The sequence below is a fragment of the Protopterus annectens genome, chromosome 1.part1 (genome assembly GCF_019279795.1).
Source record: "Protopterus annectens isolate FY-2018-M chromosome 1.part1, PAN1.0, whole genome shotgun sequence".
Taxonomy (NCBI): domain Eukaryota; kingdom Metazoa; phylum Chordata; order Ceratodontiformes; family Protopteridae; genus Protopterus; species Protopterus annectens.
The window spans coordinates 1,676,117,101-1,676,189,189 of NC_056726.1; positions in this window are offsets into that span (position 1 = coordinate 1,676,117,101).

Consider the following 72,089-nt stretch of genomic DNA (forward strand, 5'->3'; position numbering starts at 1 on the left):
CTTGGACTGAGATTTTATTCCAGAGTGAGGGGAGCCTCTGAGTTATGAATCTGTCCCTCCAGCATGTCCTATTTATTTCAGTGCTGAGGTTCAAGTCTCTCGAGCGCGTGGCTCGATGGGATTTGGATTTTCTGATGTGCAGCATGTCCATTAATTCCAGGTTGGACATGGCTTTATACGTCAGGCACAGATCGCCTCTGTGCAGGTGGTATGCCACTGAATAGAGCTGGAGTTTCTTTAACCTGGCAGCATATGGCATCTGTTTGAGCCCTTTGATGCTCTTGGTGAGGTACTTTTGGGTTTTTTTCAGTTGCTTCAGGTGTAAGGTACATCCCAAAAGGGGCATTATACTCAATTATGGGCCTGATGAGGGATGAGTAAAGAGGCACAATGACCTCCCCTGATCTAGATGTGAATCCCTTCATGATTAGGTGGGCTATATAAAATGTTTTTCTAACCACTTTGGCCACGTGGTTTTCAAATGAGAGATTGCTATCAACTTGGGTCCCCAGGTCCCTAATTGCTTCTTCCATACATAATGGATTACCACCTATGTGGTAATTTGTGGGCACTTTGTTTTTGCCAAAGGGGATGACTATACACTTTTTGGCATTTAGCTTGAGGCTATGGCTCTGGCACCAGTTGTCTGTTTCTATGTGGCCCTTTTGTAGGATGCTTGTGTCGGCTGGAGAGTCGATTATGGCGCCTAGTTTGCAGTCATCTACAAACTTGGTCAGCCGCAGTCCTTCTTCTTAGGTTACCAGACTTTAATAAAACAATAAAATGACCTCCAGTTAAATGTTTTCAAATGTATTAAATATTTTAGGAAATGTATTAAGAATTTCATGAGTGTATTTTTAAATGTTTTTCTTAACTTTTGTGTAGCATTTTCACAAAGTTAGCTTTTTGGAAGTTGGAAGGAAGAGGAAGTAACATTTTAAAGTGAATGTATCATGTGATGAGTTTAAACCATGTGACAACTGAAGCCTTAAAAATGAATTTTGTAGAAGTTAACCTCAGTCTGAAGAAGTCTCTGTAGAGTTGTAATGAAAGCGCTAACTGGAGGTGATTTTATTGTTTTATTAAAGTGTGGTAACCTAAGAAGACACTGCTAATTTATTTATTTGTTTTTACAAGTTTATTGGTGAAAAGCTGCTTTTGGTGGATACCATTCTTGTTTGTGCCATAACAGTAACACACCTTTGCTTGCTAGAAAAGAGCAGTTTATGCTTGTGTCATAAACGTAACTCAGCTGTATTCCCTCCAACAGAACAGTTGTATACTTGTATGTGCCATAACAGTAACCCATCTTTGCTCCACCCCCCAAAAGAGCAGTCTATGCTTGTTTGTGTCATCCTACCTGCCCTTCAGTTGTTGACAAATGAATATCATAATATTGCCAGTTAATATCCTCACACATTTTAAGGCCAGTGATATAGCATGTTTTACAGACTGCATGTCTCAGAGTACTGGTCAGATAACTGATGAATGACCAATATACACAGAAAGGTAAGACAGAGCTGGATATTTGCAAGCAGTAACTATAACAGGTTGTGTGATCACTAAATATACTATATCCAAATATAATAATAAATGTGAAAATGGTTTATCAGTGTGCATTCTGTTGCAGTTGGTTCTGTGAAGAATTACTTCAGTTCTTTGTTGCAAATCTCTTTGTGTGTGTGACTTAGAGGGATAAGGCACTCATCCTATTTTCTGAAGGTGCATTGGAGTGAGAGCTGAAATCAAGACCTATGTAGACATATATCATGTGTACTAACATTTTCTACTGTGCAACTCATAAACTGTTTCCTCATTTCAACTATGTTTCCTTTTTTTCTTTTCTTTTCTTTTATACTAAATAATACTAAAAACCTTTTCAGAGAAAACACAATTTGCCAATAATTGAAAAGGAGGTTGGATGTTAATGAAACAGAACTTGAAAAATGCGCATCGTTTACTTGTAGCGCTTTGTAAGTCTAACCTGACACATCCACCTGATGTAAGCATTCACAGTTACCATCCCATAAACAGAAACACTAAAGGAGTGCCTACACTAAATCTACATCTCTATATGGATCCAATATTTTCAGATTCAGCAATTGTAATGTGTTCAGACCACATTTTTATCTTCACCATGCTGGCAGCCATGAATCAGCAATATAGCTAGGGAAAATGAAGGGGAGACGAATGCTGAACAAAGAAGGAAGTGTACCATACCTCTCAACTGAAAAGTTTTTTAGCAGAATGTCCAGATTTTTGCCTCATATTTTTGGTCTGTTTCTCATAAAATTATGATTTTCTGGTAAATCATTTGGCAAATCATTGAGGAATGAAGTCAGAGAATAATGACAGAGATTTGAGATTTAGATTTCATACCCTTCAGAAAATTTATGCTAATGGAAAATGTGTTATTCTAGCAACTTTTTATGTTTGTAAGAACAGTATTTAAAAATTGTACCTATTTCTGGTCCTTGGCCCTTCCCATTATTTATGGCTTTATGCAGATTTCTTGTTCTAAGAGGTTGAGAGATATGGAGGGTATTACATTGGGATACATCTGCACAGAGGAGTACTGATTTTTAGATGGATATTCCTGCATTTCATCAGCTATATATTGCATATGCTGACATGTAACTATGAATAGTCTGTTTAATATTTTTTATATTTATTTTGATTAGCACACACTTATACCTCTAGCTGTCTGCATTACTTACATGTGTACTGTTCATTTGTGAGTGGGGGAGCAAAGCTGCATTTCTGTTATAGCGCAAAGAAAGGATTTATGTTGCTACTGTTATTCTCCTTTTGTTGCATCGAGCCTGTACATAAAAATAAAAATGTGGGCATTACAAACATGAAAATACTGTTACATTTTTTTCTAAGCAGATTTATAAGCCATACTCTCAAACACTGCAAGATATTCATGCGTTTGTGGCAGAGAAGTACAAAGTTCTGACTGCAACCTAAGCTTACTTGATTAGCAGTTGGGTGTTGGAAAAGTTGGGCAGAGGAGTTTTGGAGAGACTGGCTATTACCAGCTCACTCATACTTGAGGGTAGAAAGCAATATGATTTACTGTACTACTGTCTCCAATAGCAGTGTTACATATTGCTACTATCAACTGTTTGGATACATGGTTTATACAGCATATAAACCGTGGAAGATGTTATGTAGTGTATGAGGTATGCATAGGGAACTTCCTATGGGTACAGCTTTCAATGAAGCCACAATCTAAAGTGGAGATGGTTTTGGCTGGGTATGGGAGTAGGGATCACATAATTTCACACATTAGGTGTTGTGAGTTTCAGACTTCATACCCTTCAGAAAATTCATGGTAATAAAAAAAATGTGAGTGCCCGCCACAAGTGTTAGAAGTGAAACTTCTATAACAAGTACAAAGGAAAGCAAATGGTATTATAAATGAAGAAGTGGATAAGAGCAATAATTAAAATTTGTTCCTATTTTTGAGCTTTTGTTCCCCCTTTATCATAGGCTTTATCCAGATTTCTTCAGTTGAAAGATGCAGATATGCAAACCTCTTTACTGCTGCCAGTGGTCAATCTGACTTGCACATACACACACACACACACACACACACACACACACACACACACACACACACACACACACACACACACACACACACCTTTACTTCAGAAAATGCATGCTAATGCAAAATATTTAAAAATGCTCATCTTTTGACCCTTTGTCCCCGGTTTATTTTTAAGTTTATCCAAATACAGCTCAGATGGCTTTGTGGTAAATTGCAGTGGATATGGTGTGCAGGGTCCTAGGTTCAAGGCTTGCAAGGGCTGATTATTTACTGTTTGTAAGCTTTCGAGCCGCTAAAGCCTTTCTGTGTTGGAAGGAAGCCCTCTAGCTTATCAGTGGGAGTGGTAAGCACTAGGTAGCTTATCAACCACAAGAGTGGTTTCTGGCCCAGAAATTGTAGTTTATTGGCTGTTTGGGCAGTTTTTCCATTTCTTTCAACTTTCTAGCTTAAAAGCCTGTGTTTGTGCTTGTTTCCCATCTTTCCTGTAACTAGTCTAGTCCAGATACAGATTTGCTGTATCCAGGACTGCTTGAATGCTTCTGTGCCCTCACAAGCCTTTCTGTGTTGGAGGGAAGCCTTCTAGCTTATCAGTGGGAGTGGTAAGCACTAGGTGACCTGTTTACCACAAGAGTGGTTTCTGGCCCAGAAATTGTAGTTTACTGGCCGTTTGGCAGTTTTCTCATCTCTCTCAGCATACTGGTTTAAAAGCCTGCATTTGCACTTGTTTCTCATCTTTTCTGTAACTAGTCTAGTCCAAATACAGATTTGCTGTATCCAAGACTTCTTGAATGCTTCTGTGCCCCCCAAGCCTTTCTGTGTTGGAGGGAAGCCTTCTAGTTTATCAGAGGGAGTAGCCTATCTACCACAAGAGTGGTTTCTGGCCCAGAAATTGTAGTTTATAGGCCATTTGGGCAGTTTTTCCATCTCTTTCAACTTTCTGGTTTAAAAGCCAGCATTTGCATTTGTTTCCCACCTTTCCTGTAACTAGTCTAGTCCAGATACAGATTTGCTGTATCCAGGACTGTTTGTAAGATTCTGAGCCCCCAATCCTTTCTGTGTTGGATGCAAGCAGTCTAGCTTATCAGTGGGAGCAATAAGCACTAGGTAGCCTATCTACCACAGGATCCAGGTACAGATTCTTAGCTTTAGCACCTGAATTTGCTTATTCGTGCTCAGCACTTGTTCAGAACTTGTTGTTAGCACTAAATAAGCTGCAAATTACTACAGCACTTAACCTTCCTCTTTACCTAGAGGAAAACAGTTTTTGTACTTACTTTCCTCATTGGCTTAGAGAAAACAGCTCTTATACTCACTTTCCTCACTTGTCTAGAGGAAAGTAGTTTTTTATTCATGTATGTCCAAGGGTCATATCCCAGTGTTCTCTCCTGTCTATCTGATGAAGCTGGGCATCTTGGGGCAATGTAGCAATTGCCGCATGTACAGACAACCCTCTCCTCCTACCACCCAACACCACAACCTGTGAGATATGTACTTATCTAGCCAAAGTGGAGGTAAAACTCTCTTCAACCAAGACTGAACTTGACAGTCAAGAGGAGAAGTTAAACACTTGCACCACACCACACTGATCACATAGTCCCACTAAATCTACACCACAAAAGTCCACACATAGAAACACAAAAACATTCATGGAGGCTCTCAATAATAATCTGCTCAAGCAACAGAGACCTCCAAAGCAGAAATGAAAGCAACCTCCACCCCCCCCAACACAACCCAAATGATACATAGCCCACAGAATCAGTGTGCCTCTCAACCACAGCCCATAAGGCAAATCAACGTACCCAAAACACTAGTCATTGGTGACTCTATAGTCAGGCACACTGATGTCCCACTCATCAGGCTAAACAAGGAGAAGTTTGCTGTCAGCTGCCTGTCGGGTGTCAGGATCTGCCACATAACCGATGCACTCAGGTCAATCCACAACAAGTACAAATATGACTCTGTCATTGTCCATGTTGTTATGAATGACCTGAGACATACCTCCCTGGACTACATGAAAAAAGACATGGAAGAGCTCTCTGATCTTGTAGCCCAGGCAGGTATGACCCTAGCCCTGAGTAGCATCCTGCCATTGCCCAGAATGATACCGCAGTACAAGGACAAAATGATTGACCTCAACAATTGGCTAAGCTTCTGGTGTCATTCTAAGGGGATCCAGTATCTGTCTGCCTGGGACGACATGGTTGACAGACGACGATGCTTTGCCAGAGATGGCCTGCACTGTCACCCCTGGGATTCCGGATACTGGCTAAGGCTCTTGCTGCCCTTATAGTGCCTTTTTTAGGCAAGGTTCAAATGACAAATTCACCACTGTAACAGGAACAGGCAAGCAAAAACTGAGGGTAATGCTACTCAATGCTAGAAGTCTAAATCTCAAAATGCACTCCCTCGAGCCACTCCTTAAAATGGAGAATACCAACATCTGTGCAGTGACTGAGACCTGGTTCAAGGCTCCAGAGATCACCCTGCATTATCAGGCTATAACTCATACCACCCTTTTCGGCTACCTAACCTGGACTGGAACACCAAAGGTGGAGGTGCGTCCATATTCAATAAGGATATCCAGACCTCCAGGCTAGTTGCTCAGCACAATGCATCTGAGGTTATTCAAGTGCAACTAACTCTGGGCAAAACTGCAATCCAAATTGTAGCTTGCTACAGATCTCCCACCATGCCCCAGGATTCCCACTCTTCTTTTCTTGATATACAGGAAAATATTAGGGTTCAACCAAACACCCTAATAATGGGCAATTTCAACTACCCCACCATTAACTGTGAAAAATACTCATGTACCAACTCCTTCGCTCAAGTCTTTCTGGAGTTCATAAATTCCAATAACTTGGATCAATTTATCCACACCCCCACCAGGGGCAGCAATATCCTAGACCTAGTCATTACCAACATAAGTGACCGGTGTTCCACACCTGAAGTCAGCTCCTCATTGGTCAGATCCAACCATAAGCTAATCACCCTAGATATCCATATCTCACCCCCACCCCCCATTAAGGAAATCACAGTAAAAAATTTCTCCAAAGCCAACTTCATGCTTCTTAAGACAGAAGTGGCGAACTTCATGACACCCATGCAGATGGGCAACATAGTTACGACTGCTGAATACTATACAGATACACTCTATATGCATACTTGTTCATGTATTGTGCTATCCCAATCAGAGCCAAGATGCTATCCTCAAAAAAAAGAAGCCAATCTGGTGGTCCCCTGCCATAAACAAACTACAAGAGAAGGAAGAAACTGTTTCAAAAGAGAGTAAAATCCCATGAGTGGAGGAGTTCCTTGGTCAGCCTCAGTAATAAGCTGAGATCCCTTATAAGATCCTCCTAAGCTAGCTATGAAAACAAAATCACCACTGATTTCGAGGGACAGCCACAAAGCATTCTATAACTATGTCAAGAATCTCAATGGCAACACCCAGATCTGCTCAGAGCTACAGCAGAACGGCATGAAAATTACAGGACCAACTAATATTGCCAATGTCCTGTCAGATAGGTTGAGTGCTAACTTTACCCCCCTCTCACCTGATAAAGGGCCCATATCTCTGCAGGAAAAATGCAGAGTCCCTGTAATTACAACTACGCAGGCAAAAGCCACATTCTCTAAAGCCAAAATCACAGCATCCATGTGATCGGACAACATCCCAGGCTGCATTTTACATGAACTTCAGAATGGACTGGCTCCCCACCTGTGCACCATGTTCAATCATAGTCTCACATCAGGCTTTGTACCCACTGAATGGCACACAGCAACAGTTATCCCACTCCACAAAGGGAGAGCCATCACTGATCCCAGGAACTATCACCCTATTAGCCTGACGAACCTGGTCTGTAAGGCTATGGAAGGTATCATCATGGAACTCATAAACAAAGACATTGGTAACCTCCAAACTCTGGACCCCACCCAGTTCAGGTTTGTGAAAGGCAGATCATGCTTCTTGAACCTGATTGACTTCTTTGACAAAGTCACCAAAGCTGTAGACGAGGGTAACATGGTTCACACAGCCTATCTTGACCTCACCAAGGCTTTTGGCACCATCCCCCATTCTGGAATTATAGCTAAACTCACTAAACTACGTATAAATCCCTACGTCACAAGATGGGTTGCCAATTGGCTCACTCACAGAACCCACACTGTAAAAGTCGCAGACTCCAAATCTGACTTCAAACCAGTGACAAGTGGAGTACCACAGGGTTCATTCCTGGGACCTCTCGTGTTTGGTATCTACTTCTCTGAAGTACAGGCTAACACAGAAGACCTATGGCTAACGAAGTTCGCAGATGACTGCAAACTAGGAGCCATAGTTGAGTCCCCAAATGATGTGAACATCCTACAGAAGAGCCTCACTGAGACAGATGCCTGGTGTCAGAGCCATGGCCTCAAGCTCAATGCCAAAAAGTGCATTGTCATTCCTTTTGGTAAAAACTCAGTACCCATGAACTACCACATAGGTGGCAGTCTACTTAATGCTGAATGTATGATAAGAGACCTGGGGACCCAGGTAGACAGTAGTCTCTCCTTTGATAATCACATAACCCCAGTAGTCAGGCATTCCTTCTACATTGCACACCTCATCATAAAAGGGTTCTCATTTAGGAAAAAAGAGGTCATTGTTCCCCTCTACTCAACACTCATTAGACCCATTATAGAGTACAATGCCCGTTTTGGAATGTACCTCACAAGACATCTGCAGCAGCTGGAAAGGCCACAGAAGTACATCACAAAGCAGATTACTGGCCTCAAACAGATGCCCTGCACTGACCATCTCAAAAAACTCCAACTTTACTCCATAGCATATTGCCTACTCTGAAGTGATCTCTGCCTAACATATAAAGCTATGTCAAACCCAGAGCTGTTGGACATGCTACACCTAAAGAAATCCCAATCCCTCTGAGCTACATGCTCTAGGAACCTAAACCTTGTCACCATAATAAACAGGACATGCTGGAGTGATAAATTCATGTCATAGAGACTTCCCATACTCTGGAACAAGCTACCCATCTACGTCAAGCAAAGTTCCTCATTAGCACTCTTCAAGAAAAATCTTAATAAGTGGGTGGGAAATAGGAAATACATCATCCCGGGGATCACTGCTATGGCTCTGCTTGACAGGGGCACAGGAAAATAGCTTTCTTGGGTGGCGTAAGCCAGGGAACCTTGTTGGCTAGGCTTACTTAGGCCCTTGGGCCGATAGCCTAGTACCTACCTATGAACCTATAACTTAATCTAGCATAACTCTTAATTGTATAGATTTTTGCAGAATGTCCAGCTATTGCCTCATATTTTTGGACTGTTCCTCATAAAAATGTATTTTTTGATAAATCACTGCAATGTTCTAAGGATTAAAAAAATCACTGGGATGATCTAAAGATTAAAGTCACTAAATAATGACATGCATTTGAGTTTCAGACATCATAACCTTCAGATAATGCATGCGAACACAAATCCTGTTATTCTAGCAATTTTCTAAATTAATAAGAACGATATTTAAAATGTGTCTTTATTTCTGTGCAGTCTCCCTATTATGTCAGGTTCTGTCCAGATTTCTTGTACTAAGGGGCTGAGAAGTATGTTTAAGAGGTGAAGAGGTACACAAAGCTGTTAACTGCTGCTGCTGCTGCAAACCTGTTGTTCAATACATTTTTTAACTTTGTAAGAGCAATATTTAAAAGGTGTCCATATTTCTGGGCCATTGTCCCCCCATTATTGATGGCTTTGTCCAGATGTCTTGCTCTAAGAGATTGAGTGGTATGCCATGTAGACACCTTTCTATGGCTGTATTCAAAGATAGGTACTGATAGAACACCAGCACAAAGTCTGCACGGTTGCTTTATAAATTTCTGAATTGCTCTGACGGTGTCTCCTGGATTGATTAGCATGCTATTCAGCTACTTATGCAGTGATTAGCATGCCATAGTGATTAACTACTTTCTGCAGGGATGCGTGCTTCTACACGGTGCTTACTGATTTAAATTTTCCTACTGCCATGTGCACATCGTGTTGTGACTCAAATATGGTGAAAAACCACTGTGTAGGCTTTATTGAATCCTGGGAAACAGTTAATCTTTTTGTAGACTATCACTGCTACATAAACTCACAGGCAAAAGGCTTAAATAGGGTTAGGGAGGGACTTTGTTTCACTTGGTTGGGGAGCCTGTTCCAGAGAAAGGGATTTCGCAGAGATACATATCTGTGTCTCCAACATGTCCTATTTATGTTGCAAGCAAAAGTTAGGTCTTTAGATCTAGTAGTTCTGATGCTGTTTGTTTTATGGATGTATGAAAGATTAATCACAGTGGTGTCAAAGGATGCCTTGCATGCCAGGCATAGATCACCTCTCAGTAGTCTGTAGGAGACCTAGAACTGAGATAGAACTTTGAAGCAATCCACGTAGGGCATTCTGTTTATGCCCTGTATTATTTTTGTAAGAAACTTTTGAGGATGTTCCATTTGCTGTATGTATCTGGTCAGATACATTCTGAAGGGGGCATTATACTCAATGATGGGTCTGATGTGGGGCAAGTATAGTGGTAGAGTGACTTCCCTGGACCTAGATGCAATGCACTTACTTATATGTTGAACAACACAGAAGGATCTATTTACTACCTTGGATACATCTTGATCAATTTACTATCTATATGTGTTCCCAGATCCCTAACTAGGGGGTCAACTCTTAGGGGTGTTTTATTGATTACATAGTTTCTTGGGGTGGCTGACTTCCCAAAAGGTACTATAATGCATTTCTTTGCACTTGAGTTAATTAAAGAATGAATTAATTAAAACATGCCTTATTAGATGATATATATCATCCTCATACTTCACATCATATGTCATTTTTCAGTTTTTGTCTTTAAGATACTTATGTTGAGGACATTTGCATCATCTGGAAAATGTTCATATCAAACATGAAAGCCAAATGTATATCTATAATGAAATATGTAATGATAGACTGACATAACAGTTTTAATCATAAAATAATTGCTTTGTTCTACACAGTGTACAAACATGGATGGTACAGAAAGAAATTTCCCAAGATAGGAAAACATTTTTGCTTATTTCCAAAGTGGAATGCAATCCATTTACAAAGTTTCCACTAAGTAGCATTTACATTAGTATTTTAGGTTTAGTAATGCCTGTTGGTTGCCGCACTGCTAAAATTAAATTTGACGTGCTAACCTAGTTGGTTTTCAATATTTTATATCAACATTATCATTTTTGACATTTTAAGCCATGAAAGAAAACAGAATGTTTATATGGGAGTCTTGGAGGTTGGTATAATGGTATAATGGTTAAGGTGTTTGATTCTTAACATGGGTTAATTAGCTAGGCTTAAAATGATTCTCAAGGGCAGTTAGCCTAGTGCTAGTCTATGAACCTATATGTGACTTGACAGGTAATTATGCACAACAAATGCAGACTATCGCTTTGGGCTCTGAGACTCTAACGATCAGTGTTCAACATTCAGTAAGTCAAACTCAGAGCCTACCAGAGGCCTTGAAAGAGGATGCCATCAATTAAATAGGGATCAAACCTGTTTTTCCCTATTCAGTCATTCAGATCATTTTCTAAAGCATTCAAGTAATCCAATGTTCTTATTGCTGGTGTTAACACATTCTAGCATAAATCTGATCTGGTATGAAAACATCTCTTTTTTTTTGGCTGGCATTGTAAACAACTTGTTGTTCCTAGTTTCCAAAATGTATCTATAATTTATCACCTAAGTCCTCTACATACTGTTATACACTGCTTTGTGCATTAGTATAAGATCAAATATTAAAAGCCTGTAACTTATAAAGAACAGGGTCATTTTTTTCCAACCTCTATCTATAATTATAGCTTCATAATTTTATAATCTGCCTCATATAGAGACTTTGTATACTCTCAAGTCACTTTATTTTTGTAATACTGACTGAACAGACTGAGGCACAATACTGCATAATTGGCATGACCATTGATTTATAAAGGGGGATAAGAACTGCAACATAGTATATCTCTGATAACAACAGCATTGTCTTATTATCCTTAATAAATGCATCTCAAAAAGATTGTTTATCAAAAAGTACCCCCAAATCTCTTAGTTGATCCACTTCACCCAATACCAAGTTATTTGATGTATATGGATAAAAAATTATCTTCCCTTAAATGCCTTGTCACTGTCTGGGATTGACTTGTTACAATGGGAATAACAAAAGGGAAATAGCATGGGGCTTCTTTGACACTGGTTGTCCTATCTATGTAGCTTCATAAGAAATGAATAACTGATTAGAAGCTCTTAAGGTTTTCATTTAGTCAGGATAGTATCTGAGTTATCTCTGGACATCTGGAGTTTGAAGAATCCTTTCTCCTTCATATTTACATTCTGTCAAGAAGGCATGGAGATGGATATCTTGGCTCAAAATAAATTCAGATACCACTTTATAATTAAATGAAGGTTTAGAATTAAAAAAACCCTATGTCTGTGGAAAACAAGGTAAGGTAGAACCATAATAACAGCTTCCAACTCAGACACTCTTCTCTCAGAAGTCATACCAGTCTGTACACTATTTTCTGTGTTACAAACCTCAGACAGTCTGATGAGCTGGTTCAATGCAGAAGAGTTAATTTTTCCAAAACAAAATTAAAATCCCAAGGAGGACTCACCTGTTTTATACGTGGACAAGTATGCAAAACCCCTTTCAAAAACATATTGTTGTGGGAATACCTTGAAAGAGGGTGACCCATGGGCAGACATGCTGAAATAGCTAAAAATGAATCTTGACAAATGAGTAAGAAAGGCCAGAGGATAATAACTCAAGCAAATGTTGCAGACCCAGAGAAGCAATAGCATTAAAATGGTCTTGGTTCTTTGTATGGCACCAACTACAATTTGTTTTTTTTCCATTTACTAACATATGATTTCTTAGTTGCCTGTTTCTGTGCCACCTTAATATCTGTTGTACATATTCAGAAAATAGGTGCCTAAAATGTGTTAATACTCTATCATCTAGGCAGTAAGCTGACGTTGTTTCAAGTTGTTTCAAGTTGGCGTATATCAAAAAAACCTTGCCTTGTGTGAGTGGTCTGGTCTGTGATGAGGTTTGTGGCACTTGCTCTTGGCCATTTCTGAAAGAATGGAGTACTGTTGTTGCCTTGTCCAGCAGGGAGTGACCATAATGGTCTATGGAGACTCTTCTGAATGTTTAGACTGATTATGGATGTCAGTGGAAATGAAGGAAAGGTGTACAGTTAAATTCACATCCAAAGAAATGAGAAAGCATCTGTTTACCAGGCATAATTGGAAGAAGTCCTGGAGCAGAGGTTTGGAAATTGTTTGTTTTGAATGGGGTTGAATATATCTACTTTAGGTGTTCTCTAAAGCAAGATCAAATCCTGGAAGACCCCATGATTCATTTTCCATTTATGACAGTCTGTCCTGGCTCTGTTCAGGTCATTTGTCATGACATTTTACTCTGATAGAATGTAAGACACTTGTAGATTGAGATTTTGCTGAATTGCTATATCTTAGACTAGCATGGCTAATCTTCACAAATGATGATATTAATACCCCCCCCCCTTCTTATTTATGTACCACTTCACTGTGGCATTGTCTGCAATCACTTGTAGAGGTCCCAAGGGCCACAGTTGATTGATAGAGTTGATAAGTTATAGGCTCATGGGTAAAAACTAGGGTATTAGTCTGCAGACTATTTCAAGCCTAGCCAACAATCAGAGGTCAGAATCAACCCTGACTTTGTATCAGCTATTATACCAAACCCTCCCCTGCATTTATAACTACCATCATCTCTTTTATTTATTTATTAAACATTTGTTTACCAGGAAAGTCCAACTGGGACTGAGCCCATTTTCAGCGGAAGCCCAGGGAGAAATACTCCAGACACATCCTTGGAATGTAGGAGGAAATCAGAGCACCCTGAAGAAACCCAAACAAATGCAGGAAGAACATGCAAATTTTGCACAGAAGGCACCCCAGCCAAAAATCGAAACACAGAACATCTTGCTGTGATGTGACAATGCTAACTGCTACATCTCTGCAAAGCCCAATGTTTATGTGTTTTGACTTGTCCTTTTTTTCCAAAGACCCTGCACATTTCCCATCAAAGACTTAGCTCCCCAAACAAAGTCTGTTTTAGCAGTGTGTATTGGAGCTGGAAGGGAGAATGATAGACCTGGATTTACATAACTGATCTCTCCACCAAAGGAGGTCCCTTTTATAAAATCCCACTCTTAGAGAAGTGGATAATGCATAGTGAAATGCAGAGAACTGAAAATGTAATCCAGACAAAAAAAAAAAAAAAAAAAAACATTTGAAATATGAGGATATAAGAATATGGTGGTAAGCATATTTTAAATCTAGAGTTAAGCAAAAAAAAAAAAATGAAAGAGGGAGTAAGACTTTAGAGATTGTGAAGGGATAGCATTTTTAGCTTTGAGACTCACAAACTAGTTGAGAAAGTGCAGTTGTAAATGTTCCACTTATCCATACCAGTAGACATTCAAATTCATCACTGTTGCAGTAGACATTAGGCTATATCAGTTGTTTGTTGCTCAAAACATAACAGGCCAGCTTCTAAAAGCTCTGACTCCCTCCAGCACCTCCACTTTGACTGCTGGTCAGTCCTGAAGTAGGAAAATCAGCATTCAGAGTGGAAACTCTTAATGACTTTGCCTAAGCATTAAGAAGTAGCTTACTCATCATAAACTAAACAAATAAGAAATAACACAAAATTAATTCCCATCAAAAACTAAATACAATACTAGGGGGGTGGAGGGGATGCTATGGTTACTGCAGCAGTGAGGAATTTAAGCATTTACTGTTATGGATAAGTGCAGCTAACAAAACTGTATTATGTTTGTCATTCCCACTGCTGCAGAAGCCTTTAGACTATATGGGTTGGTTACCAAAGTCTGTCTAACCTGGGAGGAGGAAGGATACGGATCCAGGAGCCCATGTAGAATGGCCCTAGCAAAGCCTTTTCCTGGATCTAGAGAAAGAATACAGTTTCTACTGCCTCGTATAGATATATACAGATGACCATATATCTGCTTCTAGAATGCTTCTAGAGTCCACCACTTTCTAATATGCATTCAAGGAATGTAAGGTCTTCATAAGTACGACTTGATATTGTCTGAAACTGATTTACCATGGTGGGCATAACAAAAAACAATAGGCAACGACACGACAGCTATCTGGAAATAGTCTGTTTTGGCTTGGGGTGTACTTTCTTAGTCCCAACATAAGAAATAAATAAATGGTCAGCCTTTCTAAAGGATGTTGTTCTGTAAAAATAGTATCTGACCTGCCTAAACACATTCAAAGTATATTGAATCCTTTGTCCCTGGTATTGAGGTTCAGTATAGAACACTGATAAACCGCTGGCCAGATTCAAAGTAAACTCAGAAGCAGCCCTGGGCATGAATGAGGTTTGTGTCTTAATTTTTATTTATTTATTATTTGTTGACCAGGAAAGTCTGACTAGGCTCCACAGAGCCTGTTTTCAGTGGAGGCCTGGGGAGAAATGCTCCAGATGCATGTCTTTAGAATGTGGGAGGAAACCGGAGTACTCGGAGGAAACCTATGTGAACACAGGGAGAACATGCAAACTCCACACAGAAGACACCCCAGCTGAGAATCAAACCAGAGAACCTCTTGCTGTGAGGCGACAATGTTAACCGCTGCACCACTGTGCTGCCCAATGATACCTTATCCCTATGGAAAACCATATAAGCTTCTCCTATCATGACAGCTTGCAACTCAGATACTTTTCTTGTGGATGTTAGAGCAATAGGAAGTGTGTTCCATGTAAGAAACCTTAAGTCTGCTTGATGTGCAAGTTCAAATGGAAACATGGCTATCTTTTCCAGTGCAAAATGAAATCCCAGGAAGGAGAAATCTGTCTGTGTGGTTGTCTCAAATTTTACATTCCTTTCAGAAACCATTTTTCTAAAAACATAGAAGAAATTAGAGGATCCCTGGGCAGACATGCTGAAATAGCTGCAAGATGTACCTTGACAGAGGAGTATGAAAGGCTAGAGGCCAGAAACATGCACAAATATCTGAACACCACTGGTACAAAATCACTGATTGGATCCCAGTTATTGTCTAGGAATCAATTAGAAAATCTCTTCCACTTGGTAATGTAAGATTTCCTAGTCAAATGATTTCTTGCCTCCTTTATTAACTGCTGCACATCCTCTAAAATGAGGTGCCTAAAAAAGTATTAGAATGGAATCCTTAACTGAAGATGTTTTAGACTGGAGTGTAGCAAAATCCTCCTGTGTTGTGTGAGTAGGTCTGGTTTCTCCGAAAGCTTGTGGCAATTGCCTTTGGTCAGCTCCGTAAGAAGAGCAAATTAATGTTTCCTGGGTCAATAGGTGGTCACCACATTTATTTCTGGAGAGTCCTTCTAAATCTTTGGAATCACCCTGGATATGTGGAAAGGTTGGAAATGCATAAAGGAAGAATCCAGTCCATGGGAATGAAAATACATCTGTTTTTCAGGCTTGTTTGCAAGGAGCCCTGAAGCAGAATTAGTTCAGTTGCTTGTTTTGAAAAGAGGCAAATAGATATATTTGAGATGTTCCCCATGACTGGATCAGTTTCTGGAAGACTGCCAAATTCAATTTCCATTTCTGAGGGTCTGTCCTGTTGCCGCTATGGAATGTAAGATGCCTAAAGGGGTTAACAGTGCTGAAGCGTTAAATCCCAAGCAATCATAGCCAGTCTGCATATAGGGCACAGCCTTGTTCCCCCCTTGCTTGTCACTGTATCACATCACTGTGATGTTGTCTGCAATCACTCAGAAAATCTAAGGGATGATAGAAGATGAAGGGAATTCAAGGCATGAATCCTAGCCAACATCTCTTTTACATTTATGTGATTTGGTCAGTCTATAGAATCCCACAGGCCTTGCACCTTTACCTCCATGGAAGCTGTCTCTAAGCAAAATCGGAGGCATCTGTAGTTACAGATTGACTTAGAAGTTGAGGAGAGAAGTGAAGACCTGCTTTTACTTGCATTTGTAGTCTCTGCCAGTACAGTTCCTTTTTTACAAAGGCCAAGATTTGTATCTGAAAATCTAAAGGGTACAAATATTGGGTCCATGTCCCATTTAGATGTCATTGAAGCTTTCTAATGTGCAACCTGGTGAGGAAAGTAATGAGAATCATAGATGTCATGAAACCCAGAAACCTGAGAAGCTCTATGGCTGAAGTCTGAGAGCTGAGAGGCTCAGGAAGGTTTCCAGATAAAAATCTAGCTTCTGTTGGGTCAAAATGGCCTTTTTATACAGACCATCTTTAAGACATCCTGGAAAGACAATCCTATGTAATAGGGAAAGGTAGATTTCTGCATTTTTTTCCTGAAATTCCAGATTTGTCAGAAAGGATAAAATCCATGTTAAGAACTCATGACATCTGGCACAAGACGCTACAATAATATGTAAGTTGTCTAGATAAGGAAAATGTGAGTACCATTCACACTGCAATGAGAAAGACAGTTTGTAAACACCATTGCAGCAGTAGATAACCCAAAGGATAATACAGGCAAACAAAAGTTTATATACTTACCATAATGATGGGTTCGTCTTATCTTATTCTGATCATCTCAGCAGATAGGTATATTGTATCTGTATGGATCAGAGGCCAACAACTACACTTCAGTTTCAAAGATCAATCTCTTCCCCTGTTTCATAATGCACCACCATCATTAAAGCTCTCAAATCAAATTTACCTCTGAAGTATAAAGTGCTATTACTAAACAAACCACTGTGGCCACACAGAGCAATCTAAAAGGATTGCAACTAAGCAAGGCTCCAGGAAGATGCAATCCAGTAGGAACCATAAAACCGTGACAGTTTAGATGGGGAAGGTTAATGGGCAATTTGAGATGGATGGAAGAAGACAACACAGATCTATCTTTATGGCAATTGCATAACTTTTGTGTCCAATGTTGTCTCTTCCATCCACCTCAACAGATGGGACAGAGTCTCCAGCTAAGATAAAGCTTGGAGACACAATGGAAGGGTACTCCAGAGAATGGTGGCTCCAAAAGAAGTTCTGTACCAGGATTGCAGATAGAGCTTATAATGAGAGGCATATCTATGAACTGTAGAGAGTGCAGCCACTGCACAAATATCATCAGCAAAAACTCTGTTAAAGCAGGTCGCAGAAGCAGAATGTACTAAAAGGCAATGATAATCCCTTGGCTGTGTAAACAAATGTAATGCAATCAGATAACCAGCTGGACAAAGTAACCTTAGACACACACTGGTACCCAATTTTGTTTCAGAAAAGGAAACAAATTAATTGTTTGATCACATTTTCTAAAGTCCTTTATATGGTAGAAAAAGAAAAACTGCAGCTGATGGTAAACATCTACTCTAAGGCCATTGTGGGAATGGAAGTTGGAGCAGTTCTGAGGGAAACTCTTTCCTGATGTAAAATTAAATACAGAGTTTGTATGATAAGGAGTGTAATTGTGAAATCTTCCTCTCTGACTTAGCTACCAGAAACATTTTCCAAGACAAGAACTGCAAGTCAGCTCAGACTGCATGTCCAAACGACGCCTTGGTCAGATTCTGTAGTGAAATAATGTTATCCCAAGGTGGCACAGGCTATCTCAGTGGGGGTTGCAAAAGAAAGGTCCCTTTTATGCAATCTTCTGAGATCCTGCTGGAAACAATGGGAGAATGCTGGTCTCCCACATGAAAGTTAGAAATGACAGCTTACTCTACTTTAATTGTAGAATAATTAGTTCCTGAATGAAAGAAGCCCACCAGGAGATCCAATATAGATCATAAGTATGCTAAGAATGGAATCAAACCTTTAGAATTCATCTAAATATAAAACATTTTCCCCCTACTTCTGTAAGTCTTCCAAGTGAAGGGCTTGTGTGAAGAAGTGAGGGTGTTATTAACCCCAGAGAAAAGCCCGGGATTCCTGGCCATCAAAGAAATTTAATAAAATAAGTGGTCATGTTGAAGGATTTGATGTCCTGTTGATTGCAGAGGCCTATGAGAGATCAGATCTGGAAGGGGATCCAGAAATCAGCGTGGGTACACTAGCTGAGGCCACAGAAAGGGAAACCAAACCTGTCAAGGTCAAAGGGGGGCAATGTGAATCACTTCTGCCTTGCCCCAGGCGATCTTCTGAAGAATGAACCAAAGACACCAGATGCAAGGTAGTAAAGCATGGCAATTCACTTCAATTCAAGTCTATAGTGTTTCAACTGTATAACTGTAATAAAAGAGGGGGTGATAGCAAAAACAAGGTTAACTTTATGGAGACTAAGTGGATTTTAGAACTGGCAGGCTGACAGGGGGATCAGTTTAAATGAGACAGTCCCTTTAAGGCCTTTATTGAAGCATGTGATTTAATGAGGTAACTTTGCACCTTTTTAAATGTTCTTCTGTTTGTTACTTGTTAAATCTGATGAAGTAGCTGGTAGTAAAAGGCTGTGAAAGTGATTATTTTTGTTTATAATCTGTTTTATGAAGAATTATTTTTTTTTATATATATTTGGAAGCTTTGGAAATTTTTGTGCATCCAGCAACAGTATGTTTTGCTCTGCTGTGGCTGGTTATTTGTTTCTGCTTGGATCTTCTGAAGAAACTTGACAATGAGAATAGTCAGAGTGTAAGCATTCAGGATTCCCAGGCACCAAGTCTAGACTAGAGTGCCTCTTCAAGGACTGTCTCTCGTGAGGGATGAGGGTAAACAAGTTGCTATGCTAGGTATTGGATATAGTTGCCAAGAGGTTGCAGCAAGGTTGGCCCCAGTGACTGAATATCTTGGATACTGGTAATTGAATGAGTGACCACTCATGAGGCTGAAGAATCAACCTGCAATCTTGTCTGCTAATATACCTGTATGTAAGCCACATGGCACACTAAGTAACTCTGGACTTCACATTCACCATATATTGAACAGCTGTACTACTGCAACTGTAGATAAACTCAGCTACATCTGGTTAATTACTATTACGGATTGTAAGTACTGTAAATTAAGATGCCCTGTTATGTATCTCACCACTGTATAAAAATATTTCATTTATGCCTATGTTTTCTTTATGAATCTTTATGTCTATGTTTTCTTTATGTAATGTTACTATGTGGAGATTTTATACAGAGGCTTCCGCTGAAAATGGGTTCTGCCCAGTTGGACTTTCCCAGTAAACAAATGCAAAATAAATAATTAAATAAATCTGACTTGCCTCAAATATGTATTGTAATGAGAAAGTACTGGGAAAACATTGCCTTCTTTGTTGATTTGCCAGACCATAGACATATTGTCCATCTGTACAGCAATCACATCTGTTGGGGGCAATCCTGAAAGGGCTGCACTGTGACTCTGATTGGGTGGTCCATCAGTTGATACATCAAGGACCACTGGAAAGAAAGACTCCAGTGGAAAACTTTAACATAAAAGCTTGCATCTGGGACTAGAGTAATACCAGTTGTCATGTGCTGCAATAGGCAGAAAGTCAGTTGTACTGGTGCATTCTGATGGTAAAAATAAAAACTGCAAAGCTAGAAGATGTAGAGTTAACATTGGGCAATGGAAGCTTGGCTATTTGGGTAGTGGTGTCCAGGTGACAACCAATGAATTCTAGAGTTTGAACCAGTTTCAATTTGAATTATTCAAAATGTACTTAATTCCTAAGAAAGAGCATGAATATGATCAAAATGGGATTGTAGGTATCCCGGAAATCCACTGAGCACATCCAGATGAATATCCTCAGAAGAGGTAGTATAGACTGTACTGTGACCATCTGAAAAGATGTCTGCTTGACAAATAGGTTCATCTGGCTTAGGTTCAAAATTTGCCTTAAGTCCCTATTCTTCTTCAGATCTAAAATGAATCTTAAGTGGACACTGGATCTTCTCGGATCTGGTGGAAACTCCTATATTATTCACTTTTTCAGCAGCTTTAATATTTCCTGCACTGCTGCCTTTATTTTTCAGGGTGTATTTCAAGTTTGGAAGAGATGTGAAAGGGATGAAATAGCCTCAACTTATTGCTCTTAACATCTAAGAATTGTAGGTAATGGATTTTCAGTTTTGGGGATGGAGAGATAAGTGTCCACAGCCTACAGAAAAGGACAGTCTAGTAATCCTTCAGGAATGCTGGAGAGGTCTGTCAGTGAAATTACCTCAAAACCCCGTGTTCTTCAATCCACCTCTGCCTCTTGGTCATAATCCAGTAAAGTTTTCCACTCTGCCTCAGTGGTCCACTCAGCTGAAGCATCCTGGGAAAATCTTTGGGACTTTCAGAAACACAATCATTTTCCAAGCTTCTGGTTGCATGAAAAGGACTTCTGAGGTCAGAAAACCATGGAAAGAATTTTCATGGAAATGATCAATAGTGACAGAGGAAGCCTTCAGACACAAGACCTATCCCAATTTGATTTCGTTAAGAGCAGGTCATGCCTACTGAACCTGGTGGACTTTTTTGAGAACATCGCTGAAGCAATAGATGAGGGGAAAACTGTTCATACTGCCTACCTTGACCTAGCCAAGGCATTTGACATAATACCCCACTCTGGCATTGTTGACAAACTCAAGAGGGTAGGTATAAATGAATTGGAAACTCATCTCTACAAAGAGCCTAGTCACAAGTGGAGTCCCTCAAGGATCAGTCCTGGGACTGCTCCTTTTTGGCATTTACTTTTCTGAAGCTAAGGCCAAATGTCATTGGCCTCTGGCTGACTAAATTTGCAGATGACTGCAAATTAGGAGCAGTCACAGAATCCCCCACTGGCCAAATATTCACCAGGAAAAGCTGACACAGATATATAACTGAAGCCAGTGCCATAGATTAAAGCTAAATGACAAGAAATGCACAATAGTATCCTTTGGGAAGTAATCCACTTCTGGTAACTATCATGTCGAGAACATACCCCTAAGAGCTGACCCATAGTAATCTAGCCTTTGACCATCACATATCTACAATAGTGAGGAAATCATTCTATGTTGTGCAACTTATAAACAAAGGTATGGCATCTAGGTACAAGAAAGTCATTTTTCCACTGTATTCAGCATTCATCAGGCCTATCATTGAGTACAATGTCCCTTTGGTATGTATCTAGCCAGGCATATCTAAAAGCTAGAATGTCTAGAGAGGTTCCTCACTAAAAGAATTCAGGGCATAAGTAACATAACCTATGCAGACAGCCTCAGGGTCTTTTTCCTACAGACTGTTGAGGAGAGACCAATGCCTGGCATACAAGGTGTTGTCAGACCCTACCCTGATAGACCTCCTGCATATCCACAAAACAAACAGCACAGTAATTACTCATTTTAAAGACTTAAACATTGCCTGTAATATAACTAAAACCTGCTGGAGAGACAGGTATGTAACACAGAGACTACCCCTTCTCTGAAACAGGCTCCCCATCCATATGAAGAAGAATTCCTCTCTAAACCATTTCAAGTGTAACTTGAACAACTGGATGGAGAATAGGAAATTCAGCACTGGTTTGGCCTGTAAGTGGTTCAGCTCTCAAGCCTATGTTATAAATGTTTCATCTCCCAAGCCCATGCTTACAGTTATCAATGGTACCAGAACTTATTTTGATTGTGGATGTATGGTTAGACTATGTGATCATTAGCCTAGTAAATGTCTATATGAACCTATGAGGGGTGGAGAAATATATTTTAACAACAAAGAGGGTTTTTCCATCTTGCTCGTGCCTGATGGTATCTTTGATCTTCAGTCTAAATAAGGTGGAATCATCAAAAAGAGTATTCAAGAAAGACATTTTAAAGCTTTCCACAATTCTGATTGATGCATCCAGTCATGATGGTAAATTACCTGCAGCTCTCACTGTGTCATCAGCTGCATTTGACAATAGGTTGATGAACATATTGGCAGCAGACTGCATGAAGACCAGGTGTGTTTCCAATACCCTCTGGGACTCCACCATCATGACACATGGCTGTGATTCTAACAGCTCCTTTGCCAAATCCCTCTGCAATCTGGTCAAATGAGCCATGTAATTCAATACTCACAAAGCAAAGGTCACTGACACATAAACACAATTCCTAAATCTGTCCAGAGCCCTAGACTCCCTATCTGGCTTGGGTTAAAACGAAGCACTTTAGTTTTTTTTTTTTTTCTTTTAGCGGCCACCACCATCCCAGTAACATACACTGCAGGGTCCTTACTCCAATGTGTCCTATCCTTTGGAAAGACTAAAATTTTATCTGGCTTCGGAGGAATTTGTTCCACCATGTTCAGTTCTTTCAATGCTGACTGAGACTACAAACCAACGAGATCCTGTGATGGGGAACCACTCAAGATGTTAATGGTCCTGCACCAAAAGCATCAAGAAACAATAGTTCATCTAGGTAAGGGGAATTGGTAGACTGATCTCCCCTGTGTCAAAGCATTTCCAAGAGCTCTCCAAAGGAGTCATTTTCCCAGGGGAGATCTGAGAGACATTTTTTAATTCATCTAGGTTGGTATATTTTGTGGGGGATTCCTGAGGGTATCCAGTGCCTCCTTTTACATTTGTGCTTCATTTTTTCTATTGGGGGAGGAGGAGAGAAGCCAGAGTCACATGGAGTAAGCAAACCCTATACCTGGGTTGAGCTGAGACTGGTTGGTGCTCGCTACCCCACTGATAGATGATGAGGCAGCAAAGCCCTTGAAACTGTAGGGGTTCAGAGATGATCCAGGAAAGTGTGGGTTACCCGGTCTCTCAACTGGTTGATTATCTTTTCAAAGGTCTTGAATGCCAAAGTGGAAGAAAGTCACAAGGAAGACATCCTCATATCAAAAGATCTCAAGACCTCCTCATATCAAAAGACCCCAAATGAAGTGCCCTCTGGGATGATCTGATGCAGAGGACAGTGCTGAGCTGTCAGAGGCTAAGGCTCAGAGAGGCAGGAAAGCCTCTGAAAACTTTGAAGTCAATCCTATTGAGGAATCCTTAAGACAACATCCCTGCTCTGGGACTCTTCCAGATCACATGAGGCTGGAGATCCTGAAAAGGAAGTTGTCAAGTCTCCCATTTAGGCAGGGAGAAGGCCCTTCAACATGAGTTTCAAATAAAACCCTGAAAGGACTCATGGTCCAAATGAAAAGTAAAGTTCACATGATTTATTTAAATAGGAAGAGAACAAGCAATGCATACATTTACTGAACAGATCCTGCAGCAGAATTTTTTGGCCAAAGGCCACACGCTTCTTGAAGTTTGAACACTTGTCTGACATACTGAAGCTAACACTCAAACAAAAAAATAAAAATGGCAAGAAGGTTCACAAACAATGAACTGATTGATGCAATGCACTATAATTAGTACCTAAAAGGAAAAAAATCGCACAAAGAATTGCTTCCAAGGAACATTTGGTCACACAGATTAACAATGAGCAAAACACCAAGTCCCACTGGAGAAAATCCCTAGAAACCAGTTTCCCAACAGCAGAGAGAGAGAGAGATAGAGAGAGATACAGAGAGAGGGGGATTGGCTAAAAGTTTGCCAAAAGTCGAAAAAAAAAAGTTACAAATACTAAATAAATTATAACCCTGACCTGGAATTTGTTGAAAAGATTGGAGAAAACCACTTATTTGAAACAAGTGAGCTAAGCTTTGAGGAATGCATATGTCATCTAGTGCTGAGACTGATCTCTGGGCAGGAAGGTTGGCAGTACATTATGGATGAGCTGAGGGGCTTAAGCCTTGGAACCAAAGATTAGTTACCAGCCTTCTATCTGTACATATCTGATATACTCATCTATTGAGACAAACAGTAAAGACAACTTCATGCCTGATTATGGGACTGAGACATGGAAAAATCTGAGAAATTTCCTGAAGCCTTTGGCTATGAGAATTTGGTGGTATGAATCTTTTAGAACCAATGTTACCACAGAACTTCCCTAGGGAATGAGATGTAACTGACTCTGAAGGGTCAACATTTTGAATTGTGGAGCTTCTACATACAGATTTAGGAAGGCAAGACATAGAACTGGTCTCCACAAAGACTCATTCTTTGGTGCCAGAAACATTCTGGTATAGAAGCCTTTGCCCTTTTGACTTAATGACAGATTCTATGACTGCTAGGGTGAACAAGGGTTGAAGTGCCAGAGAAAAATTCTAGTTGGTTTGTAAAGTGGGGATGTGAAGCAGTTTTTTTTTCACCCAGTGCTAGCTATATTCTTCCTGCACCACCTTTAACACTTACAGGTATGGCACAGTCTGTTGTCAAAGAGGAATCTATACAGCCAGTTTTTTGGACAGGTTTTTAGAGATTAGAGCAGGAGGGGATGGGTAAGAATGCTGGCGTAGTCATTGTGAAGTTGTACAGTGTCCCTTTTTGGAAGGGATCCTTGTTTCTTATTGTTACCTTCCTGCTATTTCTTCTTGCTCTCTTGGTCTGAGGAGGCCAGGGTTGCTTGTTTGCTTCTTCAGCATGAACAAGGATCTGGGAGATTTGTAAGTGGAGGCCTGAAAAAATCTTAGAAACTCAATGAATTAATTTCCCTCTCTCATCAAATTGTTTGAGGATCTGAGTAATAGATGGGCCAAATAAAACCTCCTAAAATTTTAGACATCATTAGAAAACTTTTGATGTCATACCATTGGCATAACTCCTTAAAACAGTAGCAGAAACAGAGGCCCTAGACATGGTACCTGCAAAATAATGGACACTCCTTAAAGCATGTTTAGATACCTGGGAAATTCGGAATCAACAGAAATGAGATAGGCACTACCTTCAGGAAAAATAGTGGTAGCTAAGTTTCTCCAATTATGAAAAAGTTCAGATTTCCACATATTGGGCTGATAGTTAAGAATTCTGTACACCTAAGTGGAAGAAGAAAAAAATCTCTTACCAAATCGTTCCAAAATCTTTCCCTCCTTGTCCAGTGAGGAATGGTTGAATGACAACAGGAGCCTGTTCCCTGAAGGTGTAGATGTTAATGGTACTGCAGGGTCAGACATAAGGTGGGAAAAGAAATGCTTGTTATGTCTGAAAAACTTTGCAAAGCATATCTGCTTTTCAGGGGAACAGAATGCTATGAATCAGCATTGTTACAAGCAGCAATATATACATGCTCTAGGGCTTGCATTAGAGGTTGAATTGGCATAGAATGAGGTATAACCACTTTTAACATATCACAATATCTCTTCCATTCAGGATGAACATCCACCTGTTCTTATAAAAACACCTCATTCATCCTGGCAACAATCTGACAAAAAAACAATTCCTCCAAGAGAGATTGCGAGTATCAGTTTTCTTCAGCATCAGAGTTTTTGGTTTGTGAGGAGAGGATGCCCTGTCTCTGTTTATATTAGAATCATTTGACATGTTTTCCACAGGAGTATATTGACTGATGAAAATGTAAAGGTATTCTTCTGCTCACCAGGATTGGCTGTCTGTAACAAGTGTTTTTTGCTAAAGTAAGAAAATCATCTTTTCTTATAGAAACCATGTTTTCTGATGAGAAATGTTAACCCTTTGTTTCCTTTCTTTAGAGGCATCTTTAGTGACCAACTTGGAGAAGGAGTATCTGCCTTGTTAAGAGGTCTGTTCCCTTGGACACATCCAAAGGCACCCCTGTATGTCTCAGTGCTCCAGTAAAGACAGTTTTGTCTCAGACACTGGAGCAACCAGAGAGGACATTGCTAACCCAAGTTAATGTTGACTGAAAGGATTTTACCAAAGGAAGTCGGAAAAGCTGGTGAGTAGTCTGAGGAATGACTGTTGTTCACTACAGAATCACCTACCATTGGCTGAAGTGGCTTTTTCATAAGATGATTTTTCCTTTTAGGAACAATGGAAGCTGGACCAGCAGGAGCAGGGTAAGTATCAATGCTATCATTAAGGAGTATGCTTTGGATGCAGTCAAATCAAAGGAACAAGTTGATCCGTTTTGGATCAGCGACCTATACTTTCATACATGCAAAAAGGGGTTTACCTTCATATGGTCATGAGTGGTTTGTGTGACATCTCCTGAGCGAATGTACAATGGCAAAGCTTCAGAATGTCGCTTCACAGACATTCAAATGGCTACAGTGTGAATGTCCTGTGCCATTCAAATGAATAACATCTTTTCAACATCGGCTGTACTGTGTTTCGACATATTGTCGCAACCATGTTTTGACATTCGGTCATATCGGTCGATGGAACGCATGATTGCACAGACCACCTGCGACCATCTGAAGGTAAACCGCAAAAATGTCCTCAAAACACTGTAATGCATAAGAAGCACACAACGTCTGTCAGAAACCCCTTTAGCAATAAATTAGTCTAAGATAAAAAAATGGCAGGTAAGATTTTGGGGAAGAATTGAATGGTTACTGGGGTGGAGGGGGTGTTATAATTTGCAGATAATCATTCAAACTTTTTAGATACCATGGATCCTGGGAGACTCACCTTCCTTCTTGGAGACTCCTTTCCAGGTAAAAGATGGCCCAGCTAAGAAGAAACACTGATCGGCTATCAAAGGGGCTAACAGATCAGTTGCGATAGAAAAGAGCACTCTACCAGCTTCTGGAAAATGACTTAGTAGATGGCACAAATAAACTGCACCAGAAAGATAAAAAGACAGTCGTCAGACATCTTTCATAAGGAATGCCAGAAGCAACCTATTCACCAGTCCACTGGACATCAAAGCTAGATGGAAGGAGCTACCAAATAAGTTGTAATGTTGCAGACATGGTTTACAATGAAAGAAGAAAAGGAGACAGCCCTAGTATATGAACAGAAAAAAGCTCCAACTATGTTGAGGTAAAAAAAGAGGCATCCAGAAGTTGAAAACCAAAAAGAAAATCCATCAAAACGAGGACCAAAACAAAAAAAGTCCTACCCTACAACATTTATTAAAAAGCTCATACAAGTTCATTACCACAATCACTAAGACACAATCACAATACAAAATAATAAACAATTAGCCTTAATATAAGCCATGGCTACTTAAATGACTGTACTGACCAGAAGCATCTGCCCACACATTGTAGCCAAAGCAGGCTAGTACAGCAGGGTCTACTCAAGGCATGTTTAAGTGTTCAGAATGCTTACTCAAAGATCGGATCCCAGATTACCTTACATGATCTATTATATCTGTCAGCCAGCCTGACTGGCAATAATCTGTTACTCAAACATCATAACACAGTGTGTGAGAGATAGACATATATAATGTCCTTGGAAGCAAAAATTTCACACACAGATAGCTCAGACACCAACATCATCAGCAGTATACCTTGGTTTACCTTCATAATGCCGATCATGTTATGGTCGACCCCGCTTCCATGAATACCGAACTGCGACTTTTCAAAACGTCAAACACAAAATTTCTGAACGGCAAAATCTCGCCCACTTTTTGACCCATGTTAGCACTGGTGTGGAGGTGTGGTGCGGTCGGAAATGTTTTTTCAACATTCGAAAGTTTTTGCGGTTCTGGTTTCGCAGAAACGGTTTGGTGATGTGGCTGGTAGATTATTCGTGATCGAAATTATGAAGGTAACTCGTACACCTCACATTACACCTCACCAAAATCATCATAATACACATAATACACATGATCTGTCATATGCTGACTTCTAAATAGTAACTCGCCTAAACCTCAAAGACCCCAAAGACCTCAAAGACCTCCAAAATGCAAAAGAAAAATGTCACAACACACACTCAGCAAGCTAAGACTGCCACCTCACATAGCATAAAAAGTCCTAATATCATGAATACTGAACCTGGAAGGCAGGTATCTACCCAAATAATCATTCTAGTTACAGGTGAATCCATTATAGCACATAACGATGTACCTCCTACCAGGCTGAGTAAGGAAAGAGTGATAGTTAGTTGCTTGTCTGGTGCTGGAATCTAGCACATCATACAGGCACTGAAGTCTTTGAACAACAAGTACCAGTATGACTCTGTCATAGTACATGTGGGTGTCAACGGTTTGAGATTTACTTCCTGGACTATATGAAAACAGACATGATATTGATCCCAGACTATGTCTCTCAGGCAGGTATGAGCCCATCATTGAGCATCATTTTACCTTCTCCAAGGATGATGCCACAATATGATCAATAAATAACTGACTTCAGTAACTGGCTTAATTTTTGATGTAATTTGAAGGGGATCCAATATCTGTCAGCATGGAAGGATTTGATCAACAGATGACACTGCTTCACCAGAGAGCTTGTATCTGTAACCTTTAGAGTTTCAAATACTAGCAAAGAAATTCTCCAGTGCCATACTGCTTTTGTTTGTCAATGCCAACCTGATAAACCTACCAATCATAATGAAGCAAGCAAAGGAAAATATAAAGGTGCTACTGATCAGTGCTGGAAGCTTACACAGGAAACTCCACTCCTACAAACCCTTCTCCTCCTGGAGCATGTAAACATCTATGTAGTGACTAAGCCATGTTTTAAAATGATGGAGAACACTCTGGCCTTGCAATGCTATAACACCTTCCACATGTTTAGACCAGCTACTGCAAAGCAGGAGAAAAAAGGCAGATAGGTCTCAGTCTTCATCCACTGGTAAAGCAGTATGCGGTGCTAGGGCCACTTCATGTCCAAATCACCATGAGAAAGGTCCCATACCACACATTAGCTAGCTATAATATTCCCTGTATGACTCAAGAAAGCCACAGTACCTATCTACAGGAAACAGAACCACTCAGTATTAAATGAAAAATGATCTTCCTAGGTGATCCAAGCTATCCAAAATAGACTGAGAAACCTATACCACTATCATTTATTTAGATCTTCCACAGTGCCTGGCTTTGACACCTGTGACTACAAGACCATGGATCGCTTCTAAAACCAACTGTGTATATATGTGTATGTATATATATATATATATATATATATATATATATATATATAATTTTTTTTTTACTTTATAATCTTAAAATACTGAAATAGCAAATTTCATTATCTTGAGATTATAAAGCCGAAAAATCACAAACCCGAAACTTCAAAACCGTGAAATTTAAAGCCACGAACGTAACATAAACAAAACACTACACCACGCATACACAAATACACCTACCCACTGACACTACAACAAACCAAAGTAACACACACAAATACAACAAAACTAACACACACACACACACACACACACACACACACACACACACACACACACACACACACACACACGCACACACACACACACACACACACACACACACGCACGCACGCACACACACACACACACACACACACACACACACACACACACACACACACACACACACACACCCTTGCTAAAAGCAGGGGGGAGCCCCCTACACCCCCCATGTTGGGGGCTGCATCCCGCATACACACCCTACTTATATATACTAACTCTGAGGTTGCACTAAAAACCGGTAGACAGCAAACCCAGTACCACACATTATACACCCCCCGTACACAAACACACATGACATACATACAAACACAACCACTCTCAATACTTAACACTCATACTCTTACCTATCTACCCTAACCCACATCTAAAACTCCCCAACACACTCACACACACACACAAATGCTCCCCAAAACTTTGAAAAACATTACACTTACCACACGCGCCATCACCACGACATGTTTGACATTTCCGTATTCAACATTCTCAACATTCGTGCAACTGCAGATTCGACACTTTGGTCTCGAGATACTGAAATTCGATATTTCAGTATTTTGAGATTCCAAAGTGAAACCGTGTATAAATATATATATATATATATATATATATATTTTTTTTTTTTTTGCACTTGCTCTATCTCAGTGCTATTTAAGAGTTCTGTGCTACATTTATTGATTTGGTTGAATTTATCACTGTGTTTCTGCCTGCACTTGTTAAAGAAGCATCATCTATTTGTTACTGGACTGCTCTTAGGTCATTTTAACAGTATTATGATATTTCCTAATCTAATCTGATACTACGAAATTTGTTCTGAATTTGTCAAAGTTCTCCTGAGTTTGCCAAAATATTTCTAAGGTTTGCAAAGTCTGTGTTTGTAAAAGTTCTTCTATATTTGAGCACATCTGTCTGTAGTTGGAACATTTCTCAGGGTTTATGGACTTATTTCCAGGATTCCTCATACTGCAGAAGTTGCCTTTTGCTGTAAAGCATTTGTTACTACACTTGAGCTCAAAACCAGTCTGTTTTACATTAAGAGGATACTATTTTGCACTCTGATGGGAGTAGGGAGCTGATTCAACTCATCTGAGTTGGGAAATACTGGTAGAAGGTTTACTGTCTGTTTATCTGACTGGCCTGATGGCTTAACTGTGTGAAAGTCTTTCATCCTCCTTGTATGAAAGTGGATTTCCGTACCTTGCATATAAGCAAATCTTTCCAGTTTAAAATCCTCTACTGGAAATGCTCTCCATAGTCTTCCACTGGTGATAGCTGCTCACACAGGTGTCATTTTGTTCAAAGGGCAGCACCACTGCAAGGACACCTAATAGTATACTGCTAAACACTCTTACTTAGACCTTTAAGTGACTCTCCCCCCTCCTTCCCATTTACTAAGGATTTGGTATAATGGATGGGTGCCCCATTGTCATTTCTGTTTCTGGCTTGGGGGATATAGACATCTTGAGTCTGTGTAGTAACTGCCTCATGTTCACTGATAACCATTTATTTTTAGAACAGTCAAACAGTGTGTGAGAGATGTAGATACACAGTGTTACTGGAGGCAAAGCCCTCAAATACACACAAAAAATGCAAGCCAGCTTGTCAGCCCTCCGCTCAAAACACTCATTACCAACACTAAGGAACAAACACATAGACCCACATTTGCTTAGGCATTCATTTGTAATCTGACCAAACCTTCAAGACCTCCTAAAAGCATCTCTCAGTAGCCATGTGCACACTCACAAAAGACAGCATCTCACACAACCCACAACTCTGATAATCATAAAAGCACATAAGCAACACACCACACAGCCAAACGGTCTATTTATTGGGGATTTCATTCTAAGATATACTGATGTCCTCCTTACAAGGCTAAACAAGGAGAAGATCGCAGTGAGCTGACTGTCTGGAGCTAGGATCCATCAGATCATGCATGTGCTTAGGGCTTTAAATGGGTCTATATTAGACAAAGAAATGTTTATCTTACCGAACGCTGACATGCGTAAAAATCCCGGAACCCGAAACTGCAATTGTGAGATCACAGTACAGTGAAGATGGGAATATTTGCTCTTTCCTCACTGTAGTGCGATCTCAGAGTTGGAATATATATTTAGTGAGGGGTGTGGGGGGCACAGCCCCCCCACAATTGCAGTTTCGAGTTCTGGGATTTTCGATCATGCCAGAGTTCAGTAAGATAAACTTTAGTTTATCTACTATAGACCCCTTTAAACCACAAGTACCAATATGACAAGGTCATAGTCCATGTGGGCATAAATAACCTAAGGCAAACCTCACTGGAACATATGAAGAGAGACGTGATGGAGCTCTCTGAATATGTTAGGCAGGAATGAATCTAGCTTTAAGTTGCATCCAACTTGGCCAATGATGATACCACAGTACCAGCAAAACCTTATTGACTTTAACAACTGGTTTAATTTTTGGTATCACAATGAGTGGATCCAATATTTGTTAGCCTGGAGAGACAAGATAGATAAACCATGAGACTTTGCCAGAGATGGTTTGCACTTGTCGCCACTTGGCTTCCAGAAACTGGCAAAAACTTTATCTATCCCCTAGTGCCTTGTTTAAATCGTGACAAGTTGTTAACCCCCCCCCCCCCAACATAACAAAAATCAGTCACAACTCCTTAAAGAACTACTGTTCAATGCTAGAAGTTAAAAATAGAAACTAAACTCCCTGGAAGCACTCCACACCCTGGAGAATGCAGACATATGTGCAGTCATGGAAACATGCTTCAGAACCACAGAAAGCAGCCTGGCTATCAAAAGCTACAATGCTTTTCATACATTTTGATCCCCCCTCAGCTCAGGATAAAACAAAGGGAGGAGGTATCTCAGTGTTCATAAAGGACAAGTACACTGCTAGATTGATCCAACAACATGACTTGTTTGGGTTGCTCTATGCTCATCTAACCATATGCGATTCCCTATCATATGTTTGCCAGCTACAGATCCCCTAACATGAGTCTAGGAAACCACATGTCCTACATAAATCTACTGAACTATCTTAACAGTCAGCCTAACACCATACTTATGGGTGACTTCAACTATTCCTCCATAAACATGAAGACTTTTACGATCCATAATTCACTTGCTCAGAGGTTTTTGGACTTTGTCAATGCAATTACCCTGGAGCAACTAGCTAGCTCCCTAACTAGAGGTACAGCTATCCTAGACCTCATACTCACAAACATGAGGGGATGCTAGTTCTTCCTGTGTGTTACATCCTCTCTGGTAAGATCTGACCAGAATATGATCTCCTTTATTATTAAAACTAACCTAGATCCACCATTAAACTGCAATTACCTCAAAATAAGTGACAGCTTAATAAATTTCCAAACCCTTCTAAACCCTGATGACACTAAGGCCTAATCTTAGTTGTACACAAAAGCACTATACAACAACATTCATAGCTGCATAGAGGAGGCAGTACCTGTCCAAGTCAAACCTATGATGACTGGCAAAAATAAACATCCCTGGTGGACCTCTAGCATAAATAGAATATTCAATAAAAGGTAGGAAACTCTCTCCAAAACCAAGAAGGAACAGACAAAACAGTGCAAAAAGACGCTCACCTGTTTAAACAAACAAAAAAGTAGAAAAACTGTCAAATTTGTCAAAGCAAACTATGAGGCAAATATAGCCTCTCAGGTGAAATATTAGTCATAAGGCTTTTTTTTTGTATTATCTAACCTCAGGGGAGATGTTCAGCAGTGGCCAAGTAAATCATGAATCACAACACTTACACCCAGCCTGAAACTATAGCAAACCTGCTGAATAACAAATCAGTTCATACTCCCTCCCATCACCTCCTACCATACCCAAACCTTAACCTCAAGATGCACGCACTCAAAGCTCTCCTCAGTATGGAGAACATCAATATCTGTGCAGTGACAGAAACCTGGTTCAAGGCTCCAGAGAGCACCCCAGCACTACCAGGCTATACCTCATATCATGCTTTTCAGCCCCAAAACCCGGACCGAACCACAAAAGGAGGGGGAGTTTCCATATTTATCAAGGATATCCACACCTCCAGGTTAGTGGCATTGCACGAAGTATTGGAGACCATCCATGTGCAACTAACAGTGGGCAAGACTGCTTTTCAGTTTATAGCATCCTACAGACCACCCTCTCAAAGTCAGGAATCCCACTCGGCTTTCCTGAAAACATTGGAGAACATGAAGATCTCTCCGAACACCATTATATTGGGCGACTTCAACTACCCAAACATTGACTGGGAGCACTACTGAAGCCCCAGCACCTTAGCCCAAAGGTTCCTGGAAATTATAAACTCAAATGCTATGGAACAACTAGTCACCACTCCCACAAGAGGGGACAACATACTAGACCTGATCATTACCAACATGGAGACTCTATGCTCCACACCAGAAGTATATCCCTCATTGGTAAGATCAGACCATAAATTAATTTCACTGGATGTCTACATCCCGACCCCACCCACAGCCCAGAAAACCACAGTGAAAAACTTCTCAAAAGCGAACGTCTCACTTCTCAAAACTGTAGTGGAATCCTTCAAGGCCCCAGGGCCAGTGGAAACTACGGCCCAAACTGCAGAATCCTATATAAACGCATTCTACGGACATCTCCAGGAATGCGTGGATCATGCTATCCCAAACAAAACCAAGACCTAATCATCCAAAGGCAAGTGTCCAGTCTGGTGGACCCCTGCCATAAATAAACTGTACAACAGAAGGAGGAAGCTACTACATGATTGAGCACTTGGGCATCATAGATAAGCTATCCAGCTTAAATATAAACCCCTATGTCACAAGATGGGTCGCAAACTGGCTCAAAGACAGAACCCACAGAGTGAGAGTTGCTGGAGCCATGTCAGACTCGAAACCGGTCACAAGTGGTGTCCCACAGGGTTCTGTCCTGGGACCACTCTTGTTCGGTATATACTTTTCCGAGGTACAGGCAAACGTGGGAGGACTATGGCTCACCAAGTTCGCAGATGACTGCAAACTCCCTCCCTGAACAAGCCATAATCGACTCTCCAGCTGACACAAACATCCTTCAAAAAGGTCTCACAGAGACAGATATCTGGTGCCAGCACCATGGTTTAAAGCTAAATGCCAAAAAATGTATAGTCATACCCTTTGGCAAAAACAATGTGCCCACAAATTACCACATAGGCGGAAACCCATTAAGTATAGAGAAAGTTATTAGGAACCTGGGGACCCAAGTTGATAGCAATCTCTCCTTTGAAAACCACATTGCCAAAGTAAATTCTACATAGCCCACCTCATCACGAAGGGTTTCACATCTAGATCAAGAGAGGTAATCGTGCCCCTTTATTCATCCCTCATCAGGCCCATCATAGAATACAGTGCCCCTTTTGGGATGTACCTTACCTGACACCTGCAGCAATTAGAAAGACCCCAAAAGTATCTCACCAAGAGGATCAAGGGTCTCAAACAGATGCCATATACTGCTCGGTTAAAAAAAACTCCAGCTCTACTCAGTTGCATACCGCCTACTTCGAGGCGATCTATGCCTGACATACAAAGCTATGTCAAATCCAGAATTAATGGACATGCTCCACCTCAGTAAATCTAAATCCCTTAGAGCCACACGCTCGAGGGACTTGAACCTCAGCACAGAAATAAACAGAACTTGCTGGAGGGACAGGTTCATAACCCAGAGGCTCCCTTCGCTCTGGAATAGAATTCCAGTTCATGTGAGGCAGAGCACCTCACTGAATCTCTTCAAGAAGAATCTCGATAGGTGGATGGGGGATCATAGGTTTGTCCCACGGATTACTCCCGTGTCACTATTAGACAGAGACACAGTAAACTAAACCTTAAAAAGGGCACAGTATACTCAAATCAAGGGGTGGCGTAAGCCATACAGAATCGGGCTAGGCTTATAATTGCCCCAGGGCAGATAACCTAGTATGAACCTATGAACCTATGAACCAAAGAAGTACCTGCAACCATCCCTCTACCAGTCATAATGAGGGGATAGGTCCTCACCGCACTAGTTAAATACAAAAACACAGCCTTCATGTGTCTTGGCAACATTCCAGGATGCTGCTTAAACAGCTTAAAACAAAATCTATCAGGGCCACTAGAAACCCTCTTTAACAACAGATTCCAGATGGGCTTTTTCCCAGAAGAACTGAGTACTGCAGCAGTCATCCCTTTGCAGAAGGAGGGCCCATCAACTTACCCAGGGAACTACAGACCCATAAGCTTGACCAGTCTTATCTGCAAGGCCATGGAGAGGATTATCATAGACCTGATCAATAACAATATAGGAACTCTCCAAACACTGGACCAGACGCAACTTGCCTTTGTCAAAGGGAGGTCTTGCATGATCAATCTGGTGAACTTCTTCAAGAAAGTCACCAGGGCCATTTATGAGGGTAAAACAGTACACACTGCTTATCTAGACATGGCCAAAGCTTTTGGCACAATCCCCCACTCGGGGATCATAGATAAACTTATTGAGTTAGGCACAAACTACATCACCAATGGATAGCCAACTGGCTCACTGACAGGGCACATGTTGTCTGGATAGGTAAATCCATTTCTGATAAGAAACATGTTAATGGCAGTGCCCCACAAGGCTCAGTGTTGGTATATGCTTCTCTGAAGTGAAGTGCAATGTTGGGGGTCTCTGGCTCACCAAGTTCACCAATAATTGTAAGCTGGATAAATCCCCAGATAATGCTGACATCCTATAAACAGGCCTGAACATGACAAATATCTAGTGCCAAAACCATGGTTTGAGAATACAGAATAATGGTTGTTCAATTGTGAAAAACATGATTGGTGATTTTAATATCTATAATTTTAGTCAGACAATGGCTAGCACTGAATGGGCTGAATTGTTTTTCAAGGGCCTTAATTTTGTACCAGCAAGGAATGCTAATGTGGTTGATACTATTTTATAGCTGAAGATGTTTACAAGGAAGTTGAATTTAGCACTTCACGTTTCTGATAGTAACACATTAATGAGTCGTGACCAGATGCATAGACTAGTATCTTCATTCCCCCTAAACATCCAATGGTACAGATTTTCGAGGTTTTATGTGACAAAGAAATTAGTGATGTGATATTTTTCAACAAACCCTCTGGCATTTTAATTTGACTCAGGATGAAAGGTTGTTACTTCAAGGTATATTGGACAACAATGAGAATAGAATCATGAAGCCGGACAAGGGTGGGGTGGGGGTAATTGTCATGGACTTAAATGATTTTAACTGTAGGATGTTTGATATGTTATACAGTGAGATGTATGTTGACATTTCCTGCAATGAACTGAATATTGTCTACAGAAATATTTATTTAATTAATGATGAACTGTTACTTAACAGGCAAATCAACTTGGATGTACATGAGTCTACAGATCAAACATCCCAGGATCCCAACTATTTTTGGGATTCCCAAAGATCCACAAGTCCATTTCAAACCCACCCTTATGTCCAATTGTAGATGCTAAGGCCTGTAAGACATTTTGTCTTGCGAAGTTTATAGACAACAAGGTGAAGCATGTCCTTGATGACAGAGATTCTGTCATCAAAGACTCTTGGAATTTTTTAATAAGATAAAACCTGAGATGTATGACGATGATTTGATTGTGGTATGACTGATATATGCAACCTTTTTTCCATCATACCCCATGAGTTGGGCTTAGAATGGTTTTAGGATTTTTTATGTGGCAATACCAACTTTGATCATAATACTGTTTTGACCATTCAAACTTGTATGGAACCTGTCCTTGAGAACAACTTCATCAGTTTTGAGGGACAATTGTTCAAACAGAGACAGGGAGTAGCAATGGGGGCCTGCTGTTGCACAGTGTTTGCTAACATTGAGTTGTCCCAATGAGAGGACTTGTATATCTTGAATACTGTATTCAAGTGCTCATGGGCATTATATGGGCACTATTTAGATTACCTGGACCTATTCTGGAAAGGTGGTGAGGATGAACTGAATAGGTTTTTTTACTTACATCAATGAGACAACAACCTTTTTTAGGTTCATCATGACTAAGAACAATAATGTGCTTAACTATTTGGATGTCACTATCAAAAAAGATTATTGTAGAAAAATGTTTACCTCCCACCTGTATAGAAAGCCAATATATTCCAACTTTCTTTTGCATTTTCAGAGTTGGCATCCTTTACATCAAAAGAAAGCCCTAGTTAAAGGGCAATATGTAATGCTTGCCAGGATGGTCTCGGACAATGAAGATTTCCTGAGACAATGTATAGTGTTAAAGGAAATGTTGAGAAGGAGAGGTTACCCTGGGAATTTTGTGGATAGCATTGTTGATGAAGTGTGAATGAAAAGAGAGGGAGGAATTTTTAACACCCTTTTGTCCAATAAATTTGGGGTGAGGGATGAATCAAACTTAAATAGACAAAGTAATTTTGGTAGAGCCCTTATTCTCCCTTTCACTATTAATTTCTATGACATCAAAGAGATTATAATAAAATTTTGGAGAGTTCTTAGCTTGGACAGTGACTTCAATGCAGTGCTGGGGACAACCCATTACTTGCCTATAAAAACGAAACATCCTTGAAGGGGATGTTGGAAAGAAAGGTAAAAAAATCAGGAGAAGGAGGTTGTTTTAAGTGTGTAGGTGCCCACAGTGTCCATTTTTGTTGGACAAACATAAACTTGTTATCAAGAGTTTTGGTAGTATCACACCCTGTCAGAAATACTCTACTAAGGGGGTGGTTTATGTTGCAGTGTGTGATTCCTGCGATGGGTTTTACATGAGTAAAACCAAGAGGGCACTAAGACAAAGAATGTACCAGCATGTATATGACATCAATCATAGAAATGAAAATAGTGCCCTGTTTTAACATATCAGTATGCATCCAACACATGCATTTAAATTTTGTGGTATTGGTCATGGATATTTGGGACCTGTGGGGAGGGGTTCCAATGATTTTTTAGAATTTAAAGAACTTAAGTGGCAGATAAAAACTAATGCCTGCCAACTGCCTGGACTAAATGACAGAATTTCTATTATTTCTTTGCTCAAGTTGAAATCTGTGTATTTTATGTGATGATTTTTTATCATGTTTTTTAGAGAATGGTGATGTTAAATTGTAATATTTTATGGGGGAAATTATGTAATTTTGGGCAACCAATGAATGGCTGGAGTGTTGTATTTAAGTTAGTGTATCTTGAATGGTAGTCATTCTGGAGAAGTCTATGACCAAGATGAAAGCACTAAATTAAAGTTATTTCTTATACTTTGGCATGTTGGTGCTGCTTTTCTGAAGTTTTCCTGCCTCTTTTAATCATTTTGGTTTGGTTTTGTCTTTGGTGTGCTTACAGGTTTCTTACTAAAAAAAAATACAAAAAGTAAGACATGTCTTATGCAGACTGACTAAAGGCCCTATCCCTTTACTCCATCTCATATCATTTATCGAGAAGTGACTTATGTCTGACATACAAGACATTCTCTGATTCAGCCCTGATGACAATGTTGCATAGTCACTAGAAAGATTATATGAGGGTTACACATTCCATGGACCTGAACTGTATTTCTGACTCCAACAGAACATGTTGGATAGACAGATGCATATTCAAAAGGCTACCACATCTATGGAATAACCTTCCTATCTTCATAAAACAAAGCCTGCCCCTCCCTCTCTTCAATAAAAATATGGATAAATGGAATGGGAAATGGAAATCCACTCCCAGGGTACTTCCCATGTCTTTTATGGACATAGGCAGTTTGCAAAATGACTTAGGGCTCCAACACCCAAAAAGCCACTGATACTACTCCATCCCATATTTGGAGAATTCAAATAAAATATTGTCATATCCTGGGTATAAATGGCGAAGCTTGTAAAGGGTCTTGTGCCATTAACCTAGTAATCACCTATGAACTAGTACACAAGCACACAAATTCATGGACTTTGTCAATACAAATGTCTTTGAACAATTAGTCAAAGTACCACCTAGGGAAGAACAACTTGGAACTTGCTATTAAAATGGGGAAACTTGCACCATCCCATGCACATCAAAATCACTCGTTAAGTCTGACCATAAAACCTTAGCCTTCAAAATGAAACTGAAACCAGAGACTCCTTCTGCCTAAGATACCTTTAGAAATAAGACAAACTACCTACTCCTAAGTGATACATTGGCAGGTTTTAAGTCTCTACCAAACTTAAGTTAACTCTGCTGAAAACTGAAACATACTCTGCCACAGTATACTAGCTCCAGACAAGTGACAAGTGGAATGCCTCAGGATTTAGTCCCAGGACCGCTCTTGTTTGGCATCTACTTCTCTGAAGTACAGGCCAGCACTAAGGAACTCTGGCTTACTAAGTTTGCAGATGACTGCAAACTGGTAGCCATTATTGAATACCCAAATGATGTGGATACACTACAAAAGGGCTTTACAGAAACAGATGCTTGGTGCCAGAGCCATGGGCTCAAGCTCAATGCCAAGAAATGCATAGTTATCTCCTTTGGGAAAAAAAACATGTACCTGTGAATTACCACATAGGTGACAGTACACTAAACAATGAAAGTGTGATAAGAGACTTAGGGACACAGGTGGACAGTGGTCTCACCTTAGATAACCACATCACCACAGCAGTCAGGAAATCCTTCTATGTGCCACACCTCATCACTAAGGGCTTTTCATCCAGAAAAAAAGAGGTCAGTGTCTGACTGTACTCATCCCTCATTAGACCCATTATAGAATACAATGCCCCATTTGGTATGTACCTCTCAAGACATCTGCAACAACTGGAAAGGCCGCAGAAATACCCCACTAAAGGAATCACAGGCCTAAAGCAGATGCCCTATGCTGAACGCCTTAAAAATTCCAGCTATACTCTATCACATATCGTCTACTCAGAGACAATCTCTGCATAACATACAAGGCCATGTCGAACCCAGAGCTGTTGGACATGCTACACTTAAAGAAATCTCAGTCCCTCAGAGCCACATGCTCCAGGGATCTAAACCTTGTCATCACAATAAACAAAACATGCTGGAGGGATAGGTTCTTGACCCAGAGACTCCCCAGACTCCGGAATAGACTGCCCATACATGTCAAGCAGAGTGCCTCTTTTACCCTCTTCAAAAGGAACCTTGACGATTGGATGGGAGAAAGGAAATTCACTCCAGGGCTCACATCTGTAACCCTGCTAGACAGGGGTCCAAGGAAGTAAATAGTGTGGGAAGAAATAGCCAGGGAATTGTTATGGTTAGGCTTGTACAGGCCCTAGGGCCGATAGCCTAGTACCAACCTATGAACCTATGAACAGCTGCTTAGGTGCATCTGTACATTGTAGGAGCAAGCACAGGGCAAATCCCATAAACAACACCCACGGCAGAAGCATAATATCAACAATGAAGAGAGGTGTGACCAGAAGTATGATGAGTAATTCCAAGAATGATAGAGCTCTTGTTAGCAAAATAAATAAACAAGTAGAAGCTTAATAAAATCCAGAAAAGCCAAGTTTGAGGCTAAATAGCCATCCAAACCAAAGACAATCACATGGCTTATTTTAGTTATGTTCGTAATCTCAGGAGCACAATGCAGCAATGCACTGAACTGATTGCTATCTACACCGAAGCTGAAAATAAAGTAAACCTACTCAACTGGCTGATAAATTCAGTTAACTTACTCCTCTCTCCCCTCTGTCTGTCTCATAAGATATACTTCAAACTGACTCACCATCAGTTATTACACAAGACAAGACCAAGTCCTAAAGTCACTATCAAAAGTTAAGTATACTGCATCGTTGGATCCCAACAACATTCTTGGATGCATCTCAAATAGCATGAAGTGCTATTTACCTACTCCTAAGTGATACATTGGCAGGTTTTAACATAAGAGTTGATTCGGTTATTCAGGATTTGGGAATTTATGTAGCAAATAACTAAAATAAGACATAACCAAACCCCTACAATACTGTTCAGCCTCAGCTTCCATGCAGGTTTTGTACCAAGTGAATGTAGAACAGCAGCAGTCATAGGTCTGATCAGCCCCCTATGCAAAGATATGGAAAAACTAATTATGGAACTAATCAATAAGGACATAGGGGACTCTCTGACACTTGACCCATCTCAGTATGGATTTATCAGTGGCAGGTCATGATTACTCAACCTGGTGGACTTTTGTTGAAAAGGTCAACAAAGTGGCAATGAAGGTAAAATGGTACAGACCACACCCCTCAACCTTGCCAAAATGTTTGACACAATCCCCCACTCAGTCATAGTAGAAAAGCTAAATAAACATAAATACACCCTTTATACCACCCAGTGGATAGCCAACTGGCTCCCAGATAGGATGAAGGAGATCAAAATATGGAAAACTATCTATACAAAAAGACCAGTAACCAGTGGAGTCCCTATGGTTCAGTGTTAGGACCTCTCCTATTTGGCATCACATCTCTAAAGTAAAAGCTAATACTAAAAGTCTCTGGCAGATGGCAGCAAACTAAAAGCAGTAATTGAATCCCCAAATGACTTAGCCATCCTGCTGGATGGTTTATCCCAAACAAAAACTGGTCCCAGAATCATGGAATAAAATTAAATTCCAAAATAAATGCATTATCATATCCTTTGGGTAGTTGTCTACCCTAGAGAACTATCACAATGAAAATACACCCATAAGAGTTGACTCGGTTATTCAGGATTTGGGAATTTATGTAGATAGTGACCTAATGTTTGACTAACATGTGTCCATTGTTGTAAGAAAGTTGTTCTTTATTGCACAGCTTATAAACACATGAGACACATGTAACAACTGGAAAGTCCACAGAGATACCTTACTAAAAGGATATAAGATTTAAAAAATATGCTCCACATGGACCACCTTAAAGCCCTGCCACTATATTCAGTATCCTACATACTGCTAAGAGATGACCTATGTCTGGCGTATGAGGCATCCTCTGATCAAATACTGATACACTGACTGCACAACAGAAAGTCAAATGGCATCAGAAGTACTTTAAAGTATATCTTGCAGAGGATATCACTTTTCTGGAATTGACCCCCTATACACATAAAAAAGTTAATTCCTGTCCATATTCAAGCACAACTTGGATGTGTAATACAAAATTTGGGATCATGTCTTGCAATCAAATGCAATTTCACTGAAAGCAAAGAGAATGAGTTCTGTTTGCTGAAATTATGCTCAGTGACAGTGGAGTTTGCTTCTTTCTCCACTGTTGTACAACCTTTGGGATGGTATATATAAATGTGGGGTGTCCCCCACATAGTGGGGTACAGGGAGTTTGCCAACTGCAAAATAAATTGTTGAGTTGTTCATCGAATATAGTTTAGACAGATGGTTTTCATTTTTTTCCTTTCATTGAAATTGCCTTTGATTAGTCGAGACAAATCCAAAAATTTACCCCGGGACTACTTCCTGTACTACTAATGGACAGAGACAGCTTCTAAGTGCTTCAAGCTATTCATGGATCTCCTCAAATTATCTATGGTATTATCCCAGTTATTCTTACTAGAGGTAATATATAATTAACACCTATGGGATGGGAAACGTCAGCCTAACACCAACTGACATGTGACAATTCAAAACCAAGGGGGGAAGTGGCTAGGATTAAAATGGCCCACAAGAGCAGCTAGCCTATTACTTACCTTTGAACCTATACAGACTGTAAAGGCACTGGCCATTATATTGTAGTTATAGAAAAGACTTCCTATATTTCCCTGTTTCTTAGTAGCAGAGTTAAGCCATGCCTGAATAGATGCCAGCTTGGCAGGCTCTGAACAAATGTTGCCCCGACCAACTCTTTGACTCAGATAAGACACTTCTATCATTCCTACCCGCTGCCTGCTAACCTTAATAGTTAACTCTGCCCTTTTTAAGCTGGCCAACACTTCCTTAACATACTGAGAATTTTCTTTCCGTAACTGGCTGTAGAATGAAATGTAATCCTGGTAAGCCAGAACATACTCGCATCTTCTGCTAGGATGTGCTCTACCAACATCTGGAAGATCGCTGGTGCTTTCTTTATTCCAAAAGACATCTTTCTGAACTTGTAAATCCCAAAAAGGGTAATGAACACTGACACTTCCACAACTGTAGGTGTCAAGGGTACCTGCTAAAAACCCCTTGCTCAGGATAGGTAAATAGTAATTAAATAATTAGCTCCACTCAACTGTTTTAAGGCTTCATTTGTCCTGGGCATGAAGAAAGCATCTGTCTCCCTGTATCTATTCTATTTCATGTAGCTTCACCAAACCTGCTGATGATGTTTTTCATTGGCAGTAGCATCACTGCTGAGTCCTGGGGCTGCTTGTCTACTTCATTATCCCCAGATCCAATATTTACTGTATTTTCTCTCTCAGGGTTTGCTTAACCAATTTAGACACTCTATAAGGTACTTGTCGGATCACAGGGGCCCTCTGTCCACACTGCACTCCATTGGGTGCACATATGTTGTCAAACTCAGTAAGCACTGCCTGGACTTCCTGAACCTGGCTATGCTATAACTGCTGTGATAAGGTCACCTCATCCACTTTGTTGTTGCAATGAGACTAACTGAGAAGGTCTATCTCAAGATCCTCCTGCAGGTAGCGAGTACCAGTATCTCTTTATTATAGTAAGGCTTCATCATGTTAACATGGTAGAATTTGTGCATCTTCCTCTTGTCTGGCAACTCTACCATGCAAATAACATCACTTAAATTTCACACAATAGTGAAAGGACCTCCCATGCTGTAGTTTCTACCCAACAGAGTGTTCTTCAGCCTTGGATGCCTAGTCATAACAGACATTTTCTTACTGTTGTACTTTTGCTGTGTGACCTTGTGTCATCCCCATGAGCTCCATAAACCTGATCCTGAAGTTTATGACATATGCTACAACAGATTTCTCATGGGAATGACAGTCAGACTGTTTCTCATCATAATGTAAACCTAGGGACCCCTCACCCCTGACCATACAGTAACTCAAAAGGTGAAAGTCCTATGGATTCTTGGGGCATATCCCTGTTTACAAAGAAGTTGTGCTTAGAAAGGTTTAATGAGGTAGTCTGCTTGACTTGGAGAAGGGGTCTATTCCACAGAAGGGGGAGTCTCTGGGACACAAATCTGTCCCGACAACACATTGTATTGATGTCATAGACCAGGTTGAGGTCACAAATGTGGGTTACTTGAGTGAAGCTTGACTTGCGGATATGCAGAAGTCCCATCAAGGCAGGGTCTGAGATGGCATACAAAGCAATCTCAGACCCCTCCTTGATGGGACTGCTGCATATCAGCAAGTCAAGCTTCACTCGAATAACCCACACTCGTGACCTCAACCTGGTCTGTGACATCGATAGAACTTGCTGTCAGGACAGATGTGTGTCCCAGAGACTCACCTTCTGTGGAATAGTCTCCTTCTCCACATCAAGCAGAGTACCTCAACCTTTTTTAAGCACAACCTGGATAACTGGATGGGGAACAGATAATACACCCCTGGAATTCCACCTGTGTCCCTGCTGGACAGGGGCATCAGGTGCTGACATATCGGAACATGGGATAAATTATTGGCTAGGCTTTGAAGGGCCTCAAGGGCAATAGCCTGGCAAACAAACTGCAAATAAATAAATAAATAGATAAAACTTCCTATGAGCCCCTGAAGAGGAGATGGTGCAGCTACCACTCTCCATCCTACATAAACTGGTCTGTGAATGTGCTCAATGTGGTCTTTATTATAGAGTTAAGCATCTCCACCTGGCCACTGGTTTTGTTTGAATGCTTTACTCTACAATGCTACTAAAACAGGTCAGCATGTCTGACATGAAACTGGCCCCCCTGGCTTTCGGTATTTCTCTTGGGAAACCTAGTCTATTAAAAATTTCCAATACAGCATTTGCCACTCTTTCAGCATCCAGAGAGGACAGTACCACTCAACAGGGGACAGAGCCAATTCCTATGGGTATCTAGTAGCATAGTCTACCCCTTCCAGACTATATCATTGGCCTGAGGAGCTTGGAATACTAAGAGGCCCACACTGTTGGACATCACTCTAAAATAGCTCCTTAGTAATAGGCACAGGTATCAAAGTAGCTTTAACATTATCACCTGCCTTAATACCTTTCTGGCACTGCTTGTATATCCTGCAGTACCCCGTCACATTTTTTTGCAATATTTGGCTAACAGAGATTCTGCTAAACATTGTTTTTCTGCATGATTTATGACCATATGTCCTGAATGGGAAGTGCTGCGTGCTGTGGTCAGAAGTGCCTGTTAGTAGGCCCTTGATGCTATCAACTGCTGTATCACTTCTCTCTCAAACCTCTTTGGAAGTCAAAGCTCTACATAATAAGCATCTGTCCCAGTATGTCTAAACTCCCTGTGCTTAAGGTTTAGGAACCTCATTGTCTTTCTCACTGAATTCCTGTAATGTTTAAAATGTAGACCACCCCTGCCTCTACTACTTTATGACCCTCTTCAGCTCTCCATACAAAGAAAGACTGATGTATTTTGACAGCAGACTCTCAAAATCAGGTGTGTCACCACTACCTAACACCACCCTTGAAATAACCCCCTTCAAGATAAGACTAGAGCCATTTAATAGCTGTGGCTGAAATTAAGGGCCTCAGCTGCAAATCAGTCTCTCGCCTTAAGTAACCACATCACCAGCCATGGTTGGAGTTGTCGGCACTGTCTGGGCATCCTTCCCAATACCTTCCAAATATGCTTGTTTTTATGCCTGGCTGCATGTAACCATGTGTACAGAAGGTATTGCATTACAAAAATAATTTCCTACTAAAACTTCCAATGGCGTATCATCATAAATGCCCAGCATCTTGTTTTTTTTCTTTTTGCTTCCTTCCAAATCCAAGTAAATCTTGTCTAATTGTACCGGAAAAGATGTCCCTGTCAAGCATCCAACTGAAGTGGACTTTACAGGCAAATATTACACGCTATTGACCATTACAGACTTAACAATAGTTATTTCTGATGCAGTATCCCTTTTGGCAATGATCTTTTGCCCCTCTTTCAGCATAGAGTACAGACCTTATGGTAGATGGTGCAGCAGAAGATTAAAAAACAACAACAACAACAAAAACACTGTTGTATTGCTACACTTTCTTGTGGCTCCTTGTGACTTTGATACCACCTTATTTCAGGGGACAATGGTTCTGCACATACCCACTACAGTTTAGCTGCAATTATAATCATCTTTTCCTAAGAAACAGACATGCACTCAAATGTTACCCCTCCCCATTGCCTGTGGTACCTGTTTTAACAGCTTGTGCTGTATGCACCCGTGCAGTGCTAGGTGACACTTTCTTGAAGAGTTGTGAACTGCTTGTTTGCTGCAGGTCCCTCTTCCTCCCAATTTAATTCAGCAGTGTTACACTCCCAGTCTGCCATCCTGAATCACATATTTCATATTTAATGCTTGCTGCCTTACAAACATGTGTACTAGCCTTTCAAGTGTATTGACTTTGCATGAACTCACTAACCTCTAAAGGGGGTTATTTCTGTACTATAATCACTCATACTCTCATCTGCATTCTTTCTATGGTCTCTGCATTTCTTTCTTTCTTTCTTTAGTCTTCAGAAGTCAGTTTAAAAGATTCAAATAAACATTGTTTAACTTTATCATATTTCAGAAATATACATCATCCATTTTTGATAGAGCAATCATTATCTTACCCAAGAGCAGAGAAATTAAAAACCTCACCTACTTTATCAATTTAGTGTTCATTATTCACCCTCTCAAATGTCCAAAAGAAAGTATCAAAGTCATTCCCCTCTTTATACTTCACACAATTGGGTCTTGACCTTGACATATAAGGTTCACCTTTCTCCCCCTTCAGTACTGTGTTATCTTTGCAAAAGTGTAACATCTCCCTTTCATGCTGATGTGACTTATCTCTCTTTCTCTATCTCTTTCATCCCTTTTTTTTTTTTTTTTGCTTCCAGATGCTTCACTCTCTACTGTACCTCAAGCTTCAGATGTTTTATCTCTAACTCAAGTCTGTTTAATTGCAACTGTTTCCAATTCAACCCCGGAAGGCCCTGACTATCCATTTTCTGCATGCTGCAAATCTCGATACTGTGTCTGTAGATTTATTGGGATTCATTCCAGCTGCATATAAGGTTGTTATTATGTTATATCTGGGCATACCAGCATGCAAAATGTCCTTACTTTTAAAATTCTTTGTCAGCTGTCTCACTGAAATTAGGTCTGTTCTTCAGAGCTCATTTCTGTCTGTCTTCTAAATTAATTCCAACAAATAAACTAACTGCAGTACAATATATACCTTTGTGAATTTTCCTTAAGGCTGCAAGAGTGCACACACCTTTGGTGACAAAGCTACTTTGCAATATAAAGTACTGTGCAGAATAACAGATGTTCTAGCAGATCACTATTGCAGTAGCCCAAGTTATTTGCATTATATCATCCTTCAAATGAGATGTTAAACCAGATTCTCACCTGCTTGAGTTCCTAGTAGCTCAGTTGGATGTAAATGATTCCATGGCATCTCTCAAAAAGAGTAGACGAAATTTCCCGAGACCCTTGCCAAATTTCTGAGTAATATAAATACCACATAGGCTCTTCCCTTAAAACAGGTCAGTAGACTGCAGGGAGTAACTTAAAACATAAACCATTATAAGTTTAGGTAGACAACTGTACAATGCTTATTAGATCACTGCTGCAGTAGTCTAAGCTATGTGGCTAGACTACCATAGCTTAAAAACACAAGGAGAGGAGGCAGAAATTAAAAATCCAGGAGCCCTTGAAGAATTATCCTAATAAAGCCTGCTCCAGACCTGAAAAAGGAATACAGCTTGTAATGTTTTGTAAGAGCACATACAGAAGACCTAGCTGCTGCATCTAGAATACTTCTAGATTCCACCCCTTTCCAGAAAGCCACCAAAAATTCCAAAGCTTTAATGGAATGAGCGATAACCCTGCCTGGAAGTGGCTTGTTATGGTGAAAATGGCAAAAAGAAAGAGCATGAACAAGCTATCTAGAAATTGTCTGCTTTGACACTGGTTGTCCTTTCCTCTTACCTGCATAGAAGACAAACAGATAATCAGCTTTCCTGAAGGACTGAGTTCTGTCTAAGTACCATCTGAGCTACATGTGGACATCAAAGATAAAGAATTTTTTTATCCCTTGTTTTGGGGCTCAGCAAACAGAGAGATTAATACATTGGCTCAAAGTAAACTCTGAGAATACCTTAAGCAAAAAAGGATTACTTCTAAAACATGCCTTGCCTTTGTGGTAATGAAGTAAGGATAACTCACTATTAGAGCTTGCAACACTGATACCCTTCTATCAGAAGTTAGAGCAATGGTTAAAACATTCTTCCATGTTGAGAACCTTAAATTAATCTAATGAGTTAATTCACATTAAGAAAACCAGTAAACTTTTCAAGCAGAAAGTTAAGATCCCAAGGAGGAGCCACCTTTACTCCAGGTGGATATATATGAAAAGAATTAATTTCAAAACCTGCATGATTTGAGGATAAAGATAAAGGTATCCAAGGACAGTCAAGCAGAAATGGCTGAAAAATGAAAATGTGCAGAGGAGTAAAAAGACCAAAGGACAGTAACACACAAATAATCAAGAGCCAGAGGCTTTTGGAATGGTGCCATCTACAAAATATTTTCTATTTACACATATATGACTTCCTAGTAGCAGTTTTTTTTAGCCTCCTTCAATATCTGCTGCAGATCCTTATGAAATATGATGCCTAAAAGGTATCAAAATTCCATTATCTAGGCAGTCAGTTTGAGTTTCCAAGTTTGGAATATCAAACAACTGTCTTGTGTGAGTAAATCCTGTCTGTGGAAAAATCTGTGGCAATTCCCCTTGGTCACTTTCAAAAGAAGGGAAGAAGTGCTGTAGCCTGGGCTCCTAGGCCAAAAAGGAGTCACCAATGTAATCTTTTGGATAGTCCTTCTGGATCTTTAGAAAAACCCTGGATATCAGTGGAAAGGGTGAACAGGCTAGGGAACCAGTCATGTCCATGTAAATGAGAAGGCATATGTCTTCCTGGCTGGTTTGCAAATTTATTTAGCTGTCTGTTATGAGTGGAGGCAAACAGATCTACCTGGGATGTTCCTTACAGCTTGTTCAATTCTTGGAAGACCCCAAGGTAAAGTTTCCATTTGTGATGGACTGTCCTTTTCTTGGTTGGCTTGTCTGCTACAATTTATTTATTTGCATTTGTTTACCAGGATAGTCCATATGGCCAAGGTGAACCCATTTTCAGTGGAGGCCTGGGGAGAAAATCTCCATAAACAAAGTATAAGTATTACACCGTACATATATAGTATATTGTGTGACAAACAATAAACATAAATATTACAAATGTGAAGCATAGTACAAATTCAAGAGAATACCATACAGTGGAGAACTAAAAGATAGTACAATCTGGTAAATATACAGTACTACTCTTTCAGACCATGTACATGTACAGCATAGTACAAATTCAATATAGTACCATATGACCATACGTGGAGAACCAGTAGGTGGTACCTTCTGAGAATCAATTGTGAATCTATACAAAAGCAGTACAGACTAATGTGCAATACATGAAATATACAGTACTTCACTACAAAAACTATTACAAGCAAAAGACAGTATATTTTGAAGTGGTCTGTTCATAAGAGCAGTTAAAGGATAAATATTAGTACTGTGTGAGAGAATGAAGAAGAGAGTCGATCAAGGCTGATAGCATACATGTGTTGGGATATAGAGAGCAAGAGAGAAATGAGACAGAGAAGGGAGGAGGCAGTTGGGGATTGCTCAGACCGAATGTATAAATTACAAAGACTCCGATTTAGTTGATTTGATTCCTTTCAGGCTATTACAGCAAGGCTACAAAGGGTGTAAGATGTAGTACTCCCCCTATTTGTTTATGTACCATGTCACAATGGTATTGTCTATGAAAACTAGCACAGATCCTGGAGGCAAGGGATGATTTAAGGCTTTTAGAGAATTTATTACTGCCATCATATGTTTAATATTTATGCACTTTCATATATCATGTGTGTTTCACAGACCTTGCATTTTCATTCCTTTGTAAACCACTCCCCTTGTTAGGTCTGAAGCATCTCTTGTGACAGATTGAAGAAGAGGCAAAAGGGAGAATGGGAGACCTGGATTCTGAAAGAACTGGTCTACTCATCAAATTATCTCCTTCCTTCCAAACCCCAGTATAAAGGTCTGGTAGATGGTGCACAGGGTTAAGGATGTGAGCTGTAGTTCCTGTGATGCAGGATTTGATTCCACAACCCTCATTTGCCTAGTGTGTGTCATCTTGAGCAAGTCATTTAACTAGCCATTGCTCCTGAGTTGCCCCTGAAAAGAGACTTTGTCTCCAGTGGGCCTAACTGGTTAACAAATGGGTGTGTTAGTCTGGGGAGAGTGGAGGCTGGCGTAATGGTTAAGGTATTTATCTTGGAGACACAAAGTACAAAGTTTGATTCTCACCCTTGGAAAACATGGTTAGACTTAAAAAGGTCCCTGCGGTCATTAGCCTAGTAATTACTGTAAATCTATGAAAAGGGTGTAGATGTTCAGTCCAGACTAATCTGAAGTACCAATGCATTTTTTTCTCATCTAAAGTCATGCCAAGGGAATCAAAAGAATAATAACAGAAGCTATGTATCTCAGAATCCTGACCAATTCCTTTTGGAAGAAATTGTGAAGATCTTTTGATACATCTGTACGTTGGAGGAAGAAAAGCTGCTCCAAGAGCAGAATCTATCAGATAATTTGGAAAACTATTTTGTGAGAAGGAATTATAGAATATTTCTGTGTGTTCAGTTGAAAACTCAGAATGTATAGGAGAGTCTGAACCCTGGTCAAAGACTCTAGATAAACGGAAAAAGAGTATTTGAATATATGGCAATTGTCCAAATATGGAAAAATGTGAATGCCTTGGAGCCAGGTACTTTGTAAATACAGGTAATCCAAATGGTAAAACAGAGAACTGATATGATAGCACAAGCCAGATACAGAAAAACTTAAGAAATGTCGGAAATGATTGCCAAATGTTTGTGATGGAAAGCATCATTTAACTCTAGCTTTATCATGAGAGCTAGTAAAGGGACAAGAGGCAAGAGACCCTTTATAGAGATAACATTTTGAAATTTGCACAAGCCTCCAAGTCCACACTCCTTTCTTTGGAACCAGAAAAATCCCTGACAAAAAAACGGTGCCCATCTGGAAGCCAGGCACTCCTTCTATGGCTCCCTGAAATAACATTTATTCCAGAACTGGAGGAAATAGAGATATCTGGTCTACAGGGCAAGGCATGATCTCATGGAAGGGAGGGAGGGAATCTTGCAAAGTGTACACTGTTGAATAATATTCCAAATCCATTTGTCTGAAACATCTGGTGCTGCAAGGGAAGGCAAAGACACAGAGAGAGGATGAGATTGTCAGGGCTAGAGGGGGGGGGGGGGTGAAGAGGCAGATTGTTATTATGACATTTAGACTGTCCTCAGTTTTGAAAAGCACTCCCTTTGTTTTTGGAACCTTCTTGCCGTTGCTTTTTAAAATCATGTTTATTGGCACATTGCTGCTTGAATTGTTTTTTTTTTGAAAAGGGAGCTGAGGTGGAATGAATGTATTTATTTGCCTTAAAAAAGGAAGGGCGGAAGATTTGGGTCACACCTTGAGTGAACTTTCCCCTCTCATTAAACGTAAGCACCTCAGCTGCTTTTTCCAAGATTTCAGTTTTAACATCTTTGGGCAGAATTTCAGAATGTAACCAGACAAATATTCACATGACTGACCCAGAACCAAGAGCACCAAAGCCCAAAGGAACATTTTACATGAGAATATGAAAAGCAGAACCCAAAGTGGCACTCAAGAATGTTTCACCTCAGAAGAAGAATGGATACCTGTTAACATTTTTATGTTGTCACAAGGAACAAGTATCAGTATCTCCTTTAGCAGTTTTTCTCAACTGCTCTTTTATTGTCTTCTAGCTTCCTGATCAAGGAAGAATCATAACAAATAATCATATATTTGGTAATTACAGGGCAGAACAATTACACTTTGCTTCACCTGTCTGTTATACATTTCACATTATATGTAATTGCTGTGTTTTCCAAGAAAAGGCAGTTCTAAACTTTAAGTATATTTAATAGAAAAAAGTCACACATTCACAAATCTTTTCAAAACTCTGGGGAAAAATCATATTGCAGATTAAATCACATTTTTAGTTTACCTGACACATGTTTTGCAAGACTTAATAAGGTTGTATTATATGTTATTTATTAGAGAAAAAATAGAATGAATGAATAAATAAATTATACCCTTACATAATGTATTGCGAGTATAGAACTAGTTTAAACAATAAACCTGCCTAACTATGTATAAGATTTCCTACACAGGTTGAGTATAATAATATGTTTTTATTTTGAATTTGACTGTAAAACAGGCTATAGCTGTGCTAAATCTGAAGTCTACTGGGTTTATCTTCCAGGTCTGAATACACAACTTAACATGGTTGCTGGAAATCTTGACCTTGGGGGATTTTTAAAACATTACAGTGGTAAATGATCATTCCATAATATGCTTCTGTGGAAACAGCAGTATTATTTATTTATTGATTGATTGCTTTTGATTACTCAGAAAGTCCAACTCAGAAAAAGTCACATTTTCATTGGAGGCCCCGGGGAGAAATGTTCCATTTTACAGAAGGCAGTAATACAAAATTAACATAATAAATATAGAAATATACAAAGAATAATAATGGTATGACAATTAATCAAAATAAGATAAATGTGTGTGGATAGACTAGTGAATGTACATATGTACAATAGTAAATGAGCATACGTAAAATATTAAGGAAATGACAGTTAATGAAAACATTGTAGCTAAACACGAATACAGTAAAATATTAATATCAAGCCTATAAAAGTCTAGTTATTTTCAAATGGAATCAGCTGTAAACATATATTGAGTAGGAGACAATAAAGTAATTATAGGATGAAGATGGTTACAAACCTTGAAGCAGCATTGAGGAGGCCCAGATAAATGATAGACAGAGATAGTAGTGGAGAGGGGTAGATGGCAGACAGAGATAGTAATGGAGAGGGGTAGATGACAGATAGAGATAGTAGTGGAGAGGGGTAAATGACAGACAGAGATAGTAGTGGAGAGGGGTAGATGACAGATAGAGATAGTAGTGGAGAGGGGTAAATGACAGACAGAGATAGTAGTGTAGAGGGGTAGATGACATAGAGATTGTGAAGAATTATAGCTGTTATCGACAGCTGTACAAACAAGCGGTGATGGTGAGGGTTCATAGGTTCATAGGTAAGTACTAGGCTGTCTGCCCAAGGGCATTTATAAGCCTAGCCAGAATGTGCTGGCTTTCGTCACCCCCTTAGATTAGTTCCCTGTGCCTCTATCCAGCAGAGCCATTCGTTCCCTGCGCCACTGTCCAGCAGAGCCACTGCAGTGATCCCCGGGGTAAATTTTCTGTTTCCCATCCACCCGTCAAGGTTTCTCTTGAAGAGTGTTAGTGAGGGGCTCTGCCTGATGTACATTGGAATCCTGTTCCAAAGCATGGGGAGTCTCTGGGACAGGAATCTATCCCTCCAGCATGTCCTATTTATCGTTGTAGTGATGTTTATATCTCTACAGTGTGTGGCTCTCCAGGATTTGTTTTTTTTAGGTGAAGCATGTCCATCAATTTTGGGTTGGACATGGCCTTGTATATCAGACAGAGATCACCTCTGAGTAAGCGGTATGCAACCGAGTACAGCTGGAGTTTCTTGAGTTGGGCTGCATAGGGCATCTGCTTGAGGCCAGTAATCGTCTTGGTGAGGTACTTTTGTGGTCTTTCCAGCTGTCGCAGGTGTCTTGTAAGGTACATCCCTAATGGGGCATTGTATTCTATGATGGGTCTAATTCAGCAACTAAATTTTTAAACAGGAAGAATTTCTTCCACTGTAATGCTCACCATTTCCCATTTTGTTGGCATTTTCAGACTGGTAGTGGAACACACTATCTTCCCATTCCCCAAAACATCAAATTCCTATTAGGTTCATCATTTTCCAACATCTTTCTTGTAGATCAGTTTGTGTTGTACCTTTAAGAGCCATTCCATTCTACGGGCACATGCATATAAAAGCATGTGCATGCAAGTGTGCCATTTTGAGTGAGCAGCCAGAGTGAAAGCATGTATGTGGGTAGCAGTCAGCCAGTCAATTCATTTAGGTTTTATGTTTCAGTCATTCATCCGGATGTGTGTAATAAACAACTTAAACAAACAGACAAGCTTCATCGTCTTATTTGAATACACAAGACAAACGACATGGTATCAGAATGAGATCTGAAGACATAACCATGAGGGGCATAGTCAGTAAATGGATGAATATACACAAGTAAATAATTCGAAGCTCAAAAGACATGCAAACAGGTCAGAAAGATAATGCTACTTATTAAAACTTGTTTAAATTATTTTTTTACACAACAAATATAAAACGAAGCATTCAAAACAAATTTCTAATTAAACGAAATGTTCGAAGCTGCGACATATTTTTAAAAAAGTACTTGAAATGTTTACAAAACTGCTTAAAATAACTTCCAAATCACATAAAATGTATAAAAAAGGGAAAACAACAATATTTTTTCGTTATGTGCTTCTTTTTCGTATTAACTAAATCTAGCTGAAATATCCAAAGTATGCAAAGTGTTGGCAGTTGTATGCAGTATTACAGTACAGTTATTTTGCAGAACACAGTTATTTTAAAGAGATTGTTGTGCAGCTGAATATTTTTCAAGTACATGGTGTATGTTTGAACAGAATTACAATGGGCAGGTTTGCACTACTGTTTCTTGGCATGGCAGAAGGATTTTGCAAACTCGGTCCATTTTTTACATGTGTGGCACTCAGCATTCAGCGAGGAAAGTTGATCAATTAGAAAGATGTGACCCTACTTTTTATGCTGACTGTGTGTTTGTTCTTGGTGAAACCATCACTGCAGTAGATTTGTGGGCAAAGAGTGTAATGGGAGACCTGTAGAGCTCAAAGTTGATACTGGTTCAAAGTGCAATGTTATATTAGCAGATGTGTTAGCTAGAATAAAAGCTGGTGAGAAACTCGATATGATAAAGTATTCAAAGCTTGTTGCTTATGGTGCTGAAGAAATTTAAACCGAAGGCTCAGCAATGCTTTTCATGTTATTCTGCTGGGAACAGCTATGACATGCAGTTTTACAGAGCCAAGAGACGTGTGCAGTCATTATTAGGCCTCAAGGACAGTTAAAAGTCAACCATATAAGCATGTGTAACAACAAAACTTTCACTCAAACTATTTTTTTTTCTGACTATGCTATTTCTGAAGAAAAGTTAGGCAAACTCCCAGCTGTGTACTCCATGAAGTTAGACCACAAGGTAAGCCCAGTCATTAGACCAGCACGAAAAGTTCCAGTAGCCTTCCAGAGCAGAGTCAAAGCTGAGCTAGACATGGTGCGCCTAGGAGTAATTTGTCTAGTAGAAGAACCAACTGAATGGTTATCCTCCATGGTGGTAGCTCATAAGAAAAGCTCAGATGATATTAGGATACGTACTGATCCAAGAGATTTGAACAAAGCACTTAAACAACCTCATCATCTGATGCATACAGTTGAAGAGGTTGCTGCCCTTATGCCAAATGCCACTGTTTTTTTTTTCTGTCTTGGATGCAAAAAGTTTATTTTGGCAAATTTCACTTGCCCGAAAATCTTCACTGCTAACCACTTTCAGGACACCATTTGTAAGGTACAAATTTTTGTAAATGCCATTTGGGATAAATTTGGCCACTGAAGTCTTCCAGTGTGCGACGGAACACATTTTTTCTGGCTATCCATGTGCTATTATAGCAGACGAGATTCTTGTAGGAAGCAATGGTGAAGCTGAACATGATAGAAACCTCAGGAAACTTCTGGAACATGCTAATGAAGTGCATCATTATGTGGGTCATTTGTTTACCAGTTCAGGCTTACGACTAGATCCTTCAAAGCAAACTGAAAGTCTTGAGATGCCAGCTCCAGACAATGTCACAGCCTTACAACATTTTCTTGGCATGGTCAACTATTTGGGTAGGTTCATTCCAGATTTGAGTGAGCTTTCAGCACCGTTAAGAGAGCTGACATGCAAAGATGTAACTTGGAACTGGTCAGCACAACACCACACAGCAACTGATGTCCTGAAACAGAAAATTGCCGGTCCACCCATTTTAAGATATAATGTTCACAAAGCAGTACTCTTTCTTGTGATGCTTCAAAGTTTGGTCTTGGTGTAGCCATTCTTCAAGAAGGTAGACCAGTGGCCTATGCATCCAGAACTCTAATCCAAACTGAAACGCAGTATGCTCAAACAGAAAACGAGCTTTTGGCAATTGTGTTTACATGTTCAAAGTTCCATGATTACATTTATGGCCGACTTCTTCAAATCGAAACTGACCATCAACCTTTGGTCACTACTTTGAAAAAGCCAATGCACACAGCTCCTGTGAGATTGCAACACATGATGCTAAAATTGCAGAAGTACACTTTCCACTTGGTTTACACAAAAGGCAAACTTCTTTATCTTGATGATACTTATAGGTTCATAGGTTGGTACCAGGTTATCGGCCCTAGGGCCTATACAAGCCTAGCCATAACAATTCCCTGGATATTTCTTCCCACAATATTTACTTCTCTGGTTGGAGATTATCCAGGAGCATCACATATACAGAGCTGGCAACTGAGAAGACAGGAGTTTAGTTGAGTTTTACATGATTTTAGGAAATAGGTTCATAGGTTGGTACTAGGCTATCAGCCCTAGGGCTTGTACAAACCTAGCCATAACAATTCCCTGGCTAATTTTTCCCATAATATTTACTTCCCTGAACCCCTGTCTAGCAGGGCGACTGACGTGATCCCTGGGGTAAATTTCCTATCTCCCATCCAGTAGTCAAGGTTCCTTTTGAAAAGGACTAAGGAGGCACTCTGCTTGACATGTATGGGCAGTCTATTCCAGAGTATGGGGAGTCTCTAGGTGAGGAACCTATCCCTCCAGCATGTTTTGTTCATTGTGATAACAAGGTTTAGGTCCTTGGAGCATGTGTCTCTGATGGATTGGGATTTCTTTAAGTGTAGCATGTCCAACAGCTCTGGGTTTGCATGGCCTTGTCTGTTAAGCAGAGATCGCCTCTGAGTAGACAGTATGTGACAGAATATAGCTGGAGTTTTTTTAGTCAGTCAGCATAAGGCATCTGCTTTAGGCCTGTGATTCTTTTAGTGAGGTGTTTCTGCGGCCTTTCCAGTTGTTGCAGATGTATTGTGAGGTGCATACCAAATGGGGCGTTGTACTCTATCATGGGTCTAATGAAGGATGAGCACAGTGGGACAATGACCTCCTTTTTTTCTGGATGAAAAGCCCTTAGTGATGAGGTGTGCAACATAGAAGGATGTCCTGACTGTTGTGGCGATGTGATTATCAAAGGTGAGACCACTGTCCACCTGTGTTCCTAAGTATTTTATCACACTTTCAGTGTTTAATGTACTGTTAATTCATGAGTACATGTTTTTTCCCCAAAGGGGATAACTATACACTTCTTGGCATTGAGCTTGAGCCCATGGCTCTGGCACCAAGCATCTGTTTCTGTAAGGCCCTTTTGTAGAATATCCACATCATTTGGGGATTCAATAATGGCTCCCAGTTTGCAGTCATCTGCGAACTTTGTTAGCCAGAGTCCCTTAGTATTGGCGTGTACTTCAGAGAAGTAGATGCCAAACAAGAGCGGTCCCAGGACTGAACCCAGATGTACTCCACTTGTCACTTGTCTGGAACTGGATTTGGAGTTGGCTACTTTTACAGTGTGGGTTCTGTCAGTAAGCCAGTTAGCAACCCATCGAGTGATGTAGGAATTTATGCCCAACTTAGTAAGTTTATCTATGATTCCAGAGTGGGAGATGGTGTTGAAGGCCTTAGTGAGGTACAGATAGGCTGTGTGGACCGCATTACCCTCATTCACGGCTCTGGAGACTAATTTGAAGAGGTCAATTAGGTTCAGGAGACACGATTGTCCCTTCACAAACCCAAACTGGGTGGGGTCCAATGTTTGAAGGTTGCCAGTGTCTTTGTTTATAAGTTCCATGATAATACATTTCATGGCCTTGTAGATCAGGCTCATCAGACTGTTGGGACGGTAGTTACCAGGATCCAAGGTGGATCCCCCCTTGTGGAGTGGGATAATTGTAGCATTGCGCCACTCAGTGTCTTATTGCTAATGGGATGGAGTTCCAAGATTTAGCAAGGTGGTGCGAGAGTACTGATGTGCCAGCATACACATAATAGGTATTTGTCAGATGAATGTAGTGGCCTGGAAGGGTTATAGAGTGGATATAAAAAGTTTATACACCCTGTTATAATACCAGGTTTTTGTCATATAAAAATTGAGACCACTATAAACCATTTCAAAACTTTTCCCACCTTTAATGTGACCTATAACCTGTACAATTCAATTGAAAAACCAACAAATCTGTTAGGGGAAAAAATATAAAAAAATAAAAAAATGCACAATAAGCTGGTTGTATAAGTGTGCATACCCTTAAACTAATACTTTGTTGAAGCACGTTTTGATTTAATTACAGCATTCAGTCTTCTTGGGTAGGAGTCTATCAGCATGACACATCTTAACTTGGCAATATTTGCCTATTCTTCCTTGCAAAAGCACTCCAAATCTGTCAGATTGTGAGGGCATCTCTTGTGCACAGCCGTCTTCAGGACAGCCCACAGATTTTCTATTAGATTTAGGTCTGGGATCTGGCTGGGCCATTCCAAAACTTTAATTTTCTTCTAGTGAAGCCATTCTTTTGTTGATTTGGATGTATGCTTGAGGTCATTGTCATGTTGAAAGGTGAAATTCCTCTTTATCTTCCGCTTTCTTGCAGATGCCTGAAGGTTTTGGGCCAAAAGTGTCTGGTATTTAGAACTGTTCATAATTCCCTCCACCTTGACTAAAGCCCCAGTTCCAGCTGAAGAAAGGCAACCCCAAAGCATGATACTGCTACCACCATGCTTCACCATAGGGATGGTGTTCTTTTGGTGATGTGAAGTGTTGTTTTTGTGCCAAACATACCTTTTGGAATTGTGGCCAAAAAGTTCAACCTTAGTCTCATCAGACCATAACACATTTTCCCACATGCATTTGGGAGACTTGATGTATTGTTTTGCAAATTATAGCTGGGCCTGTATGTTTTTCTGTCTAAGAAAAGGCTTCTGTCTTGCAACCCTTACTCTACCCCATAGCCCAAACATATGGAGAATACAGTAGATTGTTGTCAAATGTAGTACACAACCAGTACTTGCCAGAAGTTCATGCAGCTCCTTCAGTGTTACTGTAGGTCTCTTGGCAGCCTCCCTGACCAGTTTTCATCTTGTCTTTTCATCAGTTTTGGAGGGATGTCCAGTTCATTGCAACTACACTGTTGTCCCATATTTTCTTCACTTTTTGATGGCTGTCTTCACCGTGTTCCATGATGTATCCAATGCTGTGTAAATCTGTCTGTACCCTTCTCCTGACTGATACCTTTCAACAATGAGATCCCTTTGATGCTTTGTAAGCTCTCTGCGATCCATGGCTTTTACTGTAGCAGGCAACTGAATAAATGTCAGGAAAATTCTACTAGGACAGTTGAACTTTTTTGGGGGTTAATCAGAGTCACTTTAATTGATGACAGGTGTGTACCCAAGAAGATTGAATACTGTAATTTAATCAAAAGGTGCTTCAACAAAGTATTAGTTTAAGGATTTGCACACTTATGCAACCAGCTTATTGTACATTTTTTATTTTTTATATTTTTCCCCTAACAGATTTGTTTGTTTTTCAATTGAATTATACAGGTTATAGGTCACATTAAAAGTGGGAAAAGTTTGGAAATGATTTATTGTGGTCTCATTTTTTTATATAATAAAAAGCTGGCATTTCAACAGGGGAGTGTAAACTTTTTATTTCCACTGTATATGGTTTAATTTCTCCAAGTCCTTTGGGTTTCTAATACCATGATAGGAATGGACCCAATTCCTAAGTCAAAGTATGACTAAGTTCATGAAATTAGTATTGTTTCAGTCTTTGATGTTAGCCAAAAGTGCTCTTTGCAGCACCTCTAATGTGCCCAGAACAGTCTCCTTCTGCAATTCATACAGAATTTCATGTATAGGTAACATATCTCAGTATGACTGTAAATTATTTTTTTTATGAAACCTATTGTTCCTACTATTACTTCCACATTGCCTCTGTTTCTACCTGCAAATCCTGCTATTTTATGACTTTGTGTCTCTCTGTACATAAGGCATTGTCATCACTGGGTGGAGCAATTTCAGAGATCAATGCTGCTTTTGTCTTCTTTACATGAACTATTATATCTAGTTTTCTCACATCTATGTTTTTAACTATTGATAACCTTCATCATTTTGTATAATGCTTTGTGGCTCATGTTTCCAATGCTTCTCAGCTACTGCAGTATTGTAATGATTGCACAATCCCCACTGCAACAATCTTGCCACATTATTATGCCTTTCAGTATACAGGCCTTCTGCCATGAGTGTATCATTCCCAGCAACATATGCAACTGTTTCCCATCCTATTATACAAAACATGCATTTGTCTGTTTCTCCGGCATGTTCAATGGACTTTGTAAACCAACAACCAATATTAGCCTTTTCATCTTTTGACTTAAATTCATCTCTCCTTAACCACTCCTGTGTTAGATCCTGATCGATGTGAGGTTGTTCCAGGAGTTTTCTGTACTTGAAACTATGTTTATGCATTTTCCACATTCCTTACCTTCTCATCTGATTTTTCATCTTATATTCTTTATTTTGTTTTTTTGGCACATTCAATTGGTGCCAGATTTTTATCTACTTCTGGTTTTATTTCCATTCCCTCTTGACATTGATATGCTTCTGCGAAACTGGGCAGAGAAGCCATCTTCATTGATTCATAGGAGATTACTAGGCTAATGACCCTAGGGTCTTTGCAAGCCTAGCTGTGTAAACATCTGTGTACCCTAATTGACCTTAGTTATATGGTCATTATTAGCAGAGCACTTTTATGATCAGCACAGATGAACCCTGGGCATGAAGGACATAGGTGCCACCCCCATGGTAAATTTACAATCACATATGCAATTGTCAAGGGTGCACTTAAGTAAGATCATTGAGGAGCTCTGCTTCACGGGAAGTGGGATCTTATTCCAGAGAAGTAGCAATCTCTGGTAGATATATCTGTATCTCAAGCATGTTTGGTTAATGTCACAATCTTAGACTTGTATTCCTTATGTTCATGTGAGGTCAGCAGCTATATATGTAGTCCTATGATTGCAGATCTATACATGTAATCAATTTCAAGGAGGCCCATAACTCCTTCAGAATGGAGAATATTTAATCTTGGTATACACTGATCATTTGATAGGCATGAAGCATTTTTCTTGTTTTCCTGTTCAACTCATCCAATACATTTTGGAGCCAGTCAGTCACTCCATATCTGTAAGTTACAACAGGAAGAGCAAATTGGTTTATAGCCTGGACTTTGCTCCTTACTAAGTGTTATTCACATTTGTTCATGTTTTATTGATAATCCTTCATTAATTCCCAAATATTTATATACTTCCTCTTGTTCAAGTTCTTTTATATCACATTCCTGTCCAAGACTGATGTTTTCTTGGTACTGCAGCTTTCCCGCTTTAAAGGTTACTGTTACATTTTTATCAAGACCAAATGACATTCGTATGTCATGTGACAAAGTTTTGACCACTTGCAGTTGTGCTTTCAGTTCCTCTTATGATGAACTATACAGTTTTAAATTATCCATAAAAAGAAGATAAGTCTTTACACTTTGTTGTTTTCTAGGATGCAAATTGTAGCCATGACCTAATCTGTTAAGTAGACAGCTTAGTAGGTTAAGGGCATGTCAAAAGAGCCCCAGTGACAAGAAGTCACCCTGGAATATTCCCATTTGAATTTTTATCCCTGGGATAATAATTTGTCCTTTATCGTGGCTTAGCTGTAAAGTGCTTTGCCATTGTTTCATGGTCACTGTAATGTAAATGACTAATGTAGGGTGACCAAGGATTGGGCACTTTTTTATCCTGGGACTTGTGCACCCAGCTTTTATTTTTTTAACCTACTTCTGTCCACAATATATGCTATATAAAATACAGTCTATATATCAGTGTCGTCTTAATGAGATTTTATAAAAACAGGGTCCACCTCATGAAGACACTCACCAAGACTTGAGGATGAATTCAGTTCCAGCAATACTACTCTCCTTTGCTTGCTGATGTCATCATCTCTCCATATGGACCCTGTCATCTCTCCATTCGGACCCCTATCATCTCTCCATTTGGCAGTATAAGGTTAGAGATGGGTGGATAGCTGTTAGGTTAATACACAGTGTTATGGTTCTGTGGAAGTTGTAAGAAGGTTAGATAATGTAGGAATTCCAGCCACTGTAATTCCTTTTGGGCAGCACAATGGCGGGTTCTATTTGGATGGCTGGCAGCAAATCATGCAATTTTGTGGTAATATTGCTCAAGTTGTTTATCAAGGTCACTTGGATGTTAAGAATGGGTGCACAATACATTAGCGTAGGCAAGGGGAGAAAAAAGGCAATGTGTTTTCTTACAGAGTCTGAGAGGAAGGCTTTGTCTCTATAGGCAGAGTGTGTAGTTTCTGGTGTAATTTTATTCACTGTATTTTGGATGTGTGTGTCAAATCTTAGGTTCTCATCTACACAAATGCTTAGCAATTTAGTATAATATGTGTTATTGCTTTCTATTTTGTATATTGTGATTCATTTTCTTTACACTACATTTTACTTGTATTCTGCTTTTAACTGCATATTTAAACTAGAAATGAGATCACAGCTGTGTCTCTTGTGAGTCACACATATATTAAAACAGGTCAATTAAGGTCAATTACCTGTGAATTTATGGTGGAGCTAGGAACTAAATCATCTATATAAGGGGTAAAATAAAACATTCCAAGGCTTTACTAGAAAAGCTAAGCTAGACTCTGCCACAACTTGCTGTGAGGGAAATGTTATTTTGTTTTTGCTTTCTTGTATATTGTGTTGCTTTATTGCCGTCTTCTATTTTGTATATTGTGATTCATTTTCTTTACATTGTGTTTAACTTGTATTCTCCTTTTAATTGCATATTTAAATTAGGAAGGCAGTAGCTGTGTTTCTTGTGAGCTACACAGAAATTAAGTTTTTCCAAACCCTTTCACCCTGGTGCTGTTGTGTTTTTAAACTTAACTGTTTTTCTAGTTGCCTGCCCTTATGTTAATTTGACCACATATTTCCTTACCTCTCCTCTTTCATTGGCTATTGTAAGCACAAAAATCATTTTTTTTAAATCACTTACCTTCAACTGTTTAAATTTATTAGCCATCATGCTGCACTCCATAGAACCAGACTACAACATGCCCACCCCTTTGAATCTATCCTCTTTTTAAATTAGTGTCTCTCCAGTTAGCTAAAGCTTAAGTTACCCCCCTTTCATATCTAACTGCTTAGTGCACACTGCAGTTCTTAGGATATTAACCCATTTTATCATTTTACTTTTAAAATCTGCAACATCTAGTTCAAGACCACCAATTAATAGAGAGCCACCAATTAATAGAGAGCCCACATTCTGCCTGTCAGTAGTCATCTTGGGATTAGTGCTTCTGCTTTGCTCCTGGTGAGAGAAGAAGCAGAGGAACATTATTTCCTGGGGAATGCTGATCACCGGAAAGCCTAATAACTGTTTCATAGGTGCCAGTTTGGAATCTGTGCTTCTGTTTTGCTCCTGGTAAGAAAAGGAACAGAGTACATAGAAGCCTGACTCTTTGTGATTGGAAAGTGAGTGCATGTGCTTGAAATTCCTGATTGGTCTGGTTGATATTCAAGGCATCTACCAGGAAAAGGCTACAACAAACTAACAGACCCTTACATCATCTGTGGCCTGCTTCTCATCTTGGGATTGGTGCTATTGTTTTGCTTCTGGTGAGCGAAGAAGCAAAGGAGCATTATATCCTAGCAGAGTGAAGCTGTGGTGATACCAACACTAGCAGTAGTCAGGCAGTAATCATTCGAGTGACTCCCCACTTTTCACCATTCTTGACAAGCTAATTCTTTTTTTTTTTTCAGTAAGTACAGTTTGATTTGCTTCTAACATCAGAATGTCAGCCTAAATATTTTATCCATAAATTATCAGGCTCTACTTGTTAGTTTCCCCTCAAGTGTTTGGCAGTGCCCTGTATAGCCACAGACACCTTGAGTTGACATTTTTTCCATAAAAGCACTACTGAAATTTCACCAATATCTAGTTGCATACAGAACAACTAGTTTACAGTGAGAAGCACTGGCCCCAAAGTTGCAAACCGGATACTCCTGACATTACTTTATATTCTCACTCCAACTGTCTAATCAATAAAAAAGGATCTGTTGCCATGGATATGAACTTTCCCATTATCTCCATTACCAGTTTGGTGGATATAAGCATCCTGAGAAAATGTAGAAATTGCCTCATTTTTACTGACAACTAGTTAATTTTCAAACAAACTACTGTAGTATGCGAAAGATGTATTTACACAATGTCACTGGAGGCAAAGGTCTCACGTAAAAACACTCCTAATGTAAATTAGGTTGTCAGTAGTATACATGCTACGCCCATCACAAACATTTCAAAGCAAGCACATAAATCCACATATGCTGAAGCACTTAAATGTAACCTTAATAAACCCTGAAGACCTCCTAAATGAAGTACAAATAACAAACATCCTCAGCAATACTGAATGCACTCTTTCAAAACAACACCCATGTCAACATATACAGCTACATCTCATGAACCCTCTACTTCAAAGCCCATAAGGGAAGCCCCCCACACAATCCAACATTTTGATCATTGGAGACTCCATTGCGAGACACACTTATGTCTCTCTCACCAGGCTGAATAAGGAGAAAGTCATGGTTAGTTGCTTATCAGGAGCCTGGATCCACCACATCATGCACTCCCTCAGGTTATAGGATCACAAGTACCAGTATGATTCAATCATAGTCCATGTGGATGTACATGACCTGAGACATACCTCCCCCTGGACTATATGAAGAGAGACATCATGGAGCTCTTGGAATATGTGTCTCAGGCTTACCTCCTCCAAGTATGATGCCACAATATGAACAAAAGATGACTGACTTTAATAATTGGCTTAGTTTCTGGTGTCATTCAAGGGGGTACAATATTTGTCAGCATGGAAGAAGGTGGTCAACAAACCATGCTGCTTTGCAAGGGATGGACTACACCTCTCCACTCTATGCGTTCAAATATTAGCTAAAACATTGTCTTCCCTCATAGTGCCTTTTTTAAGCAATGCCAAGCTGAAAGTTCTTCCAACATAGCAAATCAAAACCAAGAAAGTCTAAAGGTGTTACTGCTCAATGCAAGGAGTCTAAGCAAAGCAACAAAAAAACTCATCTCCCTAAAAGCTCTCTTCACCCTATAGAATGCTGACATCTGTGTGGTCACTGAGACATGGTTTAAAGCTGTGGAGAGCTCACAGACAGTGCAAGGTTGTAATGTCTTCCACATATTTAGACCAGCTACTAAACAGACAGTGGTTAATGTGGAGTTGTTTGTTTTTACATAAAAAATAAATATTCTTCAAAGCTAGTCAAACAGGACAATGCACTTGGGCTTCTCCATGTTCAAATCATCAGAGGCAAAATCCAGTACACTTCTTTACAAGTTATAGGTCCCCATCTATGACCCAGGAAACCCATACCATGTACTTAAACTTATTGGAAACACTCAACACCTAACTTAATACCATATTCATGGGTGATTTTTAATTATCCCACTGTTAACTGGGAATCATATATGGCATCAAATGTACAGACATAGAGATTCCTGGATTTTGTAAACACAAACTCTCTGGACCAGTTTGTCAATACACCAGTAAGGGGTGCAACCATACTGGATCTGGTCCTCACTAATATGCGAGAGTGCTGTGCACCCCCTAGTGTAATGTCTTCTCTGGTAAGGTCAGACTGCAAAATGGTTTCCTTTCAAGTAAAAATAAAGCCTGGAACCCCAACTAACCCAGGAATATTCAGGAACTACTCAAAGGCTAACTTCATGGTCATTAGCCTGGTAAACATCTATGAATGTGAGAACCTATCAGTGATAACTTCCGTTTTTGTTTTGTTGGAGAGAAGGAAGTTTAGTTGACTGCAATCTGTTTGGCAGTAACTGTGATTAGTTTGGAATTTATTTGGGTTTAGGGACAGCTGGACAGATTTCAGCCAGGTTTCTATAGAGGAGAAGGACTCTTAGGTAAGTTTTTGTAGTTTGTTGATGATTTTTGTAATATAGTTAACTGTGGCATCATCTGCATACTGTAATGGGGATACATTTTTATAGTCTTTATGTAGGTCATTGATGAAGCTGATGAAGAGAGTGCGTCCCAAGACTGATCCTTGTGGTATGCCAACTGGGACGGGGAGGAAGGACGAGATGTTTTTTGCTACGTGAGAGCTTCAGTTCTATTTTGGAGGTAGCTACAAAACCTTGACATAGCAGTAGTGTTGAGTCCTAGGATATAAAGTTTGTGTAGCAGTGTATAGAGAGACCATGTCAAAGGTCTTGGATAAATCAAAGCTGGAGATGCTAAGTTTCCAAAATTTCTATTTCTGTTTGCTGCTTTAGTGAAACTGAGTAGAGGCACTGTGGGGGATGAAAGCCATGCTGAGATGAAGAGAGGAAGTTATTTAGTTTGAGGTAATGTAATATTTGTGACTGGATGTATTTTTTGAGTATTTTTGACAGGGGGAGAGGATGGCAGTGGACCTGTATTTTGGGAGTTCAGTTGAATGCCCTCCTTTATGGAGGGGAAGATTGTGGCTTTGTTTTTTTCCAGAAGATAGGAGCATATGCTTCACTGCTGAAGTGATTTATTAGAATTCAGATGGGGTAGTTTATTGCTTTTGCAGCCATCTTAAGGTAGTCACCATTTAGGTTGTTGTGGGCTAAGATGATGGGTTTCAAATAGTTTGTTATGTAAGTAGTAGGGACTGGTTGGAAGGAGAGGTTATGAAGAGGAATGGTAGTCAGTGCCGTTGCCTGGTTGCTGGTATTAAAGGAACTTTGAAGTAATGATGAGACAGAAGAATGAAATGAGAATTGAAAGCATCAGCACAGTTGGTAGAGTTGTTGTTAATATCCAGTCAATTAATGTAGGAGATGGTTGAGTGCTGCAGGTAGAACTGAGTAGCTGGTTTACAGAGAACCAGCATGTTTTGAGATTTTTGTAGTTTTTTTTGTGTTGCCAGTCAGTATAGTATGTTTTTTAACTAACTTAATTTAAGCTTTAGTTTGGTTCTGAGTTCTCTGAATTTTTCAAGATTTGTTAATGTTGTATTGAATAAGCATGTATTCCAGGATCTATCTCTAAATCTTATAAGATGTTTTGAATTTTGAGTCAGAGTGCAAATTTGGCCGTAACTCTTTTTTTCTTAGTGGAGCAAGTTTATTTAAGATGTTCAAGATACTAGAATAACAAAGAGCTACCACATCTTTGACGAAAGGAGGTACTGCCAGCACAGTTAACTGGAATTTTTTAAATAATTATATGTCATTTGTGAATATCAAACTGATTCATACAAGATGCTGGTGTTACAAATATATTAGAACTGTATGGCATGTGTGTATCAAACTGATTCATACAGACATTTGTGTTGAAAAGATATTTGTAAAGTACTTGTGTTTGAAATGTATGCACAGTGTGCCTTACTGGAGAAAACACAAATGTATATGCACTATTGTAACTGTTTAAATGTACATGTTTTAATAGAGGAAACTGGAGGGTTAACCTCAGTCCAGCAAACTTTAGAAAGTATCTGAAATTAAATCACTTTATAGGCTAGGCCATAAAGATGCTATCTCATGGGATTAAAAGCAGCTAGAGACACAACATTTGTACTATGAAGCATTCTGTATTGTTTATGGCCTCTGAGACAGCTCTGGTTAAATAATATGATACCAGTAGCTATACCCCAGGCCAGAGTAGGATGCACAGAGCTAAGATACAAGCATGTGCAGTCAAAGCAGTAGGACACTGACAACAGTTTGATCAGGGCATTATTATAATAGTATGATACTATAGCAGCATCTAGTTACCAGTATATCCATAAAACGTGTATTTTATAGTCCAGATTGGTGGAGAAAGGCTGCATGGTGTTAGCTATGGAAGGTGAACCACTATTTATTCCTGAAAGTAGAAAACAAAGTGCATTTGATGATGTTTGCTGTGTCTTCTGATGGGTATGCAGATAGCAAGAGTTAGAAAAAACATTCAGTCTTTTTATATTTGGAAATTATTGGCAGGGTGAGCTTCAGTTCTGAACAAAGGTTATATGACAATAGTGAGTGTAACATGTAAGGTGACAATGTGTTCATGGTTCAGTAGTGCATGATCTGGGGTACCTCCTCAGAGGGAGTGATCCTTGGCTGCTTCTGACCTGGTTGGAGGATACTCTGTTAATTTACAAGTGTATTATTAGATTTGTAGTACAATGCTTAAAAATTATTCACCAGTATACTAAGAAATATGACATGCAGTAAAATCAAAAATGCCTGGATCTATACCTTCTAGAAGAGTTGATCTAATATTCCCTGAAAGGAGCAATGGAGTGGAATTAGATATAGATTGTCAACATGGTAAGATGTCAGTCATTGAACTGCCTGTATGCTGAAAGCAGGGTAAATAGGACAGTGAGTTGGAATCACTATTTCTGTAATAACAATTAAGATTAAATATTAAAGAAATCATGTTAGCTGATATATTTCTTTTTATTTTCGTTGATGGACCAGTGATGGGATTGTTTGGATTCTAAGAAAAAATGTTTTTAACAAGAAAATACTATTCAAAAATATCTGCAGATTGCTCATTGCAACTTTTATAGTTATCTGGTTTTGCAGTTAGCACAAAAGGTTAAGGCTCTGAGTTGTTAAAGAGCTGCTCCCACTATGTCAGGGGTGCAGAGTTTGATTCATTCCACCTGTATTTGCCAACTGCTTGACTCTCAGGAAGTGGCTTAACCAAAAAGATTTCCTGGGTCACTATGTAAAAGGGATATGTTGTAGCATGTGCTTACCTAATTAACAAATACGTAAAATAAGGTGTTACCCAGATGCATTTTAATAGCAAAGTAAATATATCCTGCTTCTATAGGTAATTATCCAAAAGCCTCTTTGACTTTAGAATAATATTGGATAGCTATATCTAGAGTGATATGCTTAATGCGTGGTATTACCCAGGTTTCAGCATAAAGGCATAGGATATATGATGTTATTTTAGAAAGCAGTCCTAGTAAAGAAGTGGTGAGAAATTAAGTTTTGCAGTGCTGTATAAGATCATTGCCGTTATTTTGATCGCATTTCAAAATTAACATTATTCTGAATGCATCCAGACAAAAAATAATTTTACTGAATCTGATGGTTTAATAATTTGACTGGATTCAGTTGCAATGATGTTTGAATTTAAAACAGAATGCAAGCAATATTTTATTGAAGATAAAAAAACAGAGACTAAAATGTGACCTTCAATAGTTACAAACACACTGGTAGCTCAGTGGTCTGTTACTGTGTATGGGTGGGACTCTACAGATCATGTAATAGCAGGAAAAGGCTACAATCTGAATAATTCTGCTCTTAAAAGAAATCAGAAAGGTGCACTGGAGATTTATTTCACTTCTGGGACCAGGCAAAATGCTTCTGAAAAGCTGTATTAGAATATTCATAACAAGATGAATTACTCAGCACAGATTCACTAGTCAGAATCTTTACTGCAGCTCCAAGCTACTGACTGATGACATGTCATGCATACAGTGACGGCTGGTGACTTCAAATCAAAGGGGGGCTGCAGGAGATAGCTGAATGGATGGGGTCAACGGGAAGGGGTGTGGCCAAATAGAAAGGGAAGGAGCTATGCTCAAAACCACAAAAACTAACTTTAATTAAATATGCTGCCCTGGGTGCCAAACCCTCATTATGAGAGTCCAAACAAACGAAGTATAAAAGAATAAAAATATTTCAATGCATTGGCTGCATGACAGCTTAATATCTAGATGGAAACAAAAAGGTTGTAAGGCATGAAAAAATAAATTACTTTTTAAATACATTACTGGAATGCCAGTCAAAATCAAGTATAAAAAAAACAAGCAGCACTCAACTCAAACCGCTTCTCCTTGCACTGCAGTTCTAATTATAATTTATATTCAGCTTTATTAAAGTATCAAGTAACACGCTGAAAGTAACAATCTCTGTGATGTCCTCACTTGTAAAAATGTTTCTTATCCAAAAAAGACCTGCTGCCTGACAACTATCTACTTGTTTCATGGGGAAAACATGATCAAAGTAAAAAATGAAAAGCAAACAAGAAACAAGTTCAAGATACATTGCTTAAAGGATTACTGTACAGGTTATGGACCACACATGAATGGCATTCTGTTTAGTTTATGATTAAAGCCCTCAAGAGATCACTGGAAGTCTCCAACAAGTGTAATGAGGTTCTTAAAATAATGCAATCCTGTCCTTTATTGCAAATACTGTCATATGCATTTCAATGCCCAACGCTTATACATTATCTAGTTAAGTATTCTTTGCATGGCAACAACAAAAAGGCTTTCAGTGTTGGCAATTCTTTAACAGTATGCTTATTAAAGCTTACTTGCATGTTATGATCTCAGGCAAGCTTAACTGATGGTCATTAAAGCACTGCTACTTAAAACACAGAGCAACAGGGACTTTGAGTAATAAGCATAAATCAACAGTACAAAAATATGGCAGAAACCAGACCATTCTGCAAAATCAATAACAGATGAAAAGCCGCTGTAGTACTTGTGTCTACCTTGGATGGGGGGATACTCTGCACATTTACACTGCATAACTGCTCCTTGCCTTGCTTGAACACATCCAGAGTCACTACATGGGGGAGTGGGGTGCAACAAGCATGTCACAATTTGAAATGCCTCTGGCTGACTGTGATGGCCCTGACACATTTGTCATACTTCTCAACCTCAGAGCAAGGAATCTGAAAAAAGCCATACATAGAAGTGGGACAAAGGCCCAAAAATAAGGACAATTTTTAAATATTGCTCTTATAAACTTAGAAAGATAATAGAATAGTAGGTCTTGCATTAGTATGAATTTTCTGAAGGATATGAAATCTGAAACTCAAATGTCTATCATTATTTTCTAACATCAGTCTTTAATGATTTACCACTAATTTGCCAAAAAAAAAAAATGTTATGAAAAATGAACCAAAAATGTGATGCAAAAATATAAAATAGCCACACAATACAGCTGGGAACCTGTCAAAGAAGGGACACTTTTTTAATATTAGTATTGCTAACTTGAGCAGCTGACAAAAT